The sequence below is a fragment of the Megascapheus bottae genome, chromosome 2, assembly GCF_031878675.1.
Source record: "Megascapheus bottae isolate mThoBot1 chromosome 2, mThoBot2.hap1, whole genome shotgun sequence".
Lineage (NCBI taxonomy): Eukaryota > Metazoa > Chordata > Mammalia > Rodentia > Geomyidae > Megascapheus > Megascapheus bottae.
Window position 1 is genome coordinate 90,020,970 of NC_143510.1, and position 69,409 is coordinate 90,090,378.

Genomic DNA, 69,409 nt, shown 5'->3' on the forward strand with positions numbered 1-69,409 from the left:
TGTATGATGTATACTATTGGTGTGGTAGTTGATGTAGCCTCGTCACCCCTTTGTCCTCAGCATAAGGTCACCTACCTTTTTTTTTTGGTCAGTCATGGAGCTTGAACTCAGGGCCTAGGTGCTGTCTGTCCCCAAGCTTTTTCACTCAAGGCTAGTCCTCTACCACTTTGACCCACAGCACCACGTGTGGTTTTTCTGGTGGTTAACTGAAGTTAGGATTCTGACAGACTTTCCTGTGGGCTGGCTTTGAAGCGCCACCCTCAAATCTCAATTTCTGGAGTAGCTGGAAATACAGGCTTGAGCTACCGGTGCTCAGCTGAGCCACTTCTCCACCCCGAGTTCCTCCAGTCCTTGAAGAAACACAGGAAGGAAAAATCAGAAACTAGGAAAAAGAATGCGGAAGGACAGGGTGGCTTGGGCAACAATGAGTCAGATGCTTTTTATTTGAGGGGATCTAAAATAAGCTCTGAATCCTGCTTCAGTCTCCCAAATGCTGGAAATACAGGTATATATCACCTAGCCAGGCTCTCATTATACCTTTTTGTATAGCATGACCTTCAGGTATGTAAATACCTTAGCCATGCCCCCCCAAAATACATGGTGGTTAAGTGTGTGGCTGAAATGCTAGAGTGCCTAGCAACTGTGAGGTACAGACTACAAACCCCAGTACCACAAAAAGTAAAGTTAAATCAAATTGAAAAAGTTGGCATAACTACTAATTAAAATTGACAATACATCTGGAGTGATGGATTCCAAGGACAAAAACTTCATTTATCTATTTTGTGATGGTGCCAGATCTTGAACTCAGGACCCTGCACTTTTTTTTGGTCAGTCATGGGACTTGAACTCTGGACCTGGGTGCTGTCCCTGAACTAGGAGGGCCCTGCTTAGCTTTCTTGTTCATGGTTGGTGCTATTTCATTTAAGTCACATCTCTAGTACATTTATTTTATTTTTGCCAGTCCTATGGCTTAAACTCAGGGCCTGAGCACTGTCCTTGGGCTTCCTCAAGTCTAGAGCTCTAGCACTTGAGCCACAGCACCACTTTTGGCTTTTTCTATACATGTGGTACCAACAAATCAAACCCAGGTCTTTGTGCATGTCAGGCAAGCACTCTACCACTAGGCCAAACTCCCAGCCCCTCCAGTACATTTTTTTTATCTAGTGAATTGAAGATAGTCTCCTGGACTTTTCTGTCTAGGCTGGCTTTGAACCTTGATCTTCTAGATCGCAGTCTTCTGAAGAGCTAGGACTACAGGATAAACCAATAGCAAGAACTTTTTATATTCTGAACAATGCAGGTTTTGTGTTGTTTATTGCCTGTCCTGGGGCTTGAACTCAGGGCATGGGCACTGTCCCTGAGCCTCTCTGTGCTCAAGGCTAGCACTGTACCACTTGAGCCATAGTTCCACTTCCAGCCTTTTCTGTTTATGTGGTACTGAAGAATCAAATCCAGGGCTCTATGAATGCTAGGCAAGCACTCCACCACTAAGCCACATTCCCAGACCCCCTAGACACTTTTGAAACGAAGATCGAGAGGAAAGTGGCAGAGGACCAGCCTTGAGCAAAAAGTATCCAAGAACAGTGCCCAGGTCCTGAGTTCAAACCCCAGGACTGGAAAAAAACAAAACTAGGCAGGATAGACCTGTTAGCTTAGGAGCTGGCAAGGCATTGAGACAGTAGGGGGAAGGCTGAGGGAAACTATCAGAGCTGAAGGAACTCTAGTGGGGTTATCTGCCTTCCTTTCCCAGCATCCAGCCCTAGGAGAGTCATTCCCAGAGTTGTGACTGTGACTGTAGAGAGACAGCCTAGACTCAAATCCTGGCTCTGCCACCACAGCTGGGACCACAGTCAAGTCAGTGCTTCACGGGAAGGCCAAGTCTGGCTTTCCAGAACCTTCTCGGGGTGGTCCTAGCATGGGAATCACTGGATCACGCTGATATAGTCTTGTTCCTACCATGGCTGCTCTTAGCAAGACCTTTCAGATCAGCCGGTGATACCCCCCAGGCAAAGAGGTAGACAGAGACTGTCAGGTCACTTTATCCTTTTCTACTTTATTACTTCAAATTAACAACCACAATAAAGCTCAAAAAAGTCCAGTATTTACACAGGAAAAAAGTACAAAATTTCCCCCCAAAGTTCTTCAGTAATTTTTTTTTTGTTTTTTAAATTACAAAGTAATAAAAAGCTTTGCTCTTTAATTTAAAAAAAAAGCGAGAAAAAAAAGGGAAAACAGAGGTAAATAAATTAGGAAATACACACACCAAGAAAACAAACAAGAAATAAAATAAAACCAGTTGTTAATTAGGAAGGCTAAATCCAACACACAGCCCTGACCCCGGGCTCCCCCTCCCTAAGGCAAGGCCCAGGGAGTAATTGGCACCCAGAGCCACAGGCTATCCACAGACTCTGCCCAAAGACCAGGAATGGACAATGGTGCTGCCACAGGCGGGCACTTGGGGGCTGGTGGTAGCAAGGGCGCTCTGAAACCTGAGGGTGTGGAGGTCACTGTCACCCCCTCTCCTTTTCAGGGGATAGAACAGAAACTTGGCCTGGCAGGTGAGGGAGGGCACCTGCTCGAGGAACACAGGACACACACACACACACACACACACGCACACACACACGCACACACACGCATCATGGCCGCGATCTTTCCACCCACCAAAGGTCTCCACAGAGAGGTGAAGGGAGGGCCTGAATGATCAGGAGACATGGGGAAACTATAACAGGGGGTGGCCACTAGAATCTCCAGGGTGGGGGTGGGGTGGGGTGACTCCTTGGATCCGAGGCTTATGAAACCCAGTAGGACTTGACTTTGACTGGCCAAACCATCCTGGACGTGAGTTCCACCGACCGCCTGTGCTGGCTGCATGGGCTCGGCTCTCCAACTCGACAGGATCGCTCCTGGCCAGTGGCGGCAGTGCCGGGATCACGTGGCTGGTGTGGGGCCTTGACATCTGGCTCCTCGGAGCTGGCCTCACCTGGGAGGAGTGTGTGGCAGCCCGGAGGTTGGGGACAGCAGGCAGTGCAGGGACAGGAGTCTTCAGGGCTAAGGACGACCCATCTTTTTTGCCATTGGCAAAATTAAAAAAAATCAAAGAAACAAAATCCATCGTCGGTTTTGTGCTGGGTTTTTTTTTTCTTTTTGTTCATTTGAGTGGTTTTTTTCCCATCTTTTTTTTTGTTGTTTTGTTTTTTTAAAAGAAAATACAGTGAAGACACTAGAAGGAGAATGAAAGAAGAGAAATTAGGTGCCTCTATCTGGGCACTGCCTTTGCTGTGAGAGATGATAGAGGAAAGGCCGCTCTAAGCCCAACTGGGTCACACACACTTGGGGGGGGGGGAACCTTCATGAGGCTAAATCTTTGCCCTGAGTTTCCCCACACTACCTCAAGCCTCTGGCAGCTCAGAACAGCTTTACCCTACTCACCAGAGGCTTTACAGGTCTTTTTTTTTTTTTCTTTTTGGTCAGCTGAGGGACTTGAACTCTGGGCCTGGGCACCCTTCAGCTCAAGGCTAGCTAGCAATCTTCTTTCCATAGCACCACTTCCAGTTTTCTGGTGGTTAATTGGAGATAAGAGTTTCAGAGTGTTTTCTACCTGGGCTGACTTTGAACCTCAAGCCTTAAATCTTAGCCTCCTAAATAGCTAGGATTATAGGCAAGAGCCTGGCTCTTACAGGCCTTCTAACAGTCCCTGTTCTAAATGCCTTGCAGGACTGAACTTGAACCAGTCCAGAGGCTGAGGTGGGCCCTGGAAAGAGGGGGTGGTCCTAAGGGCAGGCACTAATAAGCAGAACTAATCCACACAAGGCCCCAGCTGAGCACAGAAGCCTGGGTCCCAAGTCACGTAGACTCCAAAAGTGTGTGTGTTGACATCAGGGCTTGAACTCAGTGCCTGGACACTGTCCCTTGGCTTTTTTGCTCAAGTCTAGTGCTCTACCACTTGAGTATCAGCTCCACTTCCAGGTTTTTGGTGGTTAGTTGGCGGTAAGAGTTTTATGAACTTTCCTGCCCAGGCTGGTTTTGAAGCACAATCCTCAGATCTCAGCCTCCTGAGGAGCTAGGATTCTAGGCATGAACCAATGGCACCTTACAACTCCAAAGTCTCCCTCCAGAAGCTGTGGTTTGGAGATTCCTGGTGTCCCTGCCTTGGCCTCTTTTGGGGGTTAGGGGGGTTTCATGGTGTCCCATCACGGCCTCCATCTCATTCATACACACTGGTGTTCTCTGGGGCCCAGGTGGTTTCCACCCTGCCAGGCAGGCCTGCTTGTGCAGCAAATACCACTCACCTAAGCAAACACTGGTCCAATGTGGCTTCCTCACTTTCCCAGATGGTCAAATGGCACGCTTGTCTTCCAAGAGAAGGCAGAGATGGGATAAGTTTCATGCACGCCTCTCCCCACTGTGCCACGCCACCTCCCCCACCAGGTCTCTCATGCCAAGAGTAGAGGTTTGGGAACCCAGTGACGCTAAGGTGTCCTTTCACTGAAGCCAGAGCACTCACTGTCTAGGAGGCCACGTAACCACTCCAGGCTAATTCGACCTTGGAATTGGGTGCGTCCCCATCTCCTGTTCCAGGGTGATCAGAGCTGGGAGGGAGGGAGGCTGGCTCTAGTTCTGTCACAGAGGGGGCTGCTCACCTGTGAGGCTGAAATCCGGGAGACCTCTTGCCGTCCAGTGAGGTCTGACGAGGAGACGTTGGCCGGAGCGCCCCTGTGCAGCCTCATGCTCACCTTCCTCTCCCGGTCGGCCCGAGAGATCGCTCTGGGAGAAGTATTGCCTGGAGGGTGAGGAGTGTGGAGAGTCACTCAGTGTGGGTACCAGGGACTCCGCCCACTCAGGTCCAGCCCACAATCCAGGCCCTCACTAACCAGCTTGCTGGATGCGGGAGCACGGGGTAGAAGCCACAGGTTCGGCTGCACTGCGGAGCCGGTTGGCAGTGGCCCCCGTGGGTGGGCCAGGGGGCAGGGCCCGGGTCGTGGAACCACGCAGCTGCCCCATCCTCTCCTCTCGCTCGTGTTCTCGCCGCTCCCGGTCCACGTCCTCGGGGTTCCGGGCTGCACCCTACAAGGACAGCAGATTGGTCAGCTCTGTGAGGCAGGAGATAAACACCTCAAAACCCGGTCACCCTCCATCAAAAAAAGCAAGAGCCCAAGACCCAGGAGGGCTGAGATGGCCCCTGTTTACAGAGCAAAGACACAAAGCCACACAGCACCCAAAGGTGGGAAGGGAGAAGCAGAGAAGCTCCAGCCTCCTGATGGAGTAAGAACTGAGGGGCTAAGTGCCCCCAGGATGACTGAGGGCCTCCTTTGGCCCCTACAACCTGGACCCACTTTAACAAGAGCTCTGCACCCTTAAGGTTTTCAAACTGAGCAGAGAAGGAATTCAGAGGCCTACCTAGCATTCAAGCAGAGGGTACTGGAGAGGAAAGCACAGACTGAGTTACAGCACTAGTTGAGGACAGGGCCAGGACTTGACTGCAGGCCCCTCAGTGGCCAGCCGGGGCTCTTTTCACCAGGGGGGGAGTCCTTCCCCAGTCCTAGACCCAGCCATGGCTCCTGACAAGATCCACACAGATGCTGTGAGCCTTGGGATGGGAGCTAGGAAAGCCAGAGAAGCAGCTAGGCTGGACACCCCAGGGAAGAAAGAGGCCCAGCAGGCACGGCTGTCGAGGAAGGATGCTGCACCCGGGGCCCTCTAGCCACTGCGGCCCCAGTGCAGGAGGAAGGGAGAGAGGTGGGGCAGAGAGCAGCATTTGCTGCATTACCTAGCTGGTCCTGGGGCCGTCCACAGGGAAGGGCAGGGGGCTGGCGAGAGGGGGGCCGGATCTGTGGAGGAGAGAGCTGTGGGCTGAGTTAGGCCACGGGGTGTGGGAAACCCCATCTTTCCCAGAAACTAGCTGAGAAAGCCCTGCTGCCCTAACATGGGTGAGCGTCTTCAGGCACTTCAGCTGGGTGGTGGCTAGGATCAGAAGGACTACTGAATCCTGGGGCCACCAAGCCCGGCTAGGGCCTCTTCCTGGGGTCCATTCTGAAGCAGGTTTTGCATTCAGAAATGAGGCACAGGTGCCAACAACCTTATAGTTATCTGTTCTGGCTACAGAGCCTCAGGATTAGAGAAGATCTGGGGGTTTGAGGCCAGGTTCTGCCACCCAGTTCTTTCTAAAGACTGGTCTTCAGAGACCTTTCTCTGTCATCTCAACTAACCCACCAAACAGGTGTGGGGCTGTCAGACCCTCATTCGCTAATTGGCAGACTCAGCCAGACACACAGCCCAAACAGAGACAAATGGCACCCACAGGTCCTCTGAGGTCACAGCACACTGCCTAGGAAGGCAAAAAAACATTTAGCAGGGAGACTACAACTAATGAGGCTGAGTGACATTAATGGCGCTGTAGAGCCAGTTGCAGAGTGCTTAACTGCAGTCCAGCGCTTGGCCGCCCTGCAGGCTCAGGCCAATGCCAGCCCTGTGGGCAGGAGGAAGAGGGCCATCCCCACCATTCCACGATCTCAAGCGTCACATCAAGAAAAGCACACCGGGGAGCTTTTCTAGTCTTTATTTGCCCATAAGAAAATACAAAATGTTGCCAGGCGCCGATGGCTCACACCTGTAATCCTAGTTACTCAGAAGGTTGAGATTGGAAGACTGCAGTTCAAGGACAGACCAGGCAAAAAGTCTGTGAGACTCTTATCTACAATTAACAACCAGAAAAGCAGAAGTGGTGCTGTGGCTCAAAGTGGTAGACTGCTTGGGCTAAAGAGCTCAGGGACAACGCTCAGGCCCAGAGTTCAAGCCCCACGACCAGAAAAAAAAAAAAAAAAAAAAGAGAAAAAAGAAAAAGGAAAAGAAAATATAAAATGTCAAAATCTGGTCATCTGGCTGTCTGTGGTAGAGTGGTGTTTCCTCTTGGCCAGCTGGTTGGACCACAGAATAGTGTCTGTATGCTGAGAACGGTATCCCAGGCGTCAAGTATCCAGGGGAGTCTGGTGCCCTGATGACATGGGAAGACTACTGCAAGGTCAAGGTGAAGGTCAAGCTCCTTTGACAAGTCCACAATCCAAGGTGTCCAGTATGGAGTCCTGCCTGCTGCAAGTGATAGCTTCCTGTAGAGTGGGTGGCCTGGCCTGGCATTAGAGTGACAGAGGTGTGAGGTCCCTCCTGAATGTTTTATAGAGGCTCTTGTTGCTGGGGTTCACTAGGGCAGGCATGGCGCTGAGGCCTTTCTTCTGCTTTGGACTTCTGAATCCGAGGATGGCAGAGGGTGGTCAGAGTACCAGCAATGGAGTGGAGAAGGGGCATCTGGCCTGGCTTGTGCTGGCTGGTCTGGCACGAGGCATGGTAAAGGAGGCTTGCAGAGCAGCTGTCCACAGAACTTTCTGGATGACAAGTGTTTTGCCTTGTTGGGTATGGCAGGCACTCATGGCTGCTGAGAACTTGAAATGTGGTGATGGCAACTGAAGTGATTTCATCTGCATTTATTTGAGTCAGTTAAAGACGATAGCACCACCACGGCCAGTGGCTTTCCAGTGCACCTCACAGGTCTAGGGAGTTAAGCAAGGGCTAAGCCCACCAGAGCTGACCTTTAACTGCAAGTGCCCAGGCTCTTCCACGCTGGAAGGCACCCACCTCCCTCGTGCCGAGGAGGCCTTTCCCCGAACTTTCTGGCCTATGACACCCATCCCTACCTAATCTTTGTTGCCCTCTTTAAGAACAATAAAACAAGACCAGTCCACGGATGGATCCAGAGGGGAGAGGAGCCCAACACCAACGTGCCTATCTTGGCATTCAGGAAGACACGGTCCCAGTCGTCAGCCTCTGGCAGGCCCAAGATTGCCGTGAAAAGAGACTCACACCAGGGCGGAGAGGAGAGAGGCTTTAATGAGCTCAGGGTCAGTCAATACAGAGGCTGCTGAAGATCCCCGATTCTGGGGCCTGTATCCACAGGACCCTTCCAGGCAAAGGCCACAATTCCTTCTTCAGGCTTGTCCTGACTCTCAGTAGTGGCTGCTTCATTCCTGAAAATCCCATGCACGGCCTTTTCTTCCACACCCTCTCCACTGAACAGCCATCTTTCAAGGGGCTACCAGCCTTGCCATCCTAAGCGATGTTTGCTCAGGCCTGGCCCCGCTGCTCTCAGGCCTGGCCCTGCTGCTTGCAGGCACACCTGGTGATGTCAGAACTGGGGCCCTGGAGTCCAGACCACAGGCCAGTAGTTTTGGGAAGGCAGCTCTTCCACCTCCTCCATCTCCTCCAGGGGCCTATCTGAGGGGCCCTGGGTGCCCAGGGGCACCGGGCACCTGGAAGGGACAGAGAGATCACAGCTGAAGCTCAGCTTCATGCTTATGGGCCAAACAGTGGGTCCTGGAAGGGTTAAGCTGTAGTAGGTCCTTACCAGTAGGTGGGTGGGCACATAGGCCCGGCACATGGCCAGGGACCAGGGCGAGGCGGTGCAAGAGCGTTGCTGTCCTGGGGCAGAGCCTGGCTCGAGGAAGCCCCCTTTTCCAGAAGAGACGTGAAACAAGACATACGATTTCACGAATTCCGGAGCTCCAGGAATGGTGGTTGAATACTTCTTCCCATCCCATCCCACCCCTAGGACCCTTAAAAGTGGGAGACAGAGCTACCTAGCCAGACCCAGGGTCCCATGACCAGAAAGAAAGAAGCCACCGTGAAAGGGTCCAGGCTAGACAGGGAGGCTTGGGTGAAGGTGGTAGCCTGGCACGTGGAGAACAAGAGGAACAGGATGGTACAGACAGCGATCAGGACAGCAGAGGGACTTGACAGCATCAGCCACGACCTGCCACAGGGACCCTGGCAGGACCTGAAGCAGGACCAGGTCCGCCATGGCCTGGCCAGAGGCGGCGCCTCGCCTGGCCCACACCTCACAGGATGGCACATCCTGTCCACATAGATGCAGCTGGAGAGGGGGGTGTGTGGGACACCAGCGAGGTCACTGCGGCTCTCCAGCTCATACCTCCCGCCTGCTGGGAGCCCCACCTGCCACCAGGCCACGCTGGCACTAGGAGTCAGGGCCTTCCCCAGCCAGTCCCCCAAGCCCGTGTTGGCCTCCAGGTGACTCACAAATTTGAGCATGTTCCAGTCGAAGACGTAGTCATAGGAGAAGCCCTGCCGGTGGAAGAGGTTGCGGAAGAGCTGGCGTAGGTAGGAGTAGTCGGGCTTGTCATCAAACCGCAGGGAGCGGCAGAAGTTGAGGTATGTTGAGAACTCAGCTGGTGGGGGTTGGAGAGGACAGAGGAAGCCATGTGAGGCCCATGCGTGCAAGAGCCTGGCAGACCCTGCTGCTCCTGCCACCCACTGCCCTGACAGATGCTCTGAATTGGGGAGGGCAGGACAGCACTTTGGTGTGGAGACTGGGCCATGGCTGTCATCATCTCAAAAAAGCTCATCCGAGCTGGGTACGGATGGTTCACACCTGTAACCCTGGCTCTGTGGACTACAGTTCAAAGCCAGCCTGAAGAACATTCATGAGACTTTTACCTCCAATTATGGACCAAAAAAGCCAGAAGTTGAGCTGTGGCTCAAGTGGTAGAGTGCCAGCTTTGAGCAAAAAAGTTCAACGCCTAGGACTTGAGCTCAAGCTCCAGGACCAGCACACATGAACACATAAAGGCTGAGCCAAACCCAGAGATGTGCCAGCATGAGCGTGGACTGCAGACGCCTGGTATCTAACAGCCGAGGAGCTGGGGGAACCTGGGGCCCCAGCACACTGCAGTAACAGGCAGCCCCATGAGCAATGCTTGGGTGGCCAGGCTTGGGGGAGCCTCATCCAGCCCCTCCCGCTGGCTACTCACAGGGGTATCCTTTGCAGAGGACCTCGATGGGTGTCGACATCTTCTTCTCGCTGATCCGCTCGTACTTCTGGCGCTTGGTGGCTGCTTTGAGGCCCTGCCAAGGCAGGGAGCCCAGGTTGAAGTACATGAGCACGTAGCCCAGACTTTCCAGGTCGTCTCGACGGCTTTGCTCTGCGGAGCCAGAGGTGAGGTGAGGTGAGGTGGGGGCGTGGCCATTCAGGTCCTCAGCATTGATCCTCACTGAGCACCCGCATCAGACAACCCCTTCCCAAAGCCCACTGGCTTCCTACAGCCCTGCTCCCCCCTCCTCCAGATATCCCCGTTTCTTTCTTTCTTTCTTTCTTTCTTTTTTGTTTATTTTGTTTTGTCTTTCATGTGTATATGGTACTGAGAAATCAAACCCAGGGCTTCGTGCATGCTAGGCAAGCATTCCACCACTAAGCCACATTCTAGCCCCCTGCGTTTTGTTTCGCTGGTCCTGGGGCTTGACCTTAGGGCCTGAGCACTATCACTGGACTTTCTTGAGGTTACAGCTCTAACCACTTGAGCCACACAGCACCACTTCTGGATCACCCCCACCCCCCGCCCTGTGTATGTGGTACTGAGGAATTGAACCCGGGTCTTCGTGCATACTAGGTAAGCACTCTACCAGTAGGCCATGCTCTGACTCCCCCAGCCCTCCCCGTGCTCCAAGCTCAGAAGCTATTTCAATAAACAGTGAGTGGGTACCATTGATCCTTGCCTGTCCAGGGAAGAGAGCAAAGGGTGACACAAGACTAGGCCGGGGTCAAAACTGGTCATCTGCATGCTCTTAAGCAGCCACAGGTGATAACTGGGGAACCCTCGTTACCCATCCACAGGGCTGCCATGAGAACGAAGCAGGGTATACAAAGGCATGGGCAGCTTTGCTTATAATGGGAAAGTAAGGGCTGTGGGGTCTGAGGCTCACCAAAAAGGTATCGGGGCCTCCAAACCAAAGCTGGGCCAGGGGCGTTTGCTCTAGGCCCCGTCCACTCACCGATGCCCAGGTGGGTATTGATGGAGGCGTAGCGGGCAGTGCCAGTCAGGTTCTTGTTTTCCCGGTAGGGAATGTGCTGGTGGGTGCGGGCGTCCCGGTACTTCTTGGCCAGGCCGAAGTCGATGATGTACACCAGGTTGCCTTTTTTCCCCAGGCCCATTAGAAAATTGTCAGGCTTGACGTCTCGGTGGATGAAGTTCTTGGAGTGGATGTACTCGATCCGGCTGATCTGGGGAGGAGCGGGGACACAAATGTTCAATGGAAAACCCTTACCATGTGCTCCAGAGGCTGGCCTGGGCTGAGGCTGGAGGGACAGTAAATGTACAGGCGATCCCTGCCCAGGTGAAGGACAGGAAGGACGATTTCAGACAAGACTTCTGAGGTAAAGTGACATTAGGATGGAGTCTGACACAAGAGTTTATAAACGTGAACACAAACTCCAACTGAGGACATGATGAGAGACAGACAGGGAGAGAGCGCAAAGAGGAGAGCCGATGTCAAGACTCCAAAGGAAAGTAGAGCAAGAGACGCACTCAGGTTCCTATGGAACCGTGGGTGGCTCAACCACACAGGAAGCGGAGAGCCAGGAGCACGGAGGCAATCAGATCCAGAAGGGGAAAGCTGGGAGCAACGAGGACAAAAGCAAGCTGGACACCAGCGGCTCTCGCTTGCCATTCTCCGTACTCAGGAGGCTGGTATCTGAGGATTTCGGTTCAAGGCCAGTATGAGCAGGAAAGTCTGCAGACTTTTTTTTTTCCCCAAAAACTAAACTCAAGGCCTGGGAACTATCTTGGAGCTGTCTCAAGGCTAGTACTCTACCACGTGAGCCACAGCACCACTTCTGGCTTTTTCTGTTTATGTGGAACTATAGAATCAAATCCAGGGCTTCATGCACGCTAGGCAAGCACTCTGCCCACTAAGCTACATTCCCAGCTCCGTGGGAGACTTTTATCTCCAATGAAACACCAGAAAAGCAGGAAGTAGCGCTAGAGCTCAAAGTGGTAGAGCACTAGTTTTGAGCTGAAGAGCTAAGGAACAGTACCCAGATACAAAGTTCAAGCCCCACAACCAATAATTTTTTTAAAAAAGCCTAAACACAGAAACCCAGAGGGATAACTTCCAAGAGGAAGAAACACATAGCCCCTTCTTGTTTTTTTTTCCCCCTTCTTGGCAGTATTAAGATTTTGAACTCAGGACGTCATGCTTGCTAGTCATCAAGGTGCTGTACCATGTGGGCCATGTCTCCAGACCTTCTTTTTTTTTTTGAGGGGTGTGTGTGTTTACTGGGCTTAAACTCCAGGCCTGGGCTCTTGTCCTTGAGCTTTATCGCTCAAGGATGGTCTCTACCAACTAGTTCCACAGCTCCACTTTTTCTGGTTAATTTGAGATGAGTCTCTCTGGTTTGTTTGCCCCAGCTGGCTTCAAACCAAAGTCAGCACCAGATCCACTTTAAGTGGTGATTTTTTTCCTTTCCCTAAACTCAAATACCCATGCTATGCCATGGCTCTGGCATGGCTCCCATGCTCTGGCAGATCAATTGACCCCCTTCTGGGCCTCAGCTTTAGCATGGCTAAATACTATCTCCTGGAGCTCCTCTGAGTTTCCCTGTGTATGAGCCATCTAGACACACATGACCTGAAATGCAAGGTGTTCATAGACCAGGGCCCAACAAGCCACACTGCCCATACCACATCCAGAAACTAGTTTATTGTGAGGTGCCGTGGATGGAACCCAAGGCCTCACTCGCTAAGTGTATAATCCATCCCTCAATGGCTTTGTTAGCCCAGCCTTATCTTTTTCTGCTTCGTTTTTTTCTGTGTTGTTGTTATTTTTGTTGTTGTTTTGAGAACTGTCCTTAGGTAGCTGAGGCCAGCCTCAAGTGTGGGTGGCTGGGATTACGGGTGTGGCTACCTCACCCAGCCTGGTTTGTCTTTCTAACAAAGCCGCCTTCTGTATACCAGGGCTGTACAACCTAACACCTACTTTGGCCGGGCACTGTGTGGCACCTCACAATTAATCCCCAAAAGAGTCTGACAAAGAGGAGACTCATACCAGCTGATGGCGGCTCAGAGGCTTAACGATTCATTTTGGGTCACCGCAAGGGGAAGGCCCAGGCCCCAAGGTAGGAGGCAGGCTTGGCTGGTCTGCAGCTGGGCCTGGAATCTGCATTCTACATAGAGGATTTGGCCGCAAGGAACCAAGGTCCCCCGACCAGAAGCCAGGCCAGTCCTCTACCCTTTCCCCAGTACCCAGAGCAGGTTCAGAGGCGGGGCTGGCAGCTGTGCCCTCTAGCATAACCCGGGCAGGGGAGCAAGTGGGGGCTCACCATCTGGTCGGCCAGGAGCAGCACCGTCTTGAGGCTGAACTTGCGGGAACAGAAGTTGAAGAGGTCCTCGAGGCTGGGCCCCAGCAGCTCCATGACCATCACATTGTAGTCGCCCTCAGCACCGCACCACTTGATGGACGGGATTCCCACTGCGTCAGGGAAGGGGGACAGTCACAGCCTGTGGGGCCCCTCCTTCCCCCCGGCACAGCCCAAATCCCATCAGGTGCCACCCCACTCCACCCCCCCATGAGCCCAGGCTCACCTCCCCCCTGCATCATCTTGTAGAACTTGCTCTCGATGTGTAGCTGCGGGTGCTTCGTCTTCACACATTCAAGCTTGATGGCTACCTCTTCACCAGAGGCAATGTTGGCACCTGTGAGGACGAAGGACCAGGGTCACCTGCCTCGGCCAGCTGGGTTCCCCACTCAGCACGTCTGAGGCTGCTGGGCCCCAAGCCTGGAGGCTCAGGGCCTCTACAGAGGCTGAGAACAGTCTACACAGCCATCAAGGCATGGACCTGGAGACCCTGGAGGCTGAGCGCTGACCTCCATCACCATCCCACCCAGGACTAATCCTGGAAACAAATGAGGCCAAAGTGACCGAGGAGAGGAGTCAAGAGCCCAGTGGGGAGGTGTACACCCTCAACAATCCCAAACTTCAAACAGCAGCCAGCGGCTCACACCTGTCATCCTAGCTACTCAGGAGGCTGAGATCTGAGGATCAAGGTTCAAAGCCAGCCCAGGCACAAAAGGACCAGAGACTCTTATCTCCAATTAACCTCTAGAAAATGGGAAGTGGGGCTTGGCTCAAGGGTAGGGCGGTAGCCTTGAGCTGAAGAGCTCAGGGACAGCACCCAGGCCACATGACCCCCCCCAAGATGGCTCATCTCGCTTGAGTACCCGTTACACAAGTGAGGAAACTGAGACCCAGCCAGGAGACATGACTAGTGACAAACTCATGAGAGCCTCAGTTCTCTTGGCTTCTGGTGTGGGCACCAGAGTCCTGTCTGCACCTCTGCTTCTCCTCGGCTCCTACACTCACCTGAAGTCAGGACAGGTTTCACCAAAACCCCTCCCACACACAGAGGCCCAGATCTCAGCCTGGGCCTAGTCCAAGGCTCAAGAAATCACAGGAAGTCAGGCACGGCGGTTCTCACCTATAATTTCAGCTACTTGGAAATCGAGATAAAAACATTATAGCGAGGGCAGCCTGGATAAAAAGTTAGCAACACTTGTCTGTAAGACTCAGCCACTGAGAAGGCTGAGATCTGAGGATCAAGGTTTTAAACTAGCCCAGGCAGGAAATCTGAGACTCTTATTTCCAATGAAAAAAAGCCAGCAAAAAAGCCAGAAGCAGAGGTGTAGCTCATGTGTAGAATACCAGTCTTACGAATAGCAAGAGGCTAGGCACAGTGGCTCACACCTGTAATCCTACCTAGTCAGGAGCTGAGATCTGAGGATCTCAGTTCAAAGCCAGCCTGGGCACTAAAGTCTGTGAGACTCTTACCTCCAATTAACCACCAGAAAATTGGAAGTGGTGCTATGGCTCCATGGTAAGGTGGTAGCCTTGAGCTAAAGAACTCAGGGACATCTCCCAGGCAGAGTTCAAGCCCCATGACCCACAAAAACAAACAACAACAACAAAAACTCAGCTAGGCAAGACTCTGAATTCAAGGGTCCTGAGTACTGCCACACTCATGTGCGCCCACATGAAAACACACATACACACACACACACACACACACACACACACACACACACACACACACACACGCTTAGCAAGACTATCCCAAAGAACAAGTAGGCACAGTGGTACAGGCTAAGCTGGGTGGAGGGTGGGGTCCCTCCCAGGACCAGCAGTGAGGCTGGTGGTCCGTGAATAGCACAGCACTGTCACATGAGCATTGAGCAATGGCCAGGAGGCACCAGCACAGCACAGACATTGGAAAAGCTGCACCTTCAAGTAAGGAAGGGGTCAGTCAGTGCTGCTGTGGAGATGGGACAAGACCGGCACTGGGCAGTCACTCACCTGGGCCTTTGCGCATGATGGGCAAGCACTCTACCACTTTAGACCAAACTCCCACCCCCCCCACCTCCACCAGCCCCACAAGACTCTCTTATCTCCAGTTAGCCACACAAAACCAGAAATGGCTCTGTGGCTCAAAGTGGAAGCGTGCTGGCTTTAAGCAAAAGAGCTCAGGGACAGGGTCCATGGCCTAAGTTCACATCCTACAACCAACAAAAAAGGTGTGTGGGGTGCCGGGAGTTTGGCCTAGTGGTTAAAGTGCTTGCCTAGCATGCATGAAGACCCGGGTTCGATTCCTTGGTACCACATACATAGAAAAAAGCCAGAAATGGTGCTGAGGCTCAAGTGGTAGAGCTCTAGCCTTGAGAAAGTCCAAGGACAGTGTTCAGGCCCTGAGCTCAAGCCCAGGACTGGCAAAAAAAAAAAAGGTGTGTGGGGGCGGGGGAAGGAAGGGCTGGGAGCGTGGCCTAGAGCGCTTGTCTAGCATGCATAAAGCCCTGGGTTCAATTCCTAGGGACCACACATACGCAGAAAAAGCCCAAAGTATTGCTGTGGCTCAATGGTAGAGTGCTAGCCTTGAGAAAGCCCAAGGACAGTGCCCACACCCTGAGTTCAAACCCAAAGACTGGAGGGGGGAAAAAAAAGGACAAACTGAAGGACTCCATTGTGAAGTGTGTCCAGAACAAAGGCCACTCTAGAGACAGGAAATGGGATGGTCAGGAAGGGTAGGGGACACAGAGATGGCTGCTTGAAGGGAACTAGTACTCTTTCAAGAAGGCAGAGGAGGGGGGCCGGAAGTTTGGCCTAGTGGTAAGAGTGCTTGCCTAGCATGTACAAAGACCCGGGTTTGATTCCTCAATACCACATACATAGGTGAAGAAAAAAAAAAGCCAGAAGTGGTGCTATGGCTCAAGTGGTAGAGGTCTAATCTTGAAAAAGCCCAAGGAGCTCAAGACAGTGACATGGCAAAAAAAAAAAAAAAAAAGAAGAAAAAGAAGGCAAAGGAGGCCGGGAATGTGGCCTAGTGGTAAAGTGTTCACCTAGCATGCATGAAGGCCTGGGTTCCATTCCTTGGTACCACTTATACAGAAAAGGGGAAATGGCACTGTGGCTTAAGTGGCAGAGAGCTAGACTTGAGCAGAAAATGTCCAAGGACACTGTGCCCAAGCCCCAGGACTGGCAAAAAAAATAAAAAAAGAAGGCAGAGGAAGCATGTGTTAGAACGTGAGTGTTAGAACATGACAGGATAGGCAGGCATGGTGGCCTAGCTACTCAGGAGACTGAGATCTAAGGATCAAGGTTCAAAATCAGCCTGGACACAAAAGAACCTGAGACTCCAATTAACCTCTAGAAAATGGGAAGTGGGGCTTGGCTCAAGGGTAGGGCGGTAGCCTTGAGCTGAAGAGCTCAGGGACAGGGCCTAGGCCCAGGAGTAGGGTAGCAGCCTTGAGCTGAAGAGCTCAGGGACAGCACTTCAGGCAGAGTTCAAGCCCCATGACCCACCAGAAAAAAAAGAACCTGATGGGTGCTGGTTGCACACATTTGCATTTTTTTTCTTGTTCTCTTTCACACTGTGCTTGGACTCTCTCAAGGCTAGCGCTCTACCACTTGAGCCACAGCACCACTTCTGGGTTTTTCTGTGGTACTGAGGAATGAAACAGGGTCTTCGTGCTTGCCAGGCGAGCACTCTACCATCAGGCCAGGCTCCTGGGCCTCTGTGGGTCTCTTTTGAGGCAGTCTTGCTCACTCTGAGGCCCACACTGGCCTTAACCCCTAGCTCCCTCAGGCTCAGCCTCCTGAACGCAAGGATTCCAGGAGTATACCGCCACGCTGGGTTGTGATCTAATTTTATGTCTTAGGAATTTTACTTCAAAAGCAAGTGACAGATGAGACCTGTTTGTTTCCATTTCCAAACATGCAATTAGGGACATACACATACGATGGAACTCTCCACAAAAGGGAATCACTTAACATGTCAGCTGGTGGTTACTGGTGGAGGAAGGCAGAGGAGGCCAGCAAGAGACCCGGGGGCTTTCAGCTGAGAGAATTTCTGAGAAGGTGTTAATACAATCTTGGAATGAGAGCCACCTCTCACTCAATATCCTCCCTCCCCCTCCAAAATGAAAACCCCTCTGCCTGGCAAAACCATTGTGAGGCAGGTAGGAGAGACTCCCCAGGAAGGAGGGCGAGGGATGTGAACAGATTCGCAGAGAAAGATCATTAACATGAATGGCTTACTCATCCCAGAGGATGTGCAATCTCCTTAAGAGAAATGCCAATTAAATGATCCCTAAAGACTATGTCTCAGCTGGCTGTCAGAAGTCCCCAGACAAGATAGCATCTGTTCACTGGCAGGGGCAGTGGGAGGAGAAGAGGGTGACCAGCACCTCCATTTCCTGGGGGCTGGCCACACCCTGGCACAGTGCAATGGAGACTCACAAGGGTGTGGCTAAGGCTGTAACTGTGACAGACAGCTTGAAAAGACCTCTCCCCATGTCTAGCCTGGGCATTGGTTAAAGAACAGCCCATTCAGAAGACCAAATAAGAGAAAAAGGGAGAGAATGAGTAAGGCTTTCTGTGCAGAAATGGGATATGCATTCTATGCCTCCCTTTCTTAAACACAGCGTTCTGGGGGCAACACCTCATTGGATTCCTTGTTGCATGTTAATGGTATAGTATCTTAATAAAGATGCTCTCTACCATTAGGCCAGGACCTAGTGGTAGAGTGCTTGCCTAGCATGCATGAAAACCCAGGTTTGATTCCTTGGTACCAAATACATAGAAAAAAGCCGGAAGTGGTGCTGTGGCTCAAGTGATAGAGCTCTAGCTTTGAGAAAAGTCCAAGGACAGTGCTCAGGCCCTGAGTTCAAGCCCCACAACTGGCCAAAAAAAAAAAAAAAAAAAAAAAAAAAAAAAAAAAAAAAGATGCATACACACAATACATTCACCTACCAGTACTGAGCACATTCCCAATGTTGTATAACCATCACACAATACATTTTACTTTGCTTTCATTACCCTGCAAACACCCCTTACCCACTAACCTACTTTTCACAGACACCGATCAGATGTGATCTTTTGCAATCTATTTTTAGGGGGCAGGGTCTCATGCTTTCTCATTCAGCTTACTGCAGATAGCTGGTACTCTACCACTCGAGCCACACCTTTAGCCTTGCTTTTTGCTGATTATTTTGACGACGGGGTCTCTCACATTTTTCTGCCCAGGCTGGCTCTGGTGATCCTCCAAACTTGCCTGGTTAGCTAGGAGCCAGTACTGCTGTTTCTTTTACTCAACACATGTTCTTGTGTGATGATATTTAGTGTGTGTGTGTATGTGTGTGTGTATTTGGTTGTGGGACTTAAATTCAGCGTCTGGGTGCTGTCCCTGAGCTTTTTTTGAACAAGGCTAATATAGTAAATGCTCTTTCTACCACTTTAAGCCACAACACCACCTCTAGTTATGCTTTTTTTTTTGCCTGTCTTGGTCTTGAACTCTGATCCTGGATACTGTCTGTCCCTCAGTTTCTTTTGCTCAAGGCTAGCACTCTATCACTTGAGCCACAGTGCCACTTCCAGCTTTTTTCTCTCCTTAACTGGAGATAAGACTCTCAAAGACTTTCCTGCCTGGGCTGGATCCTCAGATGTCAGTTTCCCAAGTAGGTAGGGCTACAGGCATGAGTCACGGACACTCAGCTTGTAAATACCACCCTCTTTTTTTTAAAGAGTACTGTGGATTGAACCCAGAACTTCACACTTACTAGACAAGCCCTCTTCTACTGAGCTATAAGTACCCTTTTTGGGTGCTGATCCTGGGGCTTAAATTCAGGGCCTGAATGCTGTCCCTGAGCTTTTTCTGCTCCACTACTTTAGCCACACTTTCAGCATTTTGATGGCTAACTGGAGATACGTCTCAGACTTCCCTGCCTTTGGATGGCTTCAAACTGTGATCCCCGGATCTCAGCCTCCTGAGTAGCTAGGACTATAAGCAGGAGTCCCAGGAACTTGGCTTTAGTTGCTTTTCTATTTTCATTTTGAGACAAGGTTTCATTTTTTTTCATATTTCAAATGTCATGTTTAACAAACAAGTATTTGTGAAGAGAATCTCTATATACTAGCACAGTATCTCTATATCACTAGCACAGATTAAAATTAAGCTGAGAGTTTGTATGTCATAGAGGGGCTCATTTTTTATCGTCTCCAAGTGGAGATCTTTCAACCTTTGTGCCCAGCTAGCTGGTATTACAGTCACCTGCCACCACACCCAGCCTTGTGCTGAGTTATAAAGAAAATAAAATAAATGACTAAATCCAGTGAGCAATGGGAGACTGCTGTGCCAGCTGTAAGCATTTTTGACACAGCACTCGTCACTCAGTGGAGCACACAAGTTTCTGAGAGGCTTTGAGGACACATTATAGGAGGGAAGTGGGTTGCCCTGGAATCTGCTAGCATGCCCATCTCAATGTGGGCATAAGAATGCAATGGACACAAGTATTCACTCCAGGGCCAAGCCGTTAGAGCCCAGATCCTGCCTCTGCCACCTCCGAGCCAGGGCACCTCATCCCCCGTACCCTGTACCCATCTGCGAACCACTGGTAGGATCTAGCTCACTAGGCTATTTTGTGGCAACGAGAGTGCCTGGCACACAGCAGTCACTACGCAACGTGAGGGGTGAAGAGGAATGAGTAGCCTAGGCTACAGACATGGACTGGAGTGGGGGAAGGGAGGCAGAGGCAGCAGCTGACCGCATGGGAACAATAGAGTCAGGAGTTAGTGACACAGGGCATGGGGGGAGGGGCCCCTCCCTGGAGAGAAGGCTGCCAGGGTTCCTGGCCCAGGGCTGTGTGACACACACAGAGGTCACAGCATGTGCAAAGGCCCAGCAGGAGGGAGTGCCACTAACTCTAGAGTATTTGGTGTGGTGAGGGCCTGGGTAGCTGAAGAGGGCATTGAACGAGAGGGAGGGGGTCCTCAGGTGTACATTGACAGGGCAGCACAGGCCCCGTGGGTACCCCTTGATCTCATCCTAAGGGCAGAGATTTGGGCATGGGGAGAGATGAGGACACCATCAGAGCCATCCCAGCAGGAGCTGAGGACACAGAGCCCTGGGCAGATGTGTGTGGGGCAGAGGGGATAGGGAGGTGGAGGCAGACAGAGCCCTTCATTCCCTTGGGCCCCAACTCCATCCTGCTGGCATCACTATTTGCATCTTTTGACACATGAGAAAACCAAGTCCCCAAATGATCACACACCAAACGACTTCCCAGGGACCTGGGCTGTGAAGCAAAGTCTTCTGGACCTGAGAGCCCTAGAAACCTGCCCCGATGGCTTCAGGCTGACTGCCACCAGAGCACCAGTTGAGGTCCAGAGAAGTTCAAGAAGGTCAGGCTGGGAAACTGGGGTGGAGCAGGGCCAGGATTTGAAAAGTAGCTTCCAAGGCCCCTGTCTTTCCACCATCCCCATTTCCTAGTGTCTCCTTTATTCAGTTCACAGGTGGTGGCACTGGGTGTGAAGCAGCTGAGTGGGAGCAGGGCTGCCCTGGAGTCAGTTTACTTTCTGTGCAAGCAGTCAAGGGCAACTAGCCTAGAGGAAGGTGGGAGGGTGGGGCTGTGGAAGGAGTCCAGGGGGAGAGCCCCACAGGCAGTGGGCAGCATGTGCTGTGCTGAGGAGGGTAGGCATGCTAGAGGGGCCCTGGGGGGCAACAGCCTGGAAGCTGGAAGAAATACAGCCTCATTCAGGAGCAGCGCATGGTCCATCAGCAAGACACTGCAGCCCAGTAGAGGGACTAGTTCCCTTCACAAAAGGAATACAAGGAGGAGTATGAGCCTGGCTGGCCCTGGAGGGGAAGCAATGGGCAGGGAGGCAGCCAACCCATATGGGGGTTCATGGCAGACACCTGCAGACAAATTGGGGGATCTGGTGGGGCACTGGGTGAGGGATAAGGGACATTTGTTCCCCCCTCCCAACAGTTGCAACTTAAACTCCCACCTATCAGAGGCCAGGAGTGCTCGCTGCACCTACTTTTTATACTATAACCACTTACAGGGGGCAGTGCTCTGTTCCCTGTTCCTTCAAAGCAGAGGACCAGCAAGTCTAAAGCGTTGCCCAGGTTGAGAGCCCAATGGTCTCCACAGGTGCCCAGGCAAGGAGCCTTTCGCAGTCATACCACAATGTGCTCCCTAGTCCTCACCCTCAGCCGGTCCTGGAAAGCAGGAGCCAAGCTTGGGAGCTAAGCTGCTGCCTCCCCCTTCCCCATCAGGGGAGGTCTTCTGGAGTCAGGACCTGTCTTAGGCACTGGTGATGGTGACCAGAGTGTGGCCAGAACTCTGAGCACAGGGAGCCAGTAGGCCCCACTGGGGAGTCCCCACAATCACCCCACTGTCCCCAAGCCAGAAAGGCAGGAGCCACAACCCCTGCCACCCAGTGAAGGCTGAGCATGGGAAAAACTGGCTCCATCACCACATAGGCCCAAGATCCCTAGAAAGCCCAAGGGTAGGGGCACAGCAGGACATAGTCAAAGAGCTGGGCCCGGCACATGCAGGTGTGTCCTACTGCTCCTCACAATACCACCTTCCAGATGGGGAAGGTGAGGTTGGCAAAGGCCCTTGCTGGCTCCAGGCACAGAACCAGCAAGAGGAAGGAAATCAATTTACTCCAGGGCAGACACAAAAAGGAGTCAATATGGCCCTAGATTTTAAAATCAGCAAGATGACTCCATGGGTAAACAGGAATTTCTGCCCCTGGGGAGGGGCACCAGGGACAGTGGCTCTCCTGAGTGGCATGGGCTGCCCCTCCTGTGCAAAAACAGGGTCAGGACTGGGAGCTCTCTGGGCCTCAGGTGCCTGTCTGGGCTGAGAGGTGCTAAGAGCTGCTTTTGAGCCTTTCAGTACCAAACCTGGGAGACTCAACTAGGTAGGAGCTCTTTCTACCCACCCCTGGTCTCAAACAGGAGACACACTAAGATTCAAAGGAAGTGACTTCTCCCAGGCAACACAGCAAAGGCTGGAAACATGGGGCCCCATGTTCCAAGCTCCTGTCATCTTAGAGCACAGTGGGGCTTTTGGCATACTACAATCCCAGCTTTCTCATTCTTTCACTAACAAGCACTCATTGGGCACTCTTTGTGGGCAGACACATGCTGGGCCTTGGGGCACAGGTACAACTCTACCCCTCCTCTTGGAAGGAGATTAAAGGAATACAGAACTTCCTGATTCTACCCAACCTGGCCTTCAACTCCCAAGCTCAAGCAATCCTCCAAAGATGTACGCCATGACCCTGGGTTCAATCACCCCCGCGCACGCTGGCCTTCCCTCTTGCTGTTCCCACCATGTTTCCAAGGGAGAGTAGCCTGCTGTGCCCGCAGTGAACACCACTGGGGGCTGCCCCTCTTAGGCTGGCTATCTCATAACAGTGCTTGATCAGTTAGGCAGTGCCAACACACAGACTTTGCAGAGAGGGGCACTTAAGTCACAAAGCAAAGTCCAGAACTTAGGCCTTGTCTTCTGTAACTTCACAGAGCTGTGGTGGATAGGCCTTGGCTCGTTTTCCAGTAATAACCATGGCAAGTCACTTTGACAGGCTGTACCTCCAGCAGCATCTCCAGGCCAGCCCTGAGGGAGACTTGGCAGATAAGGGCTAGGAGATCTGCTGTGTCCCTCCCTGTCTTCCTGAGGCTCCCACATAGAGATCTTACAGGCCAAGGGAACAGGGACCCTAACCACTAGTGCCAAGAAAGAAAGCCTTACAGTCTCAATTCATGAACACAGCACACTAACTGTCTCTTTTCCCTGCCCAGGACAGAAGTGATTTGGCACAGATGTGGCTCAGGCCTGTTTCTTAGGGCAGAGACAAGACTACCGATAAACCCTCCATTGGGGAGACTTGGAAATCATTGGGGGATTTTGCCACCATGCCCTGAATAGCTCAAGCCCCCTCCCATTGACAACTACCAAACTAAAATTTCTCCATGTAGACCAACAATTGTAGAGAAGCTCTGACTCACAACCATGCCCCCCCACTCCCCCAGGCTACAACAGAGGCATTCAAGGGTAGAAGCCTCATGTCTCTCAGGCCAGAGGGCTGATGGCAACATCAGAACTCAGACTTTTAACAGGAAGCACATCCTGAGAGAGAGAAGCTCCCTGGAGCGAGAGACCCCTCCCCTGCATCATTCCACAGCTGGCCAGGCTACATTCCAGGAGGCCAGATCACAGGGAGGGAGTCTGGCCCTCTAGGACAAGCACCTTTCTCTGGGGATGTGAGAGACAGGGGTGTCAACCCAGCCTGCATTTCCCACACCCAGCTGGAGACCCAGGTCAGTCACAGCTGGAAATCAAGGGCTAAAAATACTCTCTGCCTAGCACAGCAAATGGAAGCCCTGCCAACCAGCTGTGAAAGGAGTCCCCTACCCCACACCCCTCTTTCTGAGGCTTCTTTCCCCATCTGCCACTGGAGCAAAGTTCTGGCTTCAGCCCCTGAAGCCCTGCACTCTTTCCTCCTGCTCCTCTTCCTCCTTCCCAGGACTGTCCCAGGGTTCAGGTGGCAACCAGAACTCTTACCCAGGTAGATGTCTCCGAAGGACCCACTGCCGATCTTGCGCCCCAGACGGTATTTATTCCCCACACGCAGCTCCATGATTCACCCTTGCTGCAGACAGAAACAGAGTCATGGGGTCAGAGAACAGGGAGCTGCTGCGGGGACCCCTTTCTTCCCACATCTGAAGCCAGACAAAGCTGTGCAAGGGACTTGAAAGGCAAGACTCCTCCCTCCCATCAACCAGGAAACAACTAGGCCTCCCTTTGCTTGAGGGCACCAGGTGTCAGATTACCAGAGAGCCCACACAAGTGGGACAACTGAGGCAGGTTTCAGCCCAGCCTGAAATTAGAGCCAAGACCCAGGATCTCTTCTGGGAACACTCATTCAGAAACCCCTCAAGAGGAGAAAGTTTTGAGAAGCTTAGACATCCCAGAGACGGGCCTGGCCCTCAGGAGCTGACCGTCTCGGGGGCACTACCATGGTAACCACCAGCAGTAAGTCCCAGCCTCCAAGAATGGGACGGACAGATTGAAGGAAGGGTCCCGAAGGTGCTGCTCAGTGGCTTTAGGCCTCTGAAATGACAGGGTCGCCACTCCAGGCACCTCCCCTTCCTGGCATGTAGTATACAGAACTGGGCCAGGGCTCCCCCAGCCTAGCTGTCTTCCTCTACTCAGTGTGTACTGCAGAAGGGGGTCTCAACCCTACAGGGACTCTTAGGGAAGGGATTTTCCAGTGGTTTCCCCTACACTGGTCAGGACCCTAAAAGCTCCTCTCAGGCCTGGACTGACTTCATTCAGGCCTAGTGGGGTTGAGGGTCTCCTGCAAGGGCCATGTACTGAAACTGAGCCACGCAAGACTTGTAGCCACCAGTGTCCATGCGGCGGGAAGCGGGAGGGGGCGGGGGGGGGTGTCTGATTTGAACAGGCTCCCTCCTTCCTGCAGCCCACAGACTACAGGGCCTGCGCCTCCCTGGGGCCGAGGTCAAGACCCTTCTGCTCTAGGCCAGCCAATGAGGAGGTTCAGAGGCGGGGCAGTCTGAGCTGCTGATGGGAGAAGGGGAACAGGAAACAGAGAAAGGAAGAGATCCTGGACTTCAGTGCCTACACAAGGCCAGTTTAAGTGACCTGAAGGGACTACTGCCTTTTCAGGTAGACACTCAGGCCCTGAGAGGCACTGTCACTGCCCTGGTACCCACCAGCAGCCATCAGCACCTGGGACCTGTGAAGTGACCTGCCTGGGCCGCATCCTCACCTGATGACTTCCCATCCTCACACACTGGGACTTCCCTCAGGCAAATCAGGAAGGTGGCATGGCAGTGTGCTGGCATGGAGGGGTACTGCCCTTTCCTCATGCCAAGGGCTACCCAGGCCTGACTAGTCGGGAGAGATCTACTCCATGGACACTCAGGGCTGAGTTCCTGGCCCGGCAGAGCCAGGAAGCCACAGTTCCAGCCCAGGAAGCAACCAGGAATGAACCAGCTTTCAGGAGAACCACTGTAGGCATTTCAACAGCCACAAGGAAGCAACCCCCCTTACTCCATGGAACCCAGACTCTGGACATTCCAACAAGGCTTTCTGCCCATGAGACTGGCCTGGCCAGCTGAGGTGGCCTGGCTGCCAGCAACAAGACTCCACATTTACAGGAAACCCACACGCCACACATTCCCGGGACCAGCACTCCAGTCCACACACAGAGCAACTTCCCACACGTGCCAGGCCCAGAACATAAAGGAAAGCAGCAAGCATGCACAGTGAGCCCTGCTGCTGGGGAAGGGGGGTGGGGGGTGCGTACGTGTACGTGTATACACACACATACACACACAAACACACACACACACACACACACACACGCCTGGGTTCCACCACACCAAGGCAGAGACTACACATGGCAGCCAGGGAAAGCCGCAGGTTAGGAAAGGAACATAAATACTCAGGCATCCTATATTACATAAATACCCACGCCGGGTTATATAAATACCCATGCCCTCTGTCTGGGTGTCTTACATAAATATACTGCACATGACCCCCAGCCCCTCTCCTACCAGTCTGCCTGCAGAGGGGACGGGCAGTGGGTATCAGCCATCAGCCTTGCAGGCCCCCATGTAACTGCTCTGTGTCAGCCACAAAGTCTCCCTGGGTCTTCCCACCCTGGAGGGCCTAGGTCTAAGGAGAGACTACAGGCTGTCCCCGCATTCATTTCTCCCTGAATCCCCCCGCCCCCAGAGAGGAAAGAAAGATGTTCATCCAGAAATGAGAGCAGCTTTCCCAGTCTTTGACTGTTTCTCCCATGGGGGTGGGGGTACGAGGTGTGTGTGGGGGAGGAGGAGGAGATAAACAAAGTTATTTTTTTTTTAAAGGCAGACATGAGTATTTAAGAGTCCCAAACGATTAGAAAAATTAAACTACCAACCAGCACTGCACAGGGGCAGGTAGGTGTGTGTGTGTGTGTGTGTGTGTGTGTGTGTGTATTTTTTTAACTTCCTGATGACTTCCCTCTTCTCCAGTCAAGACCCTTTGTCAATGGACAGAACATTTAAAATTTAAAAAAAAAAATTAAAGGGACATCCTTTTCCAGAAGGCAAAAGGAAACCCAAACACAGGCAACTTAACTTAGATAACGCACCCCTTCCTCTGCCATCTCCTCCCTGGGAGCGGTGTGGGGAGAGGAGGTGCCAGAAAGAAAAGATACTCGGGGCAGTGGGGGGCGGCCTGGCCTCCCCAGCCGGGCGTCGGGAGTTGGGAGTGCTCCAGCTCAGACTCCAGGCAGCCACAGTTTGGTCTCCCGGAGACTTGGCGAGCATGGATTTCTCCAATACAGAAATGGGATAAATAACCCCCTCCCTTCCTCTCTCCACAAAGGAAAACAAAGCCGGAGGCCCGGCCCCCCCTGCCCGCCACCTCGGGACCCCCCGGCGCACAGGCCCCGCAGCCCGTGCCAGGCGGTGCGCCCGCGGTCCCCGGCTCCGGCCCGGTGGAAGGGGCGCTGCAGAGCATCCGCGCGGACCTACGGCAGCCCCGGGGCTTGGCTGCCCAGCCCGAGTCCACGGCGCCCCGGCCGCCAGCCCGCCCCGCTCCGGAGCCCGGCCCGGGTCGTCCGCGCGCGGCGGGATCCGGGCAGGGCGGGCCGGGCGCGGGGGTGGGGACCCCGCGGAAGGCAGCCCCCTCCTCCCGTCCCCGCCGCGCCTTTGTCCTCCCGGGCGGCGCCCGGCCGCCCTCCCGCGCCCTCCCGCGCCCACAAAAACAAAGAAGCGGGGAGGGCCCGGCTCCCCTCCGGCCTGCGCCCCTCCGCCGGCCCGCGGGGCCCCCAATATTTACCCCGCCGGGAAGGCTCCGGTGCCGGGCCGCTGCTGGGGGCGCTGCCGCAGGCGGGGGCGGCCCGCCCGGGCGGATGCCGGAGGATTCGCCGAGCCGCCCGCCCGGCGCGCCCGCCTCTCGGGGCCCAGCCGCCGCCGCCGCCGCCCAGCGCCGCTCGCTCGCGCCGCCCGGCTGGGCTCCGCTCGGCTCTGCCGCCGCCGCCGCCGCCGCCGCCGCCGCCGCCGCCGCCTCCCGGCCGCCCGCCGCCCCCGCCGCCGGCTCGCGCGCTCCCGCCCCGCGCGCGCTCCCGCGGCTCCCATTGAGCCCCAGGCCCGCCCGCTGATGTCATCCCCGGCCCGCCGCCGCCCCGGAGGATTTAAAGGGCCAGCGCCCTGCAAGCCAGGGGTGCTGGCGGGTGGCGGGGGAGGAGAAGGGGTCCGTGGCCGAGGTCACGGCGCCCTGAGTCCCCGCAGGAACCCGCACGTGCGGCCGAGGAGCGCGACGCGGGGGGACACCCGGGGACGGGGGGGGGGCACTGGTGGAGAAGAGGAGTGGGGAGCGGGGCTCACGAAAGCCGGGGTCAGCACCCCTACCCCGGACTCCTCGGGAGCCGGAGCCGCGGTGGATTTGCCCCGCCCCGCCCAAGTCAGGGGCCTGCGTCCCCCAGACTCGGGGAGGTGGATTGGGGGGCTGGAGAGGGGGGCGGCGTGGACGAAGGCCCCGGACTCCCTGGCTCTCCACCCCGCCAAGGCAAAGGCCCTTTCCTCTCTGCCCGCTCCCCTGCTGTTCAGCTCAAGTGTGATGGGCACCGAGCAGACCCTCAGATCCAGCCCTCACCCACGAGTGACACCCCACACTGCCATACAATAAGCCAGGCCCCTACTGGGGCACCTCCCAGCCCCAGCTCCCTAGCTGCCGGTTGAGGAAGGACCCTGACCTCCGGGGTCATGGGAAGAGTTCAGAGGCTTTCTCCTGGCTCCCAGAGAGGGAGGGGGAGAAAGTTCCAGCACAGGATTATTAAAAGGATGCGCCCGTGCCATGCAAAGCTCCAAATTGTGACACACTACACTCTGACACACAGGACTTTTGACTGTAGATGCTCACAATGCCAGAAACACACCGCATCTGATCCAAAGCTTGTGTTCCAGGGGGAAGAGTCACTTCCACAATGACCACATCTTCCCTCGAGCCTAAGAGCGTGAGTCACATGCTGACCATACTGGTGACCTGGCCCCTTCCCTGAGCCAACCTTCTCTGTGGTCCAGAGAAGGTGACGGGTTTGCCCAGAACATACAGCAAGACAATCCTGTTCTTCCAGTGGTCTTGTGGATTTCTGAGCTGAAGAACCCATTGGAAACTGCTGAAAAATGAAAGGGAAGCTTCCTTGGCAGCCAACTAGAGATCTACCCTCCCCCTCAGTGCCACCTTCAGGGGAAGGAGGCAGTCACCTACCCGGTGGTAGGGGTGGTAGGCTTGGCTTGGCCTACATGTGTTCTTTTTGCTTTTGTTTTGTTAATGGAGTTCCAGTTGGCAGATTTCATATTACAGACCTATTATACCCAACTTCTCTTGAAGACCTGACAACTCTGGGCCCAAGGTCTCACCAGGCCCTGGCTACAAGCATCTTGTCTAGGCAGTACCCATCTCCTGTAGTCAGAGCCCAAAGTTCCTTCTGTGTTCCCTCATCAGCCTAGAAGGTAGCCCCAACACTTGTGAACAGGGATGCACGTACATCCTGTGTCTTCCTGTTCTCAACACAGCTAACCCTCCAACCTGGACCCTGAAGCCCAAGCATCTGCTGAGCTCTAGCACCTGCAGATGTAGCTGGCTGGCCAGATCCTCTCAAGTCAAAAAGGAAGCTGGGTGCTGATGGCTCACCCCTGTAATCACTGCAACTCAGGAGTCTGAGATCCTGAGGATCACAGTTCAAAGCCATCCCAGGCAGAAAGCTCCATGAGACCCCACAGTTAACTAACACAAAGTCAGAAGGGAAGATATATGTCTCAAGTGATAGAGTGCCAGGCTTAGGCTTGAGCAAAAAACAAAAAACAACAAAAAAACAAGTGAGACCTTGAAGCATGGAGCTCAAGCCAGCACGTGCGCACAATGGTTGACCAGGACATTCTGGCCTTGGTTTGCAGAAGGTGGGTAGAGACTCTCGTGGAAGGGCACAGATACAGCCCCTCCCATCCCAGAGACAGGAACCCACTCACAAACCCTTGGGAGTAAAATTTGCCTATAATGGCCTTGCTTCCAGTCCTCATCCAGTCACCTGCCCCTCCCCAATCCATGGCTGGGGTCACACCTCCCACCAGCTGGCCGCACTCCCAATACAGTCCAAAGACTGGGTTAGTCTCCCAGCCCCCAAGTCTTCTGAGCTCCTGCCCCTCCCTGCTGCCTGCTATGGAGCTCCCAGCATCTAGACCCTCACCCTCACCCTCACCCTTACCCTCACCCTCACCCTCACTGTGCCTCTGCCACATCCCTACCAGCTCCCTCCCTGGGAGGGCTGCTCACCACCCACTGTTGCCCGACAAGCTGCTGTGGGCCCAAGTCCTCTTCCTTCCTACTCCCCCACAAGTCCAAACTGTGACTCCTTAAAAAGGCTTTCCAGCTAAGCTCTATGGGGAAGCAGACATGACGCAAACACCACCAAGGAGAGGTGGTGGCGCCTCAGCAGAAGTCTTTCTGCCCTCATTCTGCAGCAAAGGGCTTCCTTCTGGATTTGAGATGGCTCCCAAAGATCCCCCTGGGCTGGGTGCCTGTGGCTCAGGGCTGTCATCCTAGCTGCTCAAAAGGCTGAGATCAGCTGGGCCCGGTGGCTCACGCCTGCAATCCTAGCTACTCAGGAGGCTGAGATCTGAGGTTCTAGGTTCAAAGCCAGCCTGGGCACTCAAGTCCATGAGTGAGACTCTTATCTCCGAATAGCCACTAGAAAACTGGAAGTGGTGCTGTGACACCAGGGGATAAGGTGGTAGCTGAAGAGCTCAGAGACAATGCCCAGGATTAGAGTTCAAGCCCCATGACCAAAGAGAGGGGGGGTGGGGCTGAGATCTGAGGATCTGGATCTAAGTTCAAAACCAGCCTGGGGCCAGGAGTTTGGCCTAGTGGTAGAGTGCTTGCCTAGCATGCACAAAGACCCAGGTTCGATTCCTTGGTACCACATACATAGAAAAAAGCCAGAAATGGTGCTGAGGCTCAAGTGGCAGAGCTCTAACCTTGAGAAAATCCAAGGACAGTGCTCAGGCCCTGAGCTCAAGCTCAGGACTGGCAAAAAACAAACAAACAAACAAACAAACAAAAAAACAAAAACAAAAACAAAAAAAAACAGCCCGGTCAGGAAAGTTCTTGAGATTCTTATCGTCTATTAACTACAAAAAGCTGGAAGTGGAGCTGTGACTTGAGTGGTTGAGCACAAAAGCTCAGGGATAGCACCTAGCTCCTGAGTTCAAGCCCCAAGACCAGCACACACACACAGCTTGTGGGTCCAGTCAGTCACTGGGTCTCAGAAGACTCTGGAGAACTCCCAGCCCTGTTGTGGGCACTGGGCAAGGAAGGTGACCTGCAGCATAGCATCTATCTCTCCCTATAAGCAAGGGACTGGCTGGCTGGAGGACTGTTAGCTCCCCCTCAGGATACCATGTGGAAAAAGATGCTGGATTCAATGGTACCACCACCACCACCAAAAGGATTGGGGTGTGGGCTCAAGTGGTACATTCTTAATCATGTATCAGTAAGCAAGTTAAGTTCTTTAAACTATACATCTGGAAAATAAAGATGATAATACAGGTAAAAGTTGGCTAAGATCTGAGGATCTGGGTTCAAAGTCAGCCAGTGAAGTCTCTGAACAACTGCTTTTTTTTTCTTTTTCTTGTCAGTCATAGGACTTGAACTCTGGGCCTGAGTATTGACTCTGAGCTCTTCAGCTCAAGGCTACCATCCTACTACTTGAGACTCAGCACCACTTCCAGTTTTCTGGTGGTTAATTGGAGATAAGAATCTCACAGACTTTAGTGCCTGGGCTGGCTTTGAACTGTGATCCTCAGATCTCAGCCTCCTGAGTAGCTAGGATTACAGGAGTGAGTCACAGGGGTCAGGGACAACTCTTATCTCCAGTGAATCACAAGAAAATCAGAAGTCGGGCTGGGAATGAGGCTTAGTTGCAGAGTGCTTGCCTACCATGCATGAATGTCTGGGTTCCGTTCCTCTGTACAACACAAACAGAAAAAGCCAACTTAGCACTTGGCTCAAGTGGTAGAGTGCTAGCCTTGAGCAAAAGAAACAGGCCCAAGCCCTGAATTCAAGCCCCAGGACTGTCCAGAAAGGAAGGAAAGGAGGGAGGGAGGGAGAAAAGGAAGGAGAGAAAACCAGGGCTGGGAGCTTGGTCTAGTGTTAAAGAGTACTCACCTAGCACACACACAAAACCCTAGGTTCCATTCCCCAGTACCACATACATAGAAAAAGCTGGACATGGCACTGTGGCTCAGTGGCAGAGTGCCAGCCTTGAGCAAAAAGTGTCCAAGTATCCAAGGACAGTGCCCAGACCCTAAGTCTGGGCCCCAGGACTGGCAAAAAAGAAAAAAAGAAAGAAAGAAAGCAAGCAAGCAAGCAAGCAAGCAAGCCAGGAGTCTGGCCTAGTGGTAGAGTGCTTGCCTAGCATGCACAAAGACCCGGGTTTGATTCTTCAGTTCCATATACATAGAAAAAGCCAGAAATGGTGCTGTGGCTCAAGTGGCAGAGTGTTAACCTTGAAGAAAAAGCCCAAGAACAGTTCTCAGACCTTGAGTTCAAGCCCCAGGACTGACAAAAAGAAAAAAAGATAGAAAACCAGAGGTGGTACTGTGGTGCAAAGTGGTAAAGTACTAGCCTTGAGCAAAATTGCTCAATACCCAGGCCCCATGTTCAAGCCCCATGACAGACCTACAAAATAAATAAACACCCTGGGGACAGCACCCAAGACTTGTTCAAGCCCCATTACTGGAACACACAAAAATAATAGTAAAACTGTTTTGGGACTTTTTGGTGTTTTTTTTTGTTGTTGTTGTTATGAGGCTTGAACTCTGGGCCTAGAGCTGTGCCTGAGCTCTTTTTCTCAAGGCTACTTTCCTACCCCTGGGCCTGAGTATTGGCCCTGAGCTCTTCAGCTCAAAGTTACTCCCTACCCCTTGAGTCACAGCCCCACTTCCCATTTTCTAGTGGTTAATTAAAGATAAGAGTCTCTTGGATTTTAGTGCCTGAGTGGCTTTGAAGTGAGATCCTCAGATCTCAGCCTCTTGAGTAGCTAGGATTACAGGCGTGAGCCACCACACCCAGCTAATAGTAATACTTTTCCTCTTTTTTTTTTTTCTGCCAGTCATAGGGTTTAAACTCAGGGTCTGGGTGCCAACTCTGAGCTTTTTCACTAGAAGCTCTACCACTTTAAGCCATAGTGCCAGTTCTGTTCCAATTTTTCTAGTAGTTAATTGGAGATAAGAGCTTCCTGGATGAACTGGCTTCAAACCTCAATCCTTAGATCCCAGCCTCCAGAGTAGCTAGGATTATAGGCGTGAGCACAGGTGCATAATGTTTGTGCTACAACTTGAGCCACAGCTCCACATTTAGCTTTTTTGGTATTTAACTATAGGTAAGTGTCTCATGGATGTTTCTGCTGCCTGCCATCTTCAGATCTCAGCTTCCACAGTAGTTAGGATTATAGGCATGAGCCAACAGAACCCCATTAAAAAGAAAGAGAGAAAGAAACCATGAGTTGGAGGCAATTGTTGCCTCAAATCCAGATTGCCTGACCTGAATTCTGTCTTGTGCTGTAGGCCATGACTTTGGCCTCTGGAACCTTCAAGGGTGAAGTGAGTTTCGGGGCTCCAGGATTAGTTAAGGTCTTGTTGAACTTAGTGTTGGCCTCCCAGGGTCCTTGCGTGAAGCTTCTCCCTGTCTCCATCTTCTCAGCTCCTGTTTCTGCCTATCCCAAGACCCTGAGGGACAGGCAGGGAGGGGGCCTCTGGGAGGTCTCCTTCCCCAAGCTGAGGATTGCCCCCCCACCCTGTCCCAGGCCTATGCTCCCCGGGCCCAGTGGGCTTCCAACAGTGCCTAGGCCTCCCCTCTCAGACTGTCTTTCTCAGGTGGCCTTCACACAGGGCCAGGGTCTCCTCCTTCAGATGACATGCTGCAGGTTACCTTCTTTGCCCAGTGCCCAGAACAGGGCTGGGAGTTCTCCAGAGTCTCCTAAAACCCAGTGACTGGCTGGAACCACAAGCTTCTGAGCTCCCCCATCCCTGGAGCAGAAGTAGGTATGACTAAAGTGGTACAACACCAGCTTGGAGCAAAAGAAAAAAAAGCACTAAAGGACCCAGGCCCTGAGTTTAAGACCCACTATACACACAGAAAAAGGAAAAAAAGGATTCCATTTCAACAGCTAGATTCAAACCCTTCCTCTCTACTCCCAGCTCCTTGTTCAGAGTCCCAGCCTGAAATGTGAAAGGAAGATACAGGTATGATCATTCAGCTGTGGGGAGCAGAACTGGGCCTGACCAATCTCTTGGGATGGTTCAGGGGGGACATGTTCATGGGCCCTGTCTGTGGAACTCACTTATCTCCAGAGACCTAGACCCCAGAGCAGGCAGAGGTCTTAGGATGGCAACAGATACTGGGAGAGTAGGGATTCTCCCACAATGCCCTGCTGCCCTATGTAAAGATGACATAGAAATGTATTTGAAAATCTGGCTGGCAGGGGCCAGGATTTGGCCTAAGTGATAGAGTGCTTGCCTAGCATGCACGAAGATCTGGGTTTGATTCCTCGGTACCACATACATAGAAAAAAGCCGGAAGTAGTGCCAAGACTCAAGTGGTAGAGTGTTAGCCTTGAGAAAATCCAAGGACTGTGGTCAGGCCCTGAGCTCAAGAACTGGCCAAAAAAAAAAAAAGAAAGAAAAGAAAAGAAAAGAAAGCCTGGCTGGCCAGACACAGTGGCTCACACCTGTAATCCTAGCTACTCAGGAGGCTGAGATCTGAGAATCACAGTTCAAAGCCAGCCCGAGCACTAAAGTCTGTGAGACTCTATCTCCAATTAACCACCAGAAAACTGGAAGTGGTACTGAGGCTCAAGGGGTAGGGTGGTAGCCTTGAGTTGAAGAGCTCAGGGACAGCGCCCAGGCCCAGAGTTCAAGCCCCAAGACTGACCAAAAAAAAAAAAAAAAGAAAGAAAAAGAAAAAGGCATAGGGCTAGGAGTAAGGGCTGCTATGGGCCGGGGTTGGATTCCAGTTCATCTGGACTGCGCTCTGATCTGCAGAATTATAATGTATCTACTTCATGATATTTTCTGATAAAGGCTGAGGTTGGAACTCTGTAGTAGAGCATCTTCCCAGAATGGATAGGTTCCATTCCCCAGCACCACAAAACAGACATTAAAAAAAGGGGGTGGGGTGGGGAGTTTGGCCTAGTGGTTAAAGTGCTTGCCTAGCATGCATGAAGACCGGGGTTCGATTTCTCGGTACCACATACATAGAAAAAAGCCGGAAGTGGTGCTGAGGCTCAAGTGGTAGAGCTCTAGCCTTGAGAAAGTCCAAGGACAGTGCTCAGGCCCTGAGCTCAAGCCCAGGACTGGCAAAAAAAAGAATAGACCAGGACCTAGTGGCTCATACCTGTAATCCTAGCTATGCAGGAGGCTGAGATCTGAGGATCCTGGTTTGAAGCCAGCTTGGACAGCAAAACCTGTGAGACTTGTATTTCCAATTAACCAATTAAACACACACACACAACCCTAGAAGTGCCTCAAATGGTAGAACACTAGCCTTGAGAACAAAAGCTCAGAAACAGGGCCTAGGCCCTAAATTCAAACCTCATGACTGGCACAAAAATAAATAAATGAAAATAAAAGCATAAAAAAATCAAATACAAGCATAATATTTCTTGAAAAGCATGTGAAACCAGGGGCTGGTAGATAAGATTCTCAGTAATGTGTGATTAAATAGTTTTCTCTTGACACAAGGTCTTACAATGTTGTCCAGACTGACCTTGAACTTGAAATCCTCCAGCTTCTGGCTCCTTGATGATGGGATTACAGGTGTGTACTGCCACACCCAGCTCTGGAAGATGTCTGAACAGCTCAGAAAGTATTATTTCCTAGATACAAGACTTGATTTTGTATCTGAGTTCACTGTTATCCTAAATGTCCCAAAACTGTGACCATGCAATGAACTGCCCCACTGTTTCAGAATCCAGAGCACCCCCCTCCCCACTTTGCAGTAGCCAGGATTGCCCAGGAGCAACAAGCTAGGGGTTGACTTTTTTTTTTTTTTTGCCAGTCCTGGGCTTGAGCTCAGGGCCTGAGCACTGTCCTTGGACTTTCTCAAGGCTAGAGCTCTACCACTTGAGCCTCAGCACCATTTCTGGCTTTTTTCTATGTATGTGGTACCGAGGAATTGAACCCGGGTCTTCATGCATGCTAGGCAAGCACTTTAACCACTAGGCCAAACTCCTGGCCCAGGGGTTGACTTGACTTCTGCTCTCCCCACAGCCCCATACAGGACATAGGGAGCTAGGACCCCAGAGGACCAAGCCTACTCCTTTATTCTTGTTTGGAAGAATAGCTTGTTTTTTTTCTGTTTCTGAGCCTCAGTTTCTTCATCTGTACAGTGCATTGATTACTAAGCTCTACATTCCCCCCAACCCCCAACTTTGCTTCCAGTTCACTCTCCCTCTGAATCTTTTCCTGAAGTCATCCTAGGAGTTCAACCCATCTGGGGCCTGGAGGTCAGTGACCCCGCCTCAGGACCTACCCCCTCCCACTGGGGATCTGACTGTTCCCACTGCTCATGGCCACCTCCCCCAGACCCCAACACAGCTTGGGTTTTCCCAAGGGCCAGCTCCCTCTCCTCAGCCTTCCCCTATTCTTCAGCAGCTTCAGCTGCTCCAGCAAAAAGCTTCCTTCCCACCACCAACAAATGGATCCCTCCTTCTGTGTAGACTACCCTATCTATTTCTCAAAACAGCTTGAGGTCTCAGTTTCCTGGAAGTAGAAACAGAGCAAAGCCTCTCTGTCTCTCTCTCTCTCTCTCTCTCTCTCTCTCTCTCTCTCTCTCTCTCTCCTCTGTCTCTCTGTCTCTGTCTCTGTCTCTCTCTCCCTCCCTCCCACCTCTCTCCCTCTCTTCTGTCTCCTTCTCTCTGTCAATACTGGACCTTGAACTCTTGCTTGGCTTTTTTGTTCAAGGCTGGAGCTCTACCACTAGAGCCATACCTCTACTTCCAGCTTTTTGCCAGTCATATGGAAATAAGATTCTAATGGGACTTTCCTGCCCTGGCAGGCTTCCAGTCTTGATCATTCAGATCTCAGCCTCCAGAACAGCTAGGGTCACAAGTGTGAGTCAAGGGCCGGCTGGCAGGGGGACCCTGACTGCGAAAAGCTTCCCCCAAATCCCACTATAGGAGGAGGGTCCAGAGGCTGCTTCCTCTTCCATCACCTCTCTGCTTCCCTGTCTTCCTCGCTGGCTCATAATGGTGCCCCAGCATGGCCAATTCCTCACATGTAGCCTATGCAGCCATTAAAAGGGAGTGATTACACATACCTGAACAACTAATAATAACAGGGAAGATGTGATGCGTATGACAGTGTCAAGAGAGGAAAAGCTAGATGCAAATCTGTAAACATGTGTAACAAAATTATATTAAGATCACCAGGTGCAGGAAAAACAAAAACTGGAAGGAAACAGCCAAATATCCACAGCCTGTGGTTTTGCTTGTGTCTTAAGCAACAAAGAGAACGAACTGCTTTCCTCCATCTACCTAATGGCCTGCCAGTACCCTTTTCCTTTCCGCGAAGGAAAGACCTGTAAATACACGTGCCCGCATAGCTGTGGCTGAAGTGCTGGAGCCTGGCGCTTCCCTTCAACTTCCTCCCCTTTCCATCCCTCCCGGGCCCCCAGACGGCAGAGCTGCATCCGAGAGGCGAGAACGAAGTTTGGGGGCGACACAGTACAGTACCTACCCAGACCACGGTCCAGCTCCGTCCTGGCTGCCGGCTGAGGCTCCTCCCGCCCACCACACGCGCAGCACCCCAACCCCATGCTCCCCCTGGCCTCACCTGGCCCCGGCGATCGGCGGCGAAGGGAGAAGCGAAGCGCACACCTGTCACTCCAGGTGAGGACTCCCGCTGGGCAGGCTGCGGCGGGGAAGGAGGCAGCCCGGGGGCGGGGCCTCGACGTCACCGCCCCGCCCCGCTCGGCCCCGCCCCCCGCTCGGCCCCGCCCCCGCGTCCGGCCCGCCCCGGGGCCTCCCAGCCCCGGGCTTCGTGGTTTTCGTGCTTGCCGGGTGAAGTACAGGCACGCCCCGCGTGGCCTGTCCCGCCCCCGCCCTCCGCCGGCGGGTGGGGCCGGGTCCGGTGGAGTGAGGGTCTGCAAAGGGAGGGTCTGTGCTCCACAGTGACACTCCCTGTTCAGATAGAACAATGGGGTCTTCACGGGTCCCAAGTTCAAATCCCCTGGGGGGAGGGGGAGGGGGGCCTGGAGAGAGGGCTGTGGATCCCCCAGATGGTTGCTTTTCTGTACCCCACTCTGGATTCCTCCGGGACCCTCCCTCCCCTCCTGGTAAGGAAGAAGGATGGGGTCTGGGAGAAATGGGAGCCCTGGGCTGAGGCTGAAGTTACCTTCGCTGGGAACTGGAAACTGTATCCATCTTCTTTGTCTAATCCGTCATTATCTGCAACAAAATTCTATGTTGAAATAGTTAGCTTGCTGGTACTGGCTGAAGAAAACTCTTTTTTAAAAGAATCCCACCGTTGAGGAGAAGCACCAACTACCCCAGAGTTGTTAAAATGTGTCTGAAGCTTCGAATCTGTGTGTGTGTGTCCAGGTCATGGGGCTTGAACTGGGCCTGGGCTCTGCCCCTGAGTTCTTCAGCTCAAGGCTAGTCTGCCTCTACCTCCCTGGACACCACTTGAAGCTTCAAATCTTATAGTAAGGAAATGGCAAGGAGAATGGCTCATCGTGTACTTTTGTATCCTCAGGAAAAAGATGAGCTAGCGTCCATGCACAGTGAACTGGTTAGTAACACAAATACACCATGGGATAGTATGCAATCCTGAAGAGGTATGTTTATATAAACAACTAAGACTACTATGAGGAAATATGTTCTAATACTAATAGAATAACAGCAGGACGTAAATATGGGGTGACAGCAGGATTACACTTGTGCTTAGAACAAAACAACCAGCACAGAGAAGAGCATGGACAGAAAATGTTCACTGTGGCATTTCTGGGTGGTGGTTTGTTGTCACACATTTTTTTTGGGGGGGTGAGTTGGGGGGCTTGAACTCTGGGTGGCCTGGGCACTGTCCCTGAACTCTTCAGCTCAAGTCTACAGCCCTACCCCTTAAGCCTCAGCACCACTTCCAATTTTCTCAGGGTTAATTGGAGATAAGAGTCTCAGGTCCTTTTGTGCTGGCTTTGAACCTTGATCCTCAGCTCTCAGCCTCCTGAGTAGCTGGGATTACTGGCATTAGCCACTGGGTCTGGCTGAAAAGATTCAATTTCTTGAGCTACAGTGCAGGATAATTTGACCCCTGCCCTGCCCTGCCCTGCCCTGCCCCGAGCAAACAGCCTGTCCTGAAATGAGTCTCTCTCTGTGGGAGACTCTGACTGGCTGCCCTGCTTGACCTTGACCTGCTGCCCAGGTAGAAGGGCGGGGGGGGGGGGGGGGGGGGGGGGGGGCAAAATGCCCAGAAGCAAGTCCACGAGGGGGAGGGGCTCCACTGCTTTTATAGGTTTTTCTGACTATGAAGTCAGGAGATGTTTATGATGGAAAGGTAGAAAAGTCAGCTACAGGGAGGGAGGTGGACTGGATACATTGTACACACGAAAGCAGGTCATGGAGAAGATTCCCTCATACAAGGAATTTACAATAATAATAAAAAAAAATTAAACCCCAGTGCTGGTGACTCACTCCTGTAATCCTAGCTACTCAGGAGGCTGAGATCTGAGGATTGAGGTTCAGACCCAGCCCACACATTAAAGTCCGTGAGACTCTTTATCTCCAATTAGCCACTAGAAAACTGGAAGGGATGCTGTGCCTCAAGGGATAGGGAGGCAGCCTTGAGCTGAAGAGCTCAGGGACAGTGCCCAGGCCCAGGGTTCAAGTTCCAACACCAACAACAAAAAAATGTTTTTAAACCCCAGTGCTGGTGGCTCACACCTGTAATCCTAGACACTGAGGAGGCTGAGATCTGAGGATTGTGATTCAGAGCCAGCCAGCGCAGAAAAGTCTGTGACACTTTTATCTCCAATTAACCCTCAGAAAACTAGAAATAGTGCTGTAGCTCAAAGTGGTAGAGTGTTAGCCTTGAACAGAAAAGTATAGGAACAGAGCCCAAGCCCTGAGTTTAGGCTCTTAATATATTTACTAAGTTTGAGAATTACCACCACAACCTAATTCTCTAACATACTAAAATAATAATAGTTAACTACTAATTAATTATTATTGCTATGATTACTAGTGGTGGTGGGACTGGGGTTTGAACTCAGGGAAAACTTGTTCAGCTTGCTTACTTGGCTGATGGTATACTACCTGAGCCATGCCTCCAGCTTTGCTTTTCGCTGGTTATTTTGGAGATGGAGGTCTAGCAAACTTTTCTAACCAGGCTGACTTTCAACCTCAGTCCTCTGGATCTCAGCCTTCCAAGGATTACAGGTTTTCCTGTACTGGCTTTCCTGAAAATGCTCATCACCCCAAGAGGAAAGCCCATTCTCACTAAGCCACCAATACACACTTTTTTTTCCCTTTTTTTGTGGGCCTGGGCGCTGTCCCTGAGCTTTTCAGCTCAAGGCTACCACCCTACCCCTGGGCCTGGACATTGTCCCTGAGCTCTAGAGCTCAAGGCTATCATCCTACTCTAGAACCAAGCCCCACTTCCTGTTTTCTACAGGTTAATTGGAGATAAGAGTGTCAAGTCTGGCTGGGCGGGCGTGGTGGCTCTCACCTGTAATCTTAGCTACTCCGGAGGCTGAGATCCAAGGATCAAGGTTCAAAGGCAGCAGGCACAAAAGAACCTGAGCACAAGGAGCTAGTTAACCCCTAGAAAATGGGAAGTAGGGCTTGCTCTGGGATAGGGCGGTAGCCTTGAGCTGAAGAGCTCAAGGACAACGCCCAGATGGAGTTAGAGCCAGAGGACCCCCCCCCCCAAAAAAAAGTCTCTAGACCTTTTGTGACCGGGCTGGCTTTGAACCTTGATCCTCAGATCTCAGCCTCCTGAGTAGCTAGGATTACAGGCGTGAGCCACCACGCCCGGCTACTTTTTTTTTTTATTGGAAGGCTTGAATTCAGGCCTGGGTGCTGTCCCTGAGCTCTTTTGCTCAAGATTAGTGGTGGCCACCAGCGCCTTAGCAGCCACAGCGTTCTCCTTCTGCAGCTCCTCATCACCACTCATCTCATTTTGTCTCTGTGCTTCGCCACTTCTGGACATGTCATACAAATGGCCCAGCCATGTTGTGTCTGGTTCTTTCTCTCAGCATGCGGCGTTTGCAGTCCGCCACGTTGCAAGATGTGTCTGCTTCATTCCTCCTCACAGCTGCGTAAGACTCAGCATGCCTTCCCAGGGTCGGGATTCCGCTGACAGCTCCTTGCAAGGTCTGTTCCTGCACTGGGCCACTCCTCTACTACACAAACCGGAAATTAGCTGCAAACCTGGTAGCTTATTTAATTTCCTTTTGTTTGGTTTTTGTTTTCTTCCTTGAATCCTAGGCCTTGTACTTCTCCAGTCTGGAGTCAGTTTTTGATTTGTTTCTTGGTTTGCAAATCCTGGGGCTTGATCTCAAAGCTTAGACACTGTCCCTGTATGGCCTCTTTGTGCTCAAGGCTATCACACTCTATCACTTTGAGCCACAGAACCATTTTTGGCTTTTTTCTGAATAGTTTATCAGAGATAGGGTGTCTGAGGATTTTCCTACAGGGACTGACTTTTGAACTATGATCCTCACATTTCAGCCTCCTGAGTAGCTAGGATTATAGGCATACCAATCCTGCGTAAATGAGGAAACTAAGGTCCCAGTGATGAAGAGTCATCAGGTGACTGGATCAGCAGATTCTGCCAACTGAGAAACAGGAAAACAGATTTTGCTTGGTAAATAGAGGTGTAGACAAAGTCATCGGAACACTAAGAGGAGATAGGAGTTGTGGAAGTCTTCTGCGGAGGGATAACTACAGCTGGGCCGCTGCATAGGTGTAGGAGTTTGTCATAGAGAGTAAAGGCAGAGGAATGGATCCATCCTCTGAGTAAGGCCTGAGGTGTGATTTGGGCTGCAGCCAAGGACTACATGCCTCAATAGGAACATTAGAAATGCCTGCCCTTGGGCTGGAGGAAGAGGGTGAGGCTGAGTGCATGGCAGGCCAAGAGGATGCAGATGTCCCAACAGAGGGAGGAGTGCCCGGGCCGCTGGACCAGGCCTCTGACCATTCATGTTGGATGTGCTGAGCTCAGACGTGGTCCCTGCCCTCAGAAGCCCAGGAAACTGGGCTCAACAGCACATGCCTGTAATCTCAGCACTTGGGAGGCAGGTCTTGGGGGATTTTTGTCTAGCCTGAGCTAGACAGACAGACCTGAGGGGGGAGGGGTCAGTAGTTCCTGCTGTAGAAAGTAGAAGGCATCCCCCCTCCCCAACCCCTTCAGCCCCAAGATTCTGAGCCAGGACCCAATTTTGAGTTGAAAGGAATCCAGCATTTCCAGTCTGAGTTCCCATGTGACCTGTCTGTGTTTGTTTCCGTGTGCACACTACAGCTCTGAAGAGTCCAAAAGGGACCCTTCACAATTGTGCTTTCTTCAGTATGTAAAGTATACCTAAAAGCAACAAGAAAAATACCAACAATATAGAGCAAATCTGACTACTCATATTTGCAAATGGTTCACAAGACAGAAGATAGGAAGGTTTTGTTGTGGTATTAGAGGAAAAAGTAAGTTGTGTGTATGTGTGTGGCGGGGGAGGTTGCCAGTTCTGGGGCTTGCACTCAGGGTCTGGGTACTGTCTCTTAGCTTTTTCACTCTAGGTAGGCATTCTACCATGTGAGCCACAGCTTTACTCTTGGCTTTTGGCTGGTTAAGTGGTATAAGAGAAGCTTGGAATTGTTTGCTCAGGCTGAGTTTAAATGAAGTTCCTCAACCCTCAGCCTCTCGATAGCTAGGATTACAGTTGTGAGCCATCAGGCTCAGCTCGTCTGGCACTGAAGAGAAACAACATGGTGATGTTCTGTTTCCCTGGCCCTAGGAACCCAGGTTCAGGTGTCTGTCCTACCTCCCAGTCTCCACGTAAGAGAGCGATCGATGGAAGAGCTCATTGGTAGCTCAGTGTGGGAGAATGACACCTCGTACTCCCAAGCCTAGAGGGCACTGAGAACCCATCATGGCTCCTGTGCCCTCCTTCACACCTCCTGTGCCATCCCCAGCTGGCAGACAGGCAAGCCTGACCAATTTCTCACTTCACTGGTGCCAGCCTTAAACCTTCTGGTCATGTGGCCTATGTAGACCATGCTTTGTCTACATTATACTTTATTCAAAGAAAGACAAATGGAAGTCGATAGGACACTGGATCACAGGCCTGTGTTTACCAGGGGTAGGTCAGGTGGGCCCGCTCACTGGAGGTGGAGGGGTCACTGCACACTCAGCATACACTGGATTCCTTGGCATTTTTTGGAAGGGTGGGTGGGTGGATCTTGGGACTTGAACTCAGAGCCTGGATGCTATCCCTGAGCTTCTTTTTCAAGGTTAGCGCTCTACCACTTGAGCAACAAATCCACTTCTGCTCTTCTGGTGGATCACTGGAGATAAGAGTCTCATGGACTTTCCTGGACTGGCTTTGAATCAGGATCCTCATATCTCAGCTTCCTGAGTAGGTAAGATTACATCCTAGGATTATTTTCTGATTGGATTATGGCAGCTTCTCTCCAGACTTAATTTTTCTCCTCGCTGATGTTTTCCTAGATCATCCCAGGAAATTCTGGGATCTACAGAGACACTGAACACTTCCTGGGCTTGAACATTGCTCTCTTCTGTCCCATCCTAGGTCCTCTCACCCCTTTCGGCTCACCCAGTTTTCTTCCCTCTTCCAGGCTCTCAGCTCTTTGACAGGGCCTGGGCCTGTGTGCTTCCCTTGGGCCAGGGAGGTGGTACTCTGCTAGGGTAGAGCTGAATTTAACTGCATTGACACCAAGTCTATGATTCCATAGTTGCACAACACAGCTTCAGTCCCTGCCTAGTTGAGAAACTTAGGTTGAGCTGAAGAGCTCAGGGACAGTGCCCAGACCCTGAGTTCAAACCCCAGGACTGGCAAAATAAAATAAAATTCAGAGACAGCACCCAGGCCCTGAATCCAAGCTCTGGGAATGGTACCAAAAAAAAGGGGGGGATGGGGTGGGTGAGTGAGGCTGTTGAAGGTAGAGCTCAGTACCTGGTATCCAGGTGATGCTCTCCCCCTCCCGCCCCTGGCGAGGTCAGGGATTCCTGGGGAAAGGTCTTTAGATTCTAGAAGGAAATTGTTTGACGTTGGTGCTGATCCATTGCGGATGCTGGTGGTATGACTGTCTGACTGTGGTAGGGATGAGAAGATGGAGGGGGTGACAGTGACGAAGCTGGGCCCGCCCTGACATTCCCACTGGCCAGGGGTGCTCAGTGAAGCCGTGGGTGTGAGTGTCCATGGCTCACCCACTGTTGAGACTGATGATGTCACTCAGAGGCTCCGCCCCCGGGCCCTGGCTCCCATGACTCCCTCAGCCCCAGGCTCAGAGAGAGCTTGCCCCGCACTGGTGGAGACCCGGAGGCCCCATTCCTAGAAGGTTGTAGTCAGAGTCAGAAAGGGAGACATCTAGCCAGGTCCCACAGCAGCAAATAGGGAACCGGGCAGAAACCCAGGACCCTGGACTGCCTGGACGCCAGCCAAGCCCCGGCTGCAGGGAACACTGGGAAGAGGGAAGGAGTGTGACCCTGGAGGCTGGGAAGGGCATTCCCAGCATTAGGGAGGCTGAGGAGCTCAGATAGGCTACAGCATTAGCACTTCTAAACGCTTGTGACGTCCAGCAGTTGTACTGGTTTGCAAACACCACCCCAAAACTGAAACTCCACACCCCAAACGCTGCACCCATCCTACAATTTCTGCACCTATCCACCACCAACTCCCCTACCCGTGCAATCTCTGTCTCTACCATGTCACCACTCTGGTACCACACCAACTGGTCCTTTCGGAAAGCTCCAGGGTAGGCACTTTCTCTTTTGTGCTGTGAGTGGGGAGGGCTGCGGAAACTGAGACTTGGAGGAATGTCTTGACTTGTCTAGAAATTCACTTCTTGACACTCCCCAGGCTCTAGGAATACATAGAAAGCCAAGAGACAAGCCTCGGATTCCTGGATGGATGGTGGGGTGGAGTGGACTGGAATCAGCTCAACCATGCCGCCCGGAGGCATAGTCCTGTCTAACATTTTAGTTGGACAGAGAATCAGAAATAAGCTTTAGGCTTCACCTACCCAGCCCGGCCTGGCCCCCAAACCTGATAGAAGCTTCCAGAAGCTCACCAGCCTGCTGCTTCCACAGGCTGCACTCAGGCGATGGGTAGAAATGGCCGGCATTCCTCTGAGGCCTGGGATACAGATGATGGTGATGGAGCCTATAATGGAGCCCGTAATGGAGCCGGTGATGTTGAGCAGGAAGAATCTCAGGCTCTCCAGCTGAGCTGACATCTTACTCTGACCCTGCATCTCCAGGCCCACATCCTGTCTTCCCTGCCTCCACAAGGCTGAGCAGTCTGGGCTGGAATGAGGGTGATGGGAGGGGTCCATGTCGTCATGCAGCACCTGTCTTCTCTGCCCCCCACCCCAGCCCATGGCTCTGATGCCAGTCCTGGTGGCTCTGATTGTCCCTGCCTGAGTCCTGCCTTCTCTCCCCATGCTGATGGAGTGTCGGCAGGCTGGCCTGGGATGGGCCCTTGCTCCTCTGCTCATGTGGCCCTGGGTACAGCATCTGAACAGCTTCCCCAACTTTGTGCATGGCAGAAGACACTGCTCCCATGCCGCCTGAAGGCAGGGCCCAGGGTCACCCCACCACTGGGCTGGCTGGAAGAGCCCTCTTCTGTCTCTCCATGTGTCCTGTGAGTGGGAAAGGCAGAGCAAGCTGAGGAGTGGTGAGGTATTCTGATGTCTAGAAACTCACTAGCCTTGCCACTCCTGGGACTCTGGGGCTGCACAGAAAGCAGCCCATCCCACCACCGGGGGCTCCTACCTGTAATCCTAATCACTCAGCAAGCTGAGACCTGAGGATTGCAGTTCAAAGCCAGCCCTGGCAGATAAATCTGTGACTATCTCCAATTAACCAGCGAAAGGCCAGAAGTGGGGGAGTGGCTCAAGTAGATCACCAGCCTTGAGTAAAAACACTAATGAGAGCTGATGGTTCTGAGTTCAAGCCCCAGTGCAGGCACTCACCAATTCAGAGAGAGAGAGAGAGAGAGAGAGAGCGTACAAGTAGCAGCCTGAGACAGGTCAGTCCCTAAGGATTCCAGTCAGCTCTGCATCCACCCAGGAGGTGAGTGAGCTGGGATGAGGTAACACCTTCAGCTGGACCAGACTGGGGCAAGGTTCAGCCAGTTGTGCCCCCCTGCATTCCTTTTCTGCTCTGAGGTGGCAGTACAGTGGTGGCAGGCCAGCTTGGCAGTCCCAATCCTGGCCCTGCCTCAGAGCAGCACTGAGCCTCAGTGTCTCCATCTTCTGGTAAGAGGTTGCACACCACCCCTCCCATACACTGGCTTTGCCCTTTCGCCCCGAGGGGATAAAAGTGGATGCCAATGCTAAGCTTCGCAAGGGGAAGGGCAGGAGGCCCAGGTTCAGTGAGGCCGACCTTGGATGTGGTGAGGGGCTGTTGGCTCAAACCAGGGCCCCAGAAGTCTCTCCCTCCTCTAGGCATCCATTTCCAAATAAACATCGAAAATGGGGTGCTGCCAAGACCTAGAGAGAAATACCTGGGTAAGCTAGGGGCAGTCCCAGGGTCAGTGCCAAGCCCTCAGTGTGAGATGTGGGAAAACCTTGACTGTGGAGTCTCAGTTTCCTTATTTGTTTTTGATTAAAAAAAAAAATCAGGAGGTCGGGAGTTTGGCCTAGTGGTAGAGTGCTTGCCTAGCATGCACGAAGACCCAGGTTGGATTCCTTGGTACCACATACATAGAAAAAAGTCAGAAATGGTGCTGAGGCTCAAGTGGTAGAGCCTTGAGAAAGCCCAGGCCATGAGTTCAAAGCCCAAGTCTGGCAAAAAAAAAAAAATCTTGCACTGTTTGTGGAGCTTGAACTTGAGGCCTTTCATTCTTGCTTAGCTTTTTCATTTAGGGATGGTAATCTACCACTTGAGCCATAGTGCAACTTCTGATGTTTTCCTACTTAATACCAGATAAGAGTCTTGGGGCTTTCTTGCCTTGGCTGGCTTTGAGCCTTGATCCTCAGATCAAGGCTCCTGAGAAACTAGGATTGCAGGCATAAATCACTAGAGCCCAGGGCTGGGAGTTTGGCCTAGTGGTTGAGTGCTTGCCTAGCATGCACAAAGACCCGGGTTCGATTCCTCAGTACTACATGCATAGAAAAAAGCCAGAAGTGGTGCTGTGGCTTAAGTGGCTTAAGGTAGAGTTCTAGCCTTGAGAAAGTCCAAGGACAGGGCTCAGGCCCTGAGCTCAAAAAAGAAAAAGAAAAAGAAAAAAAAAACAAATCACTGGAGCCCAACTCAATTTCCCTATCTGTACTCCAGGATTTCCATGGGCTTGGAAGTCATATGACCCTAAGAGCTGCAACTGCATCTCAGATTCTCTGTACCTGGACTCCAGTGGGATGCAAGAGACTTTATGAGACTATTGTGGGGCCCCTGCTTTGTGAGCAGGACCCCTGGGCCCCTCTGTTTGTCAGGGGTTATCAGAGTAAAAAATGCCCTTGCGGCTGGATAGTGTGCCACATACCTGCAATCTCAACCCTTGAGAGGCTGGTCCAGAAGGACTGACAGTTCAAAGGCAGCCTGATGCAAATAGTGTGCCTTGGGGAATGAGGGGAAGGGAGAGAGACCTGCTCTGCAGACAGCCTGCAGTCGAGGATCAGCCCCTTCTTTGGCCCTATGCTCCGCTCCCCTCCTGGCCAGCTCAGAATGGAGCACACAGGCTGTGCTCAGCTACTGCCCCCATGTGGTAGATGCAGACACTGCGGGTAGGGAGCTGGGATGACTTCATAGCTGTTTTCACCATGTGCTGGAGCCCCTCCCCTGTGATTCTCTTTGGTGGGAAGATAAGCACCAGTGGAGGCCTGGCCCCTGTTAGCTGAACGTGTGTCCAATCTGGATGAGCCTTAAGGAGAGGGAACTGGAGGTGGATGGTGGGGGAGGCTGGGGATAGGAGGCCTGGTCCCAGTGACTTTCTGAGACCCCATCACATCTCAGATGGGGCCAAGAAGGAGGGTTACCACTTACTGTTCTGCAGTGGGCATGCTCTGAGCTGAACCAGCGAGCTGGCATGGAGAGTCCTAAGCCCTGTAGAGACAGGTGGCCACTGAGGCACACTGCTGGGAGAGAAAGGCCACAGGACTTATGGACTCCAGGGAAGAGTGACCACTGGCCAGAAAACAGAGGCTTAGCAGGGTGCCATGGTTCATGCCTGTAATCCTAGCTACTTAGGAGGCTGAGATCTGAGGATCGCGGTTCAAAGCCAAAGTCTGTGAAACTCTTATCTTCAATTCACCACTAGAAAACAGGAAGTGGGGCTGAGGCTCCAAGTTAGGGCGGTAGCCTTGAGCTGAAGAGCTTAGGGACAGCACCCAGGCCCAGAGTTCAAGCCCTATGACCAGGTTGCAGGGGGAATCAGAGGCTTTGGGACTAGAAAGTACATGGTAAAGAGGGGTGCTGTAAGTCCTGCTGGGAGCTTTGAGCTGAATGGGGGGGGGGTTAGAAGGAGGGGTCTCAGATCCTCATCAGGGTCTAGAAGGGAGGTCAAGCCAAGCCACCTGGGGCTGCCCAGGGGCCAGTTTCTACAGTCACAGTAGAGCTCCACTGTGGGGAGGACGCGCCCTGCTCAGGCCCTAGGACAGGAAACACAGAGACTGGACAGGAGAAATGGAGATGAGACCAGTTGCCTGAGACTCAGCTCTGTTAGCTGCTCAGCAGGCTGAGATCTCAGGTTCAAGGTTCAAAGCCAGTGCAGGCAGGAAAGCCCAAGAGACTTTTTTTTGTCAGTCGTGGGACTTGAACTCTGGGCCTGGGCATTGTCCCTGAACTCTTTAACTCAAGGATACCACCCTACCCCTTGAGCCACAGCCACTTCCGGTTTTCTGGTGATTAATTGGAGATAAGAGTCTCTCAGACTTTTTAGTTCCTGGGCTGGTTTTGAACCTAGATCATCAGATCTCAGCCTTCTGAGCAGCTAGGATTACAGGCATGAGCCACCACGCCTGGCTTCCCATGAAACTTTAATCTCTGATCTATCACCAAAAATCTGGAAATGGAGCTGTGGCTTACGTGGTAGAGTACTAGCCTTGAGTACTATAGCCTTGAGTGAAAAAGTTCATGGACAGAGCCCAGTCCCTGAATTCAAGACCTAGTACTGGCCCCAAAATTAAATTAAAATTAAAGTGAAAATGAAATAAAATTTGGAGGGAGAGAGAGCAAGGGTGACATTATCCAAAAAGAAATGTACTCTTCACCTGATTTTTTTTGCAAGTCCTGAGACTTGAACTCAGGGCCTTGGCACTCCTCCTGAGGTTTCTTTTGCTTAAGGCTAGCACTGTACCACTTGAGCCACAGTACCACTTCTGATTTTTCTGTTTATGTGGTACTGAGGAATTGAACCCAGGGCTTGATGCATGCTAGGTAAGCTCTCCGTCACATTCCTGGTTTATGTAACTGTAACCCTTCTGTACATCACCTTTATGATAACAATGAAAAAAATGAAGCAAAATTGGAGACCGTGCCTGTGGCAGCCTCTGATTTACTGGTTCGCTGTGAGCATTAGCTGCGTCAGATGTGAGTTACTATGAACTTTCGCTCTGGAGGTTTATGTCTACACTACAGGGCGGTCGATGGACCCAAGGCCTTGTGCCCTAGATAGCCAATCACTGTACCACTGCGCCACACCTGCCAGCGTCTGGACTGAGAACATTCAACTTTTTTTTTTTTTTTTTGGTGCCAGTCCTGGGCTTGAGCTCAGGACTTGAGCACTGTCCTTGGATTTTCTCAAGGCTAGAGCTCTACCACTTGAGCCTCAGCACCACTTCCGGCTTTTTGCTATGTATGTGGGGTACTGAGGAATCGAACCAGGGTCTTCGTGCATGCTAGGCAAGCACTTTAACCACTAGGCCAAACTCCCAGCCCCGAACATTCGACTTTTTAAAGCATGGATGTGGCAGACCCAGCAGTAGGTACCTTGTAGCCCCCCCGACCCGTCCTGTCTAGAACAGTCAGTACCCTCTTATCCCCCCACATCTGCTCTTAAGCCTTTGTCTTCAGGAAGGAAACTGACATCTTTTAAAGGAGTGTGTGCTCTGCTCTATTGGGGAGGTGGAGTCAGTGTCAGTTGAAGCCTGGCCTGTTGGGCTGCAGAGCTGGGGTTCTAAGCACCAGGACTTTGTAAATGCGCCCTGCCTTTCCCCTGCCAACTCTGGGGGCCTGACAGTGCCTCCTGGGCCTGGCCTGGGCTTGGCTCGCACCTGGAGTTCACTAGTGAATTTGTTTTTGTCAGTCATGATGCTTGAACTCAGGACCTAGGCACGATCCTTGAGCTTTTGTACACAGGGTTAGTGCTCTAGCACACTGAGCCATTGCCTTCTGGTTTTCAGGTGGTTAATTGGAGACAAGAGTCTCATGGTCTTTCCTGCCTGGGTTGGCTTTTTTTTTTTTTTTTTTTTTGGTTAGTCCTGAGTAGTTTATTGGAGATAAGAAGCTCATGGACTTTCCTGTCCTGGCTGGCTTCAAACAACAGAGATCTTCAGATCTCAACCTCCTGAGTAGCTAGAATTACAGGCATGAACTACAGCCACCCAGCTTCACTAGTTAATTTTGAGTGAGTGACAGTTTGGCTTCTGAGTGACTTAGATACAATCATGTAAAGGCTGTAAATCCTTGGTATCCAGGTGGCTCACCTGGAACTGGCTGCGTCCAGGACGCTGAGACATGTACTAGAGCTTGCCCCTAGGGATTGGGGAGGGACTGCAGAGAGAGGAGACTCACTGTTCTTTTGGCTTGCTTATGTTATATGTATTAGATTGTGCATAGATTCTGATGTGTGATAATGATAATGCATTCCTACATTCAAGATCAATAAATAAATGCTGAAGTAAATGCACAATCCCCTGCCAGCTTCCTCACTTCCTAAGCCCTGAGGATGGGCACAGCAGGTCTGAGGGATGGTGAGTGATGTAATGAGTTCCCCAGGTGATTCTGTCACAGATGTCCCAGAGGCCACTCAGCTGGGCTCATTTACATTATTTTGCATGCATTTGCATGGTGTCCCTAGTTCTCTTTTCTTTTTGTTGTAACTCTGGGCCTGGGTGCTGTCCTGGAGCGCTTCGGCTCCAGGACCGATTTTTCTGGTGGTTAATTGGAGATAAGAGTCTCATAGCCTTTAGTGCATGGGCTGGTTTTGAACTGCCAGGCCCATCATCACTTCTTATGCTGAGGAGAGCTTCTCCCTGCTCCCCCTCCCCCACCGCCGCCCCCTTCTAGATCTGGCTGGTGTGGTTAGACCCCCTCCCTCACCATTCTCTAGCCCTCAGATAAATATGTCACCCCCTAACTTGACTTCACTCCAGGTTCTCCTTAACCCTCTTGGCACCAAACACATATAACTGCTCTTCAACTTTCCCCTCCAAGTCTTTTCAGGACCACTCTAGTGCCCTCCTCTGAACTTCTCTTCCTCACAACCTTCTTCTGTGTCCTGAACACCTACTGGTTACCCAAACCCCTTCACCTAGCCTCCTGATATTCCAGAGAGCCTTGTTACACCTGGTTTTGTTTGTTTGTTTTGTTTTGGGGGGTCATGGGGCTTGAACTCTGTCCCTGAGCTCTTCAGCTCAAGGCTACCACCCTACCCTTGAGCCACAGCCCCACTTCCCATTTTCTAGAGGTTAATTGGAGATTAGAGTGTCAGAGTCTCTCGGCTTTGTATTGCCCAGGCAGGATTTGAACCTTGATCCTCAGATCTCAGCCTCCTGAATACCTAGGATTATAGGTTGGAGCTGCTAGTCCTTGGCTCCCTTGGGCTCATTTTACAGATGAGGAAACTGAGGCTCAGGAAGGATTCATAACCCTCATCACATAGGAGCTCTTGGTTCACCAACATGCCCCCTAGAAGACCCCCTGTGTATCTAAGACAATGCCCTTTGTGTTTTGTTTAGGTCATGAAGAGTACTTATCATCCATACATATGGAAAAATATTGCCACAGTCTAGAAAGGCGGCCTCTCTCCAGCTACATTCCCTCCCTCCCACTTTTCTTACAGATTGGCTACATGTTTCCTTAAATAATATGAAGTTTAAGGTGAGAATTGCTACATTATCATTTGTGCCACATGCTCAACCTTATCAGGCAAGGCTGAACTATTTTTCAGGGAGAATGAACCAATTTCCATTCCCACCCAGAGTGGTGAGAGTCCCCATGGATCAAATCCTCGCCAGATCTACCACGGCTGAAGCCCATACTTTCTGCCAAACTAGTGGGAGTCAAATTCCAGCTCATGTGGCTCTTGTTTGCATTTTTTCTCATTACTAACGACACTGAGTATCTGTCTTATTTACATCTTGTATATCCTTAGTCTTTCCTGACCTTGGTGTTGGTCACTGGAAACCTGGGCCCCGTGTGTAAGGCCGGCAATGACACGCTCCTCTCTCCTTGCTTTGCCTTATGGGTTCCAGGGAACGTTCCAGGCATGGAAGAGTGTGGAATGGTTTCATCTTCCTGGAACTGCTTCTTCTTTGTTTCTAATAATGCTTCTTTTTGCCTTGAAGCCTACTTTATCTGACATTAATATAATGACAAATCTTTTGATTTTTAATCTTTTTCCAAAGGAGGAAAATGTTTTGCCTCCCCCTCTTCTTCTATGAGTCAAATCACTTCCAAATTGCCAGTTAGCCTTAGTAAGAAGTGACTCCATTTCTTCTCTTTGTTTTCTTTTTGTGGGATAAGAGTCTCAGGTCCCTTTTTGCCCAGGCTGGCTTTGAACCTTGATCCTCAGATCTTAACCTCCTGAGTAACTAGGATTACAGGTGTGGGCCACTGTGCTCGGCTCAATTTCTTGTTTTAGAAATATTTTTATGGGGGGCCGGGAGTTTGGCCTTGTGGTTAAAGTGCTTGCCTAGCATGCATGAAGACCCGGGTTCAATTCCTCGGTACCACATACATAGAAAAAAGCCAGAAGTGGTGCTGAGGCTCAAGTGGTAGAGCTCTAGCCTTGAAAAAGTCCAAGGACAGTGCTCAGGCCCTGAGCTCAAGCCCAGGACTGGCAAAAGAAAAAAAAGAAATATTTTTATGGGGCCAGGAGTTTGGTCTAGTGGTAGAGTGCTTGCCTAGCATGCCAAAGATCTGGGTTCGATTCCTCCGTACCAAATACATAGAAAAGCTGGAAGTGGTGCTTTGGCTTGAGTGGTAGAGCACTAGCCTTGAGGAAAAAGCCCAAGGGCAGTGCTCAGGCCCTGAGTTCAAACCCCAGGACTGGCAAAAAAAAAAAGTAAAAATATTTTTATTAAAAACTTTCAAATGTATACAAAAGTACAGGCTAGTATAAAATGTGTCTCCCGGAGCCAGGAGTGTGGCCTAATGGTAGAGTGCTTGCCTCACATGCATGAAGCCCTGGGTTCCATTCCTCAATATCACATAAACAGAAAAGGCTGGAAGTGGGGCTTTGGCTCGAGTGGTAGAGTGATAACCTTGAGCAAAAGAAGCTCAGGAACAGTGTTCAGGCCCTGAGTTCAAGCCCCAGGTCTGGCAAAAAAAAAAAAAAGAAAAAAAAAGAAGAAGAAAGAAAGAAAGAAGGAAAGAAATGAGCGAGAGCCTCATCTCACTTAATAACTAGGTATAATGGAGCATGCTGGATGGAAGGCATAAAACTGAGGACTATGGTCAAAGATAGCCCAGGAAAAAATACCAGACCCTATTTTAAGAAATAGCTAAAGCAAAACAAAGGAACAGAAAACCTTAAAGCTTTGTTTCAGGTGTAGAGTGCCTGCTTAGTAAGCACAAGGCCCTGAGTTCAAATCCCAGTATTGCCAAGAAAAACATGACACCCCAACCCCACCATCCTATATTATTGATTCCCTAATGTCATCATCATGATGTTTTACAGTTAGTTTTGTTTGAGTCCAAATGTAAGTCCACTGGTGAAATCTCATTGCATATGGAAGTCCTTACTCTGCCTCCTTGTACATTTAAATTTTCACAGTACTGAGGATGGAACTCAGGGCCTCTAGAAAGGGCTTCATAATCTGAGCCATGATCTCTCCTAGTTGTTTTACTTGTATATTTTTCAAATATTTTCTTGAGCTTTTGTTGTGGACCAGCCTCTGATTGGGATCCTCCTCTCTCTGACTCCTGAGGAGCTGTTTTGTTGTTGTTTGTGAGTTTTTGTGTTTTGTGTTTGTTTGTTTTGGCCAGTCCTGGGCTTGGACTCAGGGCCTGAGCACTGTCCTTGGGTTCTCTTTCTCAAGGTTAGAGCTCTACCACTTGAGCCTCAGCATCATTTCTGGCTTTTTTCTATGTATGTGGTACCGAGGAATCGAACCCGGGTCTTCGTGCAAGCACTTTAACCACTTGGCCAAACTCCTGGCCCTGTTTGTGAGTTTTTTGAAGCAAGTTTCCCTTTGTAGCTCAGGGCCTTCTGCTTTAGTGGTCCAAGTTCTGGGAAGCAGGGCAAAGTACTTCTTAGAAGGAGGAGGTTAGATGGTTGCAACACTCTAATGACTGGCTAATAACTGTACGTGTGTGTGTGTGTGTGTGTGTGTGTGTGTGTGTGTGTGTGTGTGTGTGTGTGTCTTGAGGCCACCACAGGGGACACTGTGGGGCAGTGACGGGAGCAGCCTAGGGAAAGGGATAAATGGTAACTGCACTCTGGGGTGGCCTTGGCTCAGTAGGGAAAAGCGAGATCATTTCAATGCCCTCTGCAGCAGAGGAGAGATAAGGCAGAGAAGTACAGTCCTGTCCCCTCTCTCTCCAGCTCTTGTCAGGTCCTGGGTGAGTGTCCAGCTCTGGCCAGCTGAGGAACCTCAGGCAGCTGCCCTGGCTGGGCCTGTTTCCTCCTTGGCATGAGGGGACAACAGCATCTCAAAGGACAGGTGCTGGGCACTGCAGACTCTGGCTAGAAGGGCTCTTGCCATATCGCAGGTGGCCAGCCAGGGCTAAGCTGTGCAGCTCAATTCAGAGATCAGGTTGGAAGGATGACAGAGATAAACATTGCGCTTGGTGCAGCTCAGGCCTGTCCTCCTAAGGTCTCTGAGTCCTGGAGGATGGCTGTTGGAAGCCAGCCCAGGCAGAAAAGTGGGTGAGTTCGTCTCCAATTACTCAGCAAAATGCTGGGCTGGCAGTGTGGCTTAAGTGGTGGAGTTCTAACCATGATTGAAAAAGCTGAGCAAATGCACTGAGTCCTCAGTTTAAGCCCCAGAATGAGCAATAATTGATACTACTAATGATGATAGCATGCCTGAAGGCCTGAAGATCTAGGGTCCCAGACAAGGACCCCACAGTGTGGCCTCCCAGCTGCATGTGCCTCAGGAGGGGGCAGTGCTTCGCTCTCCCAGGTGAAGCACCCATGCTGGTTTCAGAGGTCAGAGGACATCAGAGACCTTTAATAGGCTTCCGTGTTGCTTCTGACTGCAGGGAGTGACTTTCTCACCTTGGGCCTCAGTTTCCCCATGTGTACCTTGAAGAAGCCCCGGGGGCAGGGGAACAACTCGGCCAGGACTCCCCAGAGAAGAAGGGGCACTGTGGTATTTGCCCGACCTGCTCAGCCTTGACCGTTCTGCTACCACCTCTTAACACACCAAAGCAATCGGGATGCTCATGGCTGAAGCCTGCTCTTCTGGCTGCCTAGGGAGGGGGTGCCAAGGCCATTAGTGGTCCCTTGCTCCCTTATTTCTTCCCTGTAGAGACTGGGCCATAATTAGTCCATCCTTCCTCGTGGTGCTCAACTGCCCGGATGTATCCTCCTTCCTGTCACCTATTACAGGAGGCCTGGCACCACGCCATTCCTTCCACTCCTGTTGCTAATATGCCCCTTACCCCACCTTCCCAGGATCTGTCTCCCTGAGCACAGAGCTGTCCCCTCTTCCTGCTATCCCCTCCAGCTTTCTTCAGGGGCCAGAAACCTGGAGATTGACAAAAGCTGCAGAGGTGAGTGGGGGGAGGGGCCCTCCAGGCTGCTGCCCTGCCAGCCTGATTGGCAGCTCGACACCCCACCCCCATTCCAACTCAGATGTCACGCAGCTTCCAGAATGCCACCTCTGTCACTCGCCACTGCTCCCTGCCACCGTGACTCCCACTGTCTGCAGGCCAGAAAAGCCTGTAATTGTCTATCTGATGTCCTCCCCTGTTCTGCCTGGCCCCCTACTCCACAACCCTTTCCCCAGCTCCAGCTCCCCAGTTCTGCCTGACTCCTTACTCCACCAACCTTTCCCCTGCCTCTGCCCTGCCACCAGAGTAATGCTGTCAGGCTGAAGGGTTATGGATATAAAAGCCAGCAGGCAGGGGCTGGGAATGGGTAGAGTGCTTGCTTCACATGCATAAAGCCCTCCATACCACACACACGGAAAAAGCCAGGAGTGGCACTGTGGCTCAAGAGGTAGAGTGCTAACCTTGAGCAAAAGCAGCTCAGGGATCGCACGCAGGTCCTGAGTTCAAGCTGCTGTACTGGTGCACACACAAGAAAGGAGACAACCTTACGGCGAAGCCTGGCACTGCTCTGAATCTCTCCACCTGGAGAATAGAGATGCGCTGAGCCCTGCCCTTGGAGTCTGGCAGAGGTGCTCAAGAGCCAAGTATGGGTTCAGCTAGGTCCCTCCAGCTCCCCGGAACTTCCCTCCATCTTCTGAAAAAAAGACAGGGCAGGGGCCGGGAATTTGGCCTAGTGGTAGAGTACCTGCCTAGTATGCATGGAGACCAGGGTTCAATTCCTCAGTACCACATACACAGGAAAAAGCCGGCAGTGGTGCTGAGGCTCAAGTGGTAGAGCTGTAGCCTTGAGAAAGTCCAGGGTGCTGAGCCAGTGGGAGAGGCCGGGGCCTGGAGGAGGGCGAGTGGAGAGAGGGTGCTGGGCTGGTGAGGGAGGCCGGGGTCTGGAGGAGGGGGAGTGGAGAGTGGAGAGAGGGTGCTGAGCTGGTGGGGGAGGCCAGGGTCTGGAGGAGTGAGAGAGGAGAGAGGGTGCTGGGCCGGTGAGGGAGGCCGGGGTCTGGAGGAGGGGGAGTGGGGAGTGGAGAGAGGGTGCTGGGCCGGTGAGGGAGGCCGGGGTCTGGAGGAGGGGGAGTGGAGAGTGGAGAGAGGGTGCTGGGCCGGTAAGGGAGGCCGGGGTCTGGAGGAGGGGGAGTGGGGAGAGGGTGCTGGGCCGGTGAGGGAGGCCGGGGTCTGGAGGAGGGGGAGTGGAGAGTGGAGAGAGGGTGCTGAGCTGGTGGGGGAGGCCAGGGTCTGGAGGAGGGGGAGTGGAGAGGGTGCTGAGCCGGTGGGGGAGGCCGGGGTCTGGAGGAGGGGGAGTGGAGAGGGTGCTGGGCCGGTGAGGGAGGCCGGGGTCTGGAGGAGGGGGAGTGGGGAGAGGGTGCTGAGCCGGTGGGGGAGGCCGGGGTCTGGAGGAGGGGGAGTGGGGAGAGGGTGCTGGGCTGGTGAGGGAGGCCGGGGTCTGGAGGAGGGGGAGTGGAGAGGGTGCTGGGCCGGTGAGGGAGGCCGGGGTCTGGAGGAGGGGGAGTGGAGAGTGGAGAGAGGGTGCTGGGCTGGTGAGGGAGGCCGGGGTCTGGAGGAGGGGGAGTGGAGAGGGTGCTGGGCCGGTGAGGGAGGCCGGGGTCTGGAGGAGGGGGAGTGGAGAGTGGAGAGAGGGTGCTGGGCTGGTGAGGGAGGCCGGGGTCTGGAGGAGGGGGAGTGGAGAGGGTGCTGAGCCGAGCGCCACCCAGCTTCTCTAGAAGTTGGCAGGTGAGGGGAAGCAGTCGGAGTCTTCGGGAGGAGCTGCAGTGAGGGGTTTCCAGGCCGGCCACGCCCCTGTGTGGGCGGAGCCCCCGCTGGCCACGCCCTGAGAGGTTCCAGGTCGGCCACGCCCCTGTGCGGGCGGAGCCCCGCTGGCCACGCCCTGAGAGGTTCCAGGTCGGCCACGCCCCGTGTGGGCGGAGCCCAGCTGGTCACGCCCCTCCCGCCCTCCCCACTCCCCCTGCACCGAGACTCCCCGCCACCTGGGCTGGAAGGGTGGACGCCCCCCTCCGCTGCCGACTCGAGCCCGAAGCCCCGTGCTGGTTCTGAGCTTCGGGAGTGCGAGCTTCTCCCGCCCCCCCTCCCCCTCCCCCTCCCCCTCCCGCACGAGCCGGGAGGGAGGGAGCCAGGCGCGGCCCGCGGAGGGGAGGCAGGTGGGAGGGCGGCGAGCGGGAACAGGTGGGAGAAGGTGAGTCAGCTCGGCGGGCGGAGCCGCAGGGGGGGGTGGGGGTGGGGGGGGCGAGCTCCGCAGAGCCGCCCTGCACAGCCCGCGCGCCGGTGCGCTCTGCGCCTTCCCCTCTCCGGAGTCGTCCCACCCCACCCTCCCCACCCCACCCCACCCTCCCCACCCCACCCCTTCACCCCACCCTCCCCACTCCACTCCTCACCCCACCCCACCCCCTCTCCCCACCCCATCCCACCCCTCCCCACCCTCCCCAACCCCCCACCCTCCCTTCCCCACCCGGCACTGCCCACTGCCTGCAGCAGTCCGCAGAGGCCTGACTCTTCCAGGCCCTGGCCAAACGGTGCTGGAAAGTCTCAAAAGAATCCACAAGTCCGTGGCTCTCATCTGAGAATCCAGCTGCTCAGGAGGCTGAGATCTGAGGACAGCAGTTCAAAGCCAGCCTGAACGAAGTCTATGGGATGCTTATGTCCAATAATAACCCCCAAAAAGCCAAAAAGGAAGCTGTGGCTGGAGTGGTTCATGCTAGCCTTGAGCAAGAAAAGCTCAGGGGAGAGCACCAGGGCGCTCGAGACCCTGAGTCCACGCCTCAGTACCAGTACGTGAGTGTCCACACTCACACCCCCTTTTGAGGAGCTGTGGCCAGCTGGAGGAGGCCTGAAATGATCCCCTCCACGTTTCTCCTCGTAAGGCAGGTCCTCTGTGCACCGCTTCTGTATCCTGTGCCAGTTCCAGGTGAGGTGGGACCCCTGAGCTCAACACCCACACCTCTAGAGCTTCACTGGGGGCAAAGCCGGCAGGAGAGGGTGGCACAGGCCAGGTCCTCTCCCGCAGCACTGCTAAGAGGAACCGACATCCCCGACGAGCTACTAGGCCAGGGGTGAGGCCTCAGGGTGTTCTCAGTGGCAGGGCACTGGGCAGCTGAGATTTGAGTGGCCTTTGTAGGCTCATGGAGGTACAGGAGCATCTGGAAAGTCTAGATGGAAATAGGAAGGAGAACAGGTGGCCTTGTCCCCTCCCTAAGCCCCTGTGCAGGGAAGGAAGGAGTGGACAGGTAGGCCTCTGGGCCTCTGACACTCCCTCCCCTTTTGTGTAAGCCAGCTTTTAGTTCTCTGGACCTGAGTTTCCTCAACTGTCTAGGCTACTGGGACTATGGAGAAGACATCGCTTTTGTTCTGTCTGCCTATGCAAAGGAGGATGTGAGAGTGGGCAGCTTTTTTCAGGAAGTTCTTGTTCAACGGTTGACACATGGAAGATGCACAGCATTTACCCAAGGGCCTTGGAAGGTGGTCCTTCACAGAGCACCCACTACACTTCAAAGAAAGGGAGTTTACCTGCTGGTTCTGGGCCTCCTGATGTCGCTGGCACCTGGATACAGAAGATTCTTGAAATCAGGGAAGGTGCTTTCTGCTTCCCTACAGCCCAGATGCTGGGTACATAGAGACATGTGGAGCAGAATCGGAGCCAAGGGAGTGTGTGTGTGTGTGTGTGTGTGTGTGTGTACTCTTGCTTCACTTTTTTCCATTCAAAGCTGGCACTCTACTACTTGAGCCACAGATCTATTCTGGCTGGGGATAAAAGTCTCTCAGTGTGCCTGCTCAGGCTCAACCTGAGATCCTCGGACCTGTCTCCTGAGTAAACAGGATGACAGGTGGTGGCAGGTGGATTAGCTAGCAAGACACTGCTCCCTGGGCGAGGCGTGACCTTGCCAAGGAACCTCCCCACTTTCCCACAAGGCAGAGTTCAATCCCACCCTTTGCATTGGGCCTCATCTCCTTGTCTGGCCAATGGAATGCAATGGAAGTGACACTGTATGAGTGCAAGTGTAGGCTTCCAGAGACGGCAGCTTCTGCTTTCCTTCACAAGTGTCCTGAGATGCCATGATGGCATTTGATGTCTCATATTGAAGGAGGAGCGGCTCCCAGAGGAGAATGGAATCCCCTCAGACCACTACCAGCCCCCTGGGGACAACTGAGCTGTGGCATCTACCTGGGTACAGCTGTTGGAGGGCTCCTGAGAGAACTGAGATTGGGAGCCTGCCCACCCACAGGACCTGGAGAGAGAATAACTCATTGATGCCTGAGTTACACACAGCAGGCTACTCAAGGTCTCTCAGCGAGGCAGAGGCCAAGTCTGGACTGTAATCAGTTCCAACTGTAACCAGTTCCTGTCAGTGGCCTGCAGGCAACATCAGCTCTGCGTGTGTGTGTGTGTGTGTGTGTGTGTGTGTGTGTGTGTGTGTGTGTGTGTGCTATGTGCTATGTGCTATGTGTCTATGTGCTAATTCAGTGAGCCTTTCCCAACACCTCCGAGTTTAAGTCAAAGCTTTGGGTTCAGGACCAAGTTCTCTGATGTTCATTCGGGGCAACTGGAAGAGGGTCCGTGTCTCAGAAAGGAGCCCACACCGGGACACACTTGCATGTGCGCTCTCTCCGTCTCCACCAGCCTACCCCTACTGGACCATATCCTTTATTAAAAATAGATAGTTACAAACTCCATTATCATGAGGGGGGGCTGAAGGGGCCACAGGGGAGAGGGAGGGACAGACCTCACCCTGCCTCTCTGGGTCCCACCTCTGCTCCCAAACCCAGCACCATTCAGGAACCAAGATGGCTGGCTTCGAGCATCTCAGAAGGCCAGCCAGCTGGGTCAGGTCAGGGAGAGGCTGAGTGGGGGGGCGAGAGGGGGAGGGGAACACAGAGGACGCCATCTCCCTGTTTTACAGGTAAAAATGGCAGAGGTGGAGTTGGTGTCTCCATCCTGCTCCATTTACAGGTATTTACAAAAGGAAGTCATGAGCACAGACCAAAGTCATGCAGAAAGGAACGCGCCCATCCCCCACCCCCAGGCCCACCCTGCCCACCCAGAACCCCATGATAGCCACCCCCCAGCAGTCCAGCCGCTGTCCCCAAGGTTCTGAGAGCAGAGGGGACATGTCCTTGAAGGGTCAGTGGGGAGAGGGTAGAAGGCCTGGGGGCCCAGAGTCACCTGTAGGAAGGTTCCAGGAGCTCAGATGGACAGGGCAAGAGGACCTGGGCTGGCCTCAGTCCTGGGCTCTGCAGTCTAACAGGAAAGGGTCCCCACTAGTCTTTGAGGCCCCCCACCTTCCTCTAGAAGGTGAGTGTGGGAGAGAAGTCCTAGCATCCCACGGGGGGCAGAGGCTCTGGCAAGAAAGGAGGAGGAAGAAGAAGAGGTCCGGAGGTCAGATGGCGGACTCCCTGCGGTAGGAGATATTGTCCAGCGGGAGGGTGGCTTGCATGCGATCCAGATCGAGGTGGCTGCCAAACTCCAGCATTCGGATGATGCCTGCCTCCTCCTTGGAGCCCGCCTCCAGGCCCAGGCCAGCAGCCACGGCCGCTGCAGCGGCCGCCTCCTCCTCCATCTCCTCTTCCTCCTGGCTCATGAGGGCCAGCTCGTTCTCATAGCAGAAGGCACTGGGCGGTGGCGGCGGCGGGGCGGGCAGCACAGTGATCTTGCTCTCCTGCAGCTCCCGCGCCGAGCAGCACGGCGTGCCTGCCACCTCGTAGGTCTTGTGGAAGCGTGAATAGTCTACCTTGTAGTGGCTCTTCTCCTCGAAGACCACGGGCTCGAAGCGGTGGCCCCACAGGATCTCGCTAGCCAGGTAGGAGCTGCGGGCCTGGGTGGTCATGGCCGTGGCTTCTACCATGCCCTCCAGGATGACCACGATCTCGAAGTCCTCCGACTCCAGCTCCTCCTTGCCCATGCCGTAGAGGGGACTGTCCTCGTCGATCTCGTGGACGATGATGATAGGTGACACCAGGAAGATGCGATCCAGACCGATGTCATAGCCCACATTGAGGTCCCGCTGGTCCAGCGGCAGGTACTCCCCCTCCTGGGTCATGTAGGGCTTGATGAGCTGGGCCCGCACGTGGGCCTCCACGATGTGACTCTTGCGCAGGTTCCCCACGCGCCACATGAGGCAGAGTTTGCCGTCGCGCACTGAGATCACCGCGTGGTGGCTGAACAGCAGCGTCTGCGCCCGCTTCTTGGGCCGGGCCATCTTGGCCATGATGGTGCCAATCATAAAGGAGTCGATGACGCAGCCCACGATGGACTGGACCACCACGGCGATGACCGCCAGGGGACACTCCTCCGTCACGCACCGGAACCCATAGCCGATGGTGGTCTGCGTCTCCACGGAGAACAGGAAGGCGCCCAGGAAGCCATTCACGTGCATGATGCAAGGCTTGGGGGCCGGGCCGGCCGCACCACTGCCCGGGGAGCCCCCGGCCGCAGGCACCGCGGGGCTGGCCTCCAGGTCACCGTGGAAGAAGGCGATGCACCAGAAGAGGAGGCCGAAGAAGAGCCAGGAGACGAGGAAGGCCGCGGAGAAGATCATGAGCATGTACCGCCAGCGCGTGTCCACACACGTGGTGAAGATGTCCGCCATGTAGCGCTGGGACTTGTTGCTCAGGTTGGCGAAGTACACGTTGCATTGGCCGTTCTTCTTGACGAAGCGGTTGCGGCGTTTCCGCCGGGGCACGTGGGCCTGCCCGTTGCGGCTGTGCCCGGGCATGTCCTGAGGCCGGCGTGGTCACAGGGAGGATGCAGGCCTGCGGGACAGAGTGGACAGGTGAGGAGCTGGGAGCACGGGCAGGGGCCTTACCTGGAGGACTCCACGCTGGGCCCCAGCTTCCTCTGCCCCTGCCCAGGGTAAGGCCAGTCTGGCGTTCCCAGAGCTGGCCCAACCCTGGCCTGCAGTCTGTGCCACTAGGAAGCTAAGGCCACCAGGATCCAGCTCCTAGTTCCTACCCCTCCAGCTTGGCTGCTCTTCTGGAACATTCCTGACACCCATCTTTTTATTGATTTTTTTTTTTTTTGCCAGTCCTGGGGCTTGAACTCACGGCCTGAGCACTCTTCTTGGGCTTTCTCAAGGGTAGTGCTCTACCACTTGAGCCACAATGCACTTCTGGCTTTTTTCTTTGACTATGATACCAAGGTATTGAATCCGAGTCTTCGTGCATGCCAGGTAAGCACTGTACCACTAAGCCAAACTCTCAGCCCTGACACCCGTCTGGACTATATCTCCCCTGTATCCTGCTTGCCTAGAATGTTGGCACCGCTCATGTCCCTGGGCTCAGCTTCCCTGTGGCTTTTTACACTTAATTAAAAATTAAACCAGATTTAGCTGGGTGCCAGTGGCTCTGAGGATCAGGGTTTGAAGCTAGTCTGGGCAGAGAAATCCTTGCGAGACTCCAATAAAGTACTCAAGTAAAAAAAAAAAAAAAGCCAGAAGTGGTGCTGTGGTTTCAGTGATAGAGCACTAGTTCTGAGCACAAAGAGCTCAGGTACAGCACCCAGGCCCTGAGTTCAAACCTGAGGATCAGAAAAACAAACGAAATTATATTTAAGTTTCAGTTCCTCTACACTAGCATGGTGATACTTCGTGTCCCCTGGGCCAAGCCTACCACATAGGCAGGGACGGGAGGGAGGGCAGTCCCACAGACATGGTTGTCTCCCGGTCTGAGCTCAACTCTTGGATTCTTCCTCGCCCGGGCTGCTCTGAGTCCCTGAGCACACAGGACAGATTCCTGTCCTGTCCCCAAACTCCATATGCTGGTAAAGACAGAGGAGCAGGAGGCTGAAAGTGTGTCTCTGTTTTGGCACCACTATTCACAGGAGGCTCAGCCAGGGCAAGTGGCCAGCCCAAGACCACACAGCTGGGAAGTCACTGGTCCACACGGAAGGGAGGAGGAAAAGGTGTGGTGCAGAGACTGGGGCTGCAAGAGGTAGACTTAGCTAGGTCACTTCAGAGCCCCAGTTTCCTCTTCTGCAAAGTGAGATTAGACATTTCTACCTCGGCCAGGCATTGTGGACCACACCTGGAAGCCGAGCTATTCAGGAAACTGAGATCTGGGATCATAGTTCAAAACCAGTTCAGGCAAGAAAGTCCATGGGACTCTTATCTCCAATTAATTGCCAAAAAGCTAGAAATGGAGCTGTGGCTCAAATCCACCAGTACCAGAACACACACACACACACACACACACACACACACACACACACACACACAATTTCTACCTCACAAGACCTAAGAAGATAATAAGCAGCTGCACACGCGCCTGCTTCCCCCTCCCCACTTCCCAGGAGCGGGTTGAGAGGCAGGCCTGGGCTGTCAGCCTTGCTAAGTTCCAGTCACCCACAGGTGCAAGCTCACCCACGAGGCCCACAGAGGGCAGCTCCTGTCTCCAGCCCTTCGTTACTATTGAGGTCCTGGGGTAAAGTGCTTGAGCCCCCACAGGACAGGCAGGGACAGGACCTGGCGTGAGTTCCTGCTAACATTTGGCCCAGAATTATATAAGGCTGGAAGTTTCTATTTTCTGTTCTATTCTTCTTCCTGATCTAATTGTGCATCTGTGGCAATGTTTATACACTTCCCTGGTTCAGGACAACTCCGTTGCCTCAGCAACCGGTGCTCACCAATGCTATAATTTAGAGATCTACAGCTTCCAGCCTGCCTCTTCCCCAGAGATACTCCCTCTCCTGGCCCTCCCCGCACCTCCCCCACAGCCACCCCTCTAACCCCCCCCCATTTCTTCTCCCCTGCCTTGCCCTGCCAAAGGGCTCCCTGGGTCCCCCAATTCTAAATGGAAGTCCCAGATACGCTGTGTGACTTGAGCAAAGGCACTGACTGCTCTGGGCCCATTTCTTCATCCGGACCACCCAGACATTTGATTTCCTATAGAAAAATGGCTCTGGTGGCTCATGCCTATAATCTTAGCTGTTTGAGAGGCTGAGATCTGAGGATCACAGTTCAAAGCCAGGAGATTCGAGGAGCATGGTTCAAAGCTAGCCTAGGCAGGAAAGTCTGTGAAACTCTTATCTCCAATTAACTATCCTCAAAGCTAGAAATGGAGCTGTGGTTCAAGTGATAAAGTGCTAACCATGAACAAAAGAAACTCAGAGAGGAAGTGGTGCTGTAGCTCAAGTGGTAGAGCGCTAGCACTGAGCTGAAGAGCTTGGGGACAGCATCGGGGCCCACAGTTCAAGCCCCATGACCCAAAAAGAAAAAAAAAAATGGCACTCAGGGACAGTGCATAGACCCTGAGTTCAAGCCCCAGGACTGGCACCAAAAAGAAAAACTTGTTCTGGTCCTTAAAGATCCTAACTGTAGCTGGAGTCCCAAAATCTGTCACCTTCCCAGAGTCCCAGCAGGTAGGCCCTGGTGGCTCCTGGGAAAGAGATTGGAGGTGCTGTTTCTGGTCTAAATTTTGGCGAGTCCTTCCTTCCACATCCTCCTCTACTGTGTCAAACAATGGCTTCCATTTCCTCCACCCGCGCCTCACACACACAGACAGCCGGAGGAACAGCTCACGGAGGCCACTGCTTCCAGGAGTGAGGTGGACAAGACACACTGAGGCTCACAGAGGGAAACTGGGCTGGCCCTGTCCAGATCTGCTCTCAACTCACCCACGTCCTCCCTGGAAGGGGCTGGGATTTGGGCTAAGAGAGGGTACCAGTTGGACCCTGACAGGCCCTGCCTCGTGAGAGGTGTGTTGGGGGGTCCTAGCCAAGCCTAGGTGTGGGAGACCTTTAGTTCTCTGCTCATCAAACCAGTTCCTGGCCTGGAGGCTCCCTGGGCTGTGGGAGGGGCTGAGCATGAGGCATTGAGGAGTGGTGCCCCCTTAAGCATGGCTGCCACATGTCCCTCTCTCAGCACAGCTCATGCATGCCTGTCACTGAGTGGGGGAGATGGAGCCTGCGCCAGCCCAAGCCAGTGTGACCTTGGACAAGTTCTTGTCCATGGCTGCCCCTCCAGGCCTGGAGCTACTTAGCCACAAAGTGTCTTGGAAATACTAAAAGCAGAGGGTGGGCTCGCCCCATTCAGCCCAGACTGCTAGCCCCTGTTCTAAGACTGTGCTCTGGGAGGCTTTTAGTGGCAAAAGGTTTTTTTAGGAGGGAAGAGACAGAATGAGCGATGATGACTCTGTGTGTGTGTGTGTGTGTGTGTGTGTGTGTGTGTGTGTGCTGGGGCTTGAACTCCAAGCTTAGGTGCCATCCCTGAGCTTTTTCACTCAAGGCTGATGTTCTAGCAATCAAGCTTCAGCTCCACTCCTGACTTTTTGTTGGTTAACTGGAGATTAAAGTTCCTTAGATTGGGTTGGGAATGTAGCTCAGTGGGCGAGTGCTTGCCTAGCATGCATGAAGCCCTCAGTTCAATTCCTCGGTAGCACATAAACAGAAAAGGCTGGAAGTAGTGCTGTGGCTCAAGTAGTAGAGTGCTAGCTTTCAGCAAAAGAAGCTCAGGGACAGTACCCAGGTCCTGGGTTCTAGCCCAGGACTGGCAAAGAAAAAAATGTCACAGATTTTCTATCCAGGCTGGCTTTGAACCTCGGATCCTCTGGTCTCAGCCCTTGAGAAGCTAGAATTACAGGTGTGAGCCTACCTGCTTCTTAATGTCCTTTCTTGGCTCCATCAGCTACCTTTTTGTTCTCTTTTGGCTTTCTTACGCTGTGACATGTGGGAACCTGGGCGAGTCGCAGGAGGCTGTGGTGATAAGGGCATACTTGGCGTGCCAGGACCTGGCTGTCCACCTGGGCTAGAGCACCTCAGTTTGGGGCCTTGATCTCCCCGCCTGCACATGGACATGGCACTATCAGTACTGACCCCGGCAGGCCACCCCAGGGCAAGCAGGAGGCCACGGTGCAGAGATGGTGGTGGGATGGGTCACATTGACAGTGATGACCAAGACCACGGAAGCTCTGACTGAAGCACAGTAGATTCAGAGCTAGGAAATCCCTCCCAGGCCCGGCTCCTCCACAAAGATGCTCCCGCCAGGGGCTCCCTCTCTCTGCCAAATAGGTCACCAGTCACTCCCAGAAAGAGACATGGAACCTGCACAGCGGTGCAGTCCTGTGGTGTCTGAATGAAGCAGGTTGGGGAGAAGTTTTATCCAATCAGACCCCCAGCCCCCTGATGGGAGGATTTTCCTGGGGCAAGTGGCAAGAATTCACACCACTGCCCCACATCCCAATTTCTAGAGTCCCAGAGACTGCTCTGCACTCTAGCCCTGAGGCCCTTGAGCCTCGAGACTCTAGTTAGGTAGGGCTGCCCCCATCCCCTCCACCCTAACTCCTGGGGCCTTTGAAGGAAGGAAAAGGACTCAGGGCTCCAGACAGCAGGAGCTGGGAATGTAGCTTCGTGGTAGAGTGCTTGCCTAGCATGCATGGGTTCCATTCCTCAGTACCACATAAACAGAAAAAGCTGGAAGTGGCACTGTGGCCCAAGCGGTAGAGCATTTGCCTTGAGGAGAAGAACTCAAGGACAGCACCCAGGCTCTGAGTGTAAGCCCCAGGACCAACTGGGTGCCAGTGGCTTATGCCTGAACACCTAGGGAGGTTCAGGTGAGTGAGGTCTGAGGATGGAGGTTCAAAACCAGATGAGGCAGGAAAAGTCTGTGACACATTTATCTCAAACTAAGCACCAAAAAGGTGGAAATGGAAGCTGTGGCTCAAGTGATAGAGAATAGCCTTGAGTGAAAAAGCTAAGGAGTAGCACCCAGGCCCTGAGTTCAAGTCCCAGTACTAGTGCGCATGTGCACACACACATTAATTTTAAAAAGAGGACCTAAGGCTAAAAGTGGACACAGAGGACACTGGACCCACTGGTCCCTGGCCCTCTAGGAGCCTGTCCAGCCCCAGGACTCCAATACATGAACCTCAGGGCACCTGCTCTAACTCTGGAGCCTCTGTACACATCCTGTCTGTGTGACCTCCGGTGGTGACTTAACCTCTCTGGTTCCTGCACACTTCACTTATAGGTAAAGCTAAGCACTACGCTCATTGCATAAGACTGATTGCAAACAGAATACATGGGAGCCGGTGCCCATAGGGCGAAGGCATAATGGGAGGGTGTGAATACCCCGAGCTGAGCAGTCCAGCTCCCCATTTCCTCCCCAGAACTTCAGACACGGCGTCGCAGGACCCACTCGATCCCATCCACACCCTCCCAGCCCGAGAGCCCCGGGCCTCCCACCCACGGGAAGGGAAGCACTTGGTGGGGGCAGGTGTGTCTGTAGGGCCACAGCCAAGCCTACCTGCACAGTGGTCCCGATCAGAGGTGACGCCACCCAGGTGCAGGATAAACGCTGCAGCTCTTCTCCCCACCCCTTCCTCCCGACCCAGACATCGCACTGCACACCTAGCACCTCCCCCACTGGCCAACCACGTGACATCACAGAACTCAGGCTTAGCGGCCGAGCCTTTATGTCCCATTTACTCCCGGGCCAGGGCAGTTCTGAGTGCTTTCCACTGGCTGATGGATCGATGCACCGTACCAGTGACCTCAGAGCGAGGTACCGCTACCGGGCCTACTTTAGAAATAAAACCAGGGCACAGAGAGATTCAGCAAGTTGCTCAAGGCCACACAGCTCCTAAGTGGTAGCACCCAAGCACCCTGCAGGACAGGTGGTTAGTTCTGCCCTGAAGAGGCCCTGTCCCATCGCCTGCTTCTGCTCGAAAACACAGTGCATCCTGCAAGCAAGTCAGTCTTACTGGGAAAAGAGAATGAAAAGGGGTCACCAGACAGGTCAGGAACTAAGGCAGGGCTTTGCTCTTCCCCATTACCCTCCTCTCTTCCTCACAGCTGCCTGCTGTGAGGGTCCTGCTCTTCCTGCTGCTCCTCCCTGCCAGCTGCTCAGGCCATTGCAAGTGTTTGCACCATTCCTGGGGTCCCATGTGGCCTGGAACTCACCCAGCTCTAAGGTCAGCTGAAACTCTTGCACAGGAGGGCAGTTTGAAATCCAGTCAACAGTCTAAAAGAAAGCTCAGCTTGGCATGAGAAAGAAGACAAGGAGCCTGCTGTTTGGGAATGTGGCTTAGTGGTAGAGGGCTGGCCTAGTATGTGTGAAGCCTTGGGTTCCATTCCTCAATACAATATAAACAGAAGGCCGGGAGTTTGGCCTAGTGGTAGAGTGCCTGCCTAGCATGCACCAAGACCCGGGTTCAATTCCTCCGTACCACATACATAGAAAAATGCCTGAAGTGGTAGAGCTCTACCCTTGAAAAAGTCCAAGGACAGTGCTCAGACCCTGAGCTCAAGCCCAGGACTGGCAAAAAAAGCCCACAACAATATAAACAGAAAAAGCCATTAGTAGTGCTGTGGCTCAAATGGTAGAGCACTAGACTGGAGCACAGAGAGGATCAGGGACAGAGCGCAGGCCCTGAGTAAAAAAATGTATAGAACATTCTAGAAGAAGTTTGGTGTGTTGAGAACTTACACCAGAGCTGGCTGCAATGGTGCAGTGGGCAGGAGGGTGTGGTGCTCGGGAAGACAGCCCAGAGACAGGAGGTGGCAGAGCTGTGGCCCTCACTCTCGGGACCTTGGGGAGCAGGTTGCCAGGTTTTCCTTGGTTTGGTCTTTTAAACTTTCATATGAAATCTTGAAGACAAGTAGAACCAAGAACTACTACAACATGGCGCGGGCGGCTCACGCCTATAATCCTAGCTACTCAGAAGACTGATCGCTGGGGACTGAGGTTCAAAGGCTGCCCACGCAGACAAATCCAAGAGAATCTTATCTTTAGTTAACCACCGAAAAGCCAGACGTGGAGCTGTGGCTCAAGTGTGAGAGTGCCAGCCAGCCTTGGGTGACAAAGCTCCTTCTAGGCAAGGAAGGACACAACCAGGGAGAACGAGGTGACCATCACTCAGGCCCTGCTTGGTCCAGTCCTTGGAGCTCAGCAAACAGCACCTCAAGGAGCTGGGGGTGGGGGGACTGTCTGCCAGTGTCCCAATGTGGGAGTGAGGACTCCTATTCCCTCCAGGGTCACTCTGCAGAGGTCACTGGGGTGGGGGCA

General features: G+C 52.9%; 2 protein-coding genes across 7 annotated transcripts in view; both read right to left on the minus strand.

The window, feature by feature from the left end:
* Positions 1 to 2,033: 2,033 nt before the first annotated feature.
* Positions 2,034 to 37,152, minus strand: Csnk1e (casein kinase 1 epsilon). 5 transcript variants are annotated; one of them, XM_090328700.1, is made up of 12 exons: positions 27,031 to 27,177; positions 23,740 to 23,827; positions 13,422 to 13,532; positions 13,160 to 13,308; positions 10,834 to 11,062; positions 9,816 to 9,986; positions 9,085 to 9,233; positions 5,771 to 5,831; positions 4,875 to 5,067; positions 4,644 to 4,783; positions 4,293 to 4,355; positions 2,034 to 3,223 (listed from the first exon to the last, which is right to left on the minus strand). In XM_090328700.1, the coding sequence occupies exons 2-11, from the start codon at positions 23,813 to 23,815 to the stop codon at positions 4,339 to 4,341; spliced, it is 1,296 nt and encodes a 431-aa protein (XP_090184826.1). In that variant the 5' UTR covers positions 23,816 to 23,827; positions 27,031 to 27,177; the 3' UTR covers positions 2,034 to 3,223; positions 4,293 to 4,338. The 5 variants fall into 5 exon arrangements, with proteins under 5 accessions (XP_090184826.1, XP_090184827.1, XP_090184828.1 ...); XM_090328701.1 differs by lacking the exon at positions 5,771 to 5,831 and having other exon boundaries at positions 27,031 to 27,175; XM_090328702.1 differs by lacking the exons at positions 2,034 to 3,223; positions 4,293 to 4,355; positions 4,644 to 4,783; positions 4,875 to 5,067; positions 5,771 to 5,831 and adding exons at positions 6,545 to 8,300; positions 8,396 to 8,499 and having other exon boundaries at positions 27,031 to 27,181.
* Positions 37,153 to 60,467: 23,315 nt separating this feature from the next.
* Positions 60,468 to 69,409, minus strand: part of Kcnj4 (potassium inwardly rectifying channel subfamily J member 4) — a 24,710-nt gene continuing 15,768 nt past the window's right edge. For both annotated transcript variants that reach the window (XM_090358055.1, XM_090358046.1), the window contains exon 2: positions 60,468 to 62,165. In XM_090358055.1, coding sequence (XP_090214181.1) covers positions 60,794 to 62,128 — 1,335 coding nt within the window. In that variant the 5' untranslated portion in view covers positions 62,129 to 62,165 and the 3' untranslated portion in view covers positions 60,468 to 60,793. The remainder of the gene's footprint in view (positions 62,166 to 69,409) is intronic.

Bases quoted from the DNA above. Each gene is read 5' to 3' on its own strand.
- Csnk1e (XM_090328699.1), bottom strand. From the start codon at position 23,815: ATGGAGCTGCGTGTGGGGAATAAATACCGTCTGGGGCGCAAGATCGGC. The intron at 11,063-13,159 runs GTGAGCCCCCAC...GCTCCTCCCCAG, and splicing joins TGCTCCTGGCCGACCAGATG to ATCAGCCGGATCGAGTACAT. The intron at 9,987-10,833 runs GTGAGTGGACGG...CTGGCTCCGCAG, and splicing joins CAATACCCACCTGGGCATCG to AGCAAAGCCGTCGAGACGAC.